We start from the raw sequence: 72,089 nt of genomic DNA on the forward strand, positions 1-72,089 counted from the left end.
AAGATCATACTAAAATGAAGTCCTATACAGGGTAGGAAATGCCCAACAAGAGGTCTCAGTAGTAAGTTGCATGATCGTCATTGCGAATAACTGCAAACATTCGCTTTGGCATGGTCGATGTAAGCGTTTGCAAAAGGCTGGTTTGAATGTTATTCCAAGTGGTGAAGATGGCTTCACGAAGATCATGCACTGTTCAGAAATGACGTCCATTTCTATAGACTTCCTTTGCCGTCCACCCTCAAACATTTTCAATGAGGTTCAGTTCGGTCGAACACGCTGGATGGTCCAAAAAATCACGTTATTCGCCATGAAAAAGTTCTTTGTCCTGCAGGCATTGTAGATTGCAACGCTGTCCTGCTGAAAAATCCAATCATTTTTACACAAGCGAGGGCCTTCAGTCAATAAAGATGCTCTCTCCAACATGCTAATGTAGCCAGCTGCTGTTTAACGCCCCTATATAACCATTTTTCAATGGAAAGAGAAAGAAATCGAAATCATGATGGAGCTTCCTCCACTGTGTCGTGTAAAAAATGTCTTCGGTGGGATATCCTTATCGTGCCAGTAAGATTGGAAGCCATCTGGACCATGCAGGTTAAATTTTTTCTCATCAGAGAACAATAGCTTCTTCCACTTTTCTACGTCCCATGTTTGGTGCTTCTCAGCAAAGTTTAACTGAGCTGTTTCGTGGTGTGAAAGGAGGTGTGTCTTTTGAAGACGTTTACGGTTTAAAAGCCTTTCTCTCGTAGATGCCGTCTTATTGTTCTTGAGCTGCATTCTGCGTCCATAAGGGCCTTAATCTGGTTCGACAATCGGCTGGTTTCTTGCCGAACAACCCTTCGAATCCTCCTGCTCAACGCCGGCGAAATTTTCTTGGGTCGACCACTTGAAATTCTCGTTCCGTATCCCTCAGGGTCTTTTAAGAAATTTCCAACAGCAATTTTACTACGTCCAATCTCACAAGTGATGGCACGTTAAGAGAGATCTTGCTTTTGCAGCTCGACAACTCTGCCACGTTCAAACTCTGTCAACTTTTTTAGCCTTTGCCATGTTTTTACCCAATGTAACACAGAAGATGTTGACAACGCTAATGCTTGAACACAAATGACTAAATTTCGTTACGTGTTAACCGATTAACGTTTCGTTTCAGTATGGTCTTAAATTTTTGATCAGCTAATATTTAGGCTAATTTCATAGTGTTCACATTTTCCCTATTAAAAGCTTTTTTTTTTCCCTTTTCTTATTGTCATCTTTCGAAGCTCTACTCAAATAAGTGGTTAAGTTTAATAACGCAAAATGCATATTTTTTCTTTATGTTCATCAGTCTTAAGCCAGCAGTGTATATATATAACATTATAACCATAAATTTGCTTTATTAACATAGAAGTGTGTTTATAGTGTGGTATATTTATCTCTTGAATTTCTAGTTTGTTTCTTTACATCGATGTCCCTACATACGTAAGGGTATTTAGCTTGATTCACTACCTTATGTGTGTTTGTACATTGATTTACCAATAGAGTTGTATGTTTTTAGTTTGGTATGTTTGTACTCGAGTTTCTGTTTTGTTTTAAGTAGTGTACATCAATACCTACTGTTATTCACCATGGTTTGATATCTGATAATTGATTATACTCTGATTTATTAACATAGTTGTGTGTTTTTATTTTGTTATGTTTACATAAGTTTGTTTTTTCTTCTATACCTTGTTGTACTTCTATGTGTAATGATATGTACCTTGGTTTGCTATTACTGTTGAATGTTTTCAGTTTCGCATATTTACAGACGAGATTCTATTTGTTTTGTTTATTTGTCGACGAACTTCCATATATTGTGACATTCGGCCTGATTTACTACTTGATATGTGTTTATACTTTAATTTACTAATGGTATGTGTGTATTTATTTCGTATATATTCACAAAAATTTTTGCTTTGTTTTTTATGTTGATGTACTTCCACCCATAGTGGTTTTCGCCTTGATTTACTGACTCATTTGTAGTTAGACTTTGACACAATAATATATTTGTGTGATTTTAGTTTGATGTACTTACAAATGGTTTTCTTATACCTTGATGTTCTTCTATATGTAGAAGGATTGAGTTTGATTTGCTATCCTATATGTATTTATACCTTAATATACAAAATATAGTTGTGTGTGTTTAGTTTCGTGTATTGCATACGAGTTTCTGTCTTATTTTTATGTTGGCTTTATTCCATCCGCAATGCCTAATATCTGTTTAAACTTTGCATTAATAATACAATTTGTTTATTTTGAATTTCGTGCAATGCTACAGGAGAGCTCTCTCGTTCCTGATTTAGCAAGAGGAGGGAAGCTAGTCATCACCACCCATTGCCAACTCTTGGGCTGCTCTTTTACCAACGAAGAGTGGGATTGACTGCGCCATTACAACGTCTCCCGGCTGAAAGAGCGAGTATGTTTGATGTGATAGGGATTCGAACCCGCCACCCTCAGATTACAAGGCGAGTGCCTTAACTACCTATCTATGTCGGGTCCGTTAGTAGAGTTGTTTGTTTTAGTTTGACATATTTACACGAGTTTCTGTGTGTCTTCACGTTGGTGTATTTCCATACATACTTGAATTCACGTTGATTTACAATCCGACGTACGTTTATACGGTAATTTAATAAATAATACGGTAATAAATAAATATGTTTTTATAATTAGACATATTCACACATTTTTTTTACGTCGACATTGTCCAATACATACTGGTTCTCACCCTAATTTACTACCTAATATGCGATTTTAATTTGATAAAATTTGTAGTTTTTAGTTTGGTTTTTACGTACTTCCGAACTTCGTACCGAATATATATTTAAACCTTGCTTTATTGACAAAGGGTGTGTGTGTGTTTTTTTCTTATAGCAAAGCCACATCGGGCTATCTGTTAAGCCCACCGAGGGAAATCGAATCCCTGATTTTAGCGTTGTAAATCCGTAGACTTACCGCTGTATTAGCGGGGGGGCTATTGACAAAGAGGTGAATTTTTAGTTTAGTACAACCTCATGTAACGATAAATTTACACACTTTTCTGCTACATGAATAGTATATGTACATCACCGCTAGGGAAACTAGTATCAATTTCATCATTTACGCATATTTACTAAAATTATGAACAATTAGCTAGAAGGTGACTTAGTGTTCTAATGCAACAAAAATTTCAAATATAAACTAAACGATAGAAGAAAAGTAATAAATGAACGATAAACAAAACTACAATCTTAATATAAATATAATTTCTATCTTACAGTCTGTCTTACAGTCCTTCCTTCTTGAAAATACAAAGTGATGACTTTGTTCACTTAGTATAAAATATCCCAATTTTTGTATTCGTATTTTTAATTCTCTCATGAATCCTTTACAGTTCAAATGCGGGAATCATACAATACATGTTTGTAAATCTCTGGCTAGATCTTCTACATTTTCCGCCTCTACTAGCTTGGCTGTATTTCTTTTTGGAATAATGTTTTTTCTTTCAGTTTTTTTTTAATTTCTTGATTTTATGACTTAAAATAATATTGCGATTATTCGTATTTAAGATATATTGTATATTTATATTGGTCTTCTAGCCAGGCACTTACTAACTGTGTTTTGGTAAGTGTTGAATTTATTTCTAAACGTTATAAATTGTTTTTGTTGCTGAACCTTGATTACAGCAACGTGTTCATTTTACGGTGATTTGCAACTTAAGATGTGTTTATACGTATTTACAAGGATAGCTATGTGATTACACTTGGGTGTATCTTCAGATGAGTATCTGTTTTGCTTTCTTTTCTTTTACCATGGTGTATTTCCATGTATGTGATTCACCTTGATTTATTACTTTATATGAGAGTGTATACGTTGATTTACTAGTATAGTTCTGTACGTTTTTTTCCAGTTTAATACATTCAGATTCAAGTTTCTGTTTTGTTCCTTTACGCTGTTGTATTTTTACGTAATGGTAATCTCTTTGATTTACTACTTGATATGTGTTTATTTATAGCTTGAATTACAAGTACAGTTGTGTGGTTTTTGTTTGTTATAGTTATTTGCTTCCCTTTAATAAGTTTATATTAAAACATAATGTAATAACATAGTTAGATCAAAGCTAATATATATTTGTGTGAAACGTTTATTAGTAAACTCTTAGAAATTTTAGTGAAGTAGTTTTTCTTGTCAGGTTTTCCTTATTTATAACCATTGCTTTACATATAGCTTTTAGAAGAACTATAAACTAATATTAATCACATAATATTCTTCAGATGAAACAGTTTTATTTTCATTTGTTATTTTGTTTTCAGTTATTCAACTCTTTGTTGTTTTCATCCGTAACAAAATTTCTGTTTTTACTTTATTATTCCCCACTATCATCAAAGTGAACACAGAAATGATTAATATTCATTATTATCAACGTTAAAACGTGTTTCTGTCTTTGGTAAATTGTGAATATGACATATAACTAGAGTAATATGAGCTATATCAGAGAAACAAAGACAATAACAGATAGAACATCACCTGCGTTTCATACATATTCTGAAGTGATGTGGGCGTCTACTAATTTGTCTCTGTTTTATGGATTCCGGTGTATTAGTGCAGAAACACCCACAACTTCTTGGAATTTAACGGTATCTGATATTTCTTTTTATTTTCGTAAAGAGATGGCAGATGATGTTGGATAATTAGGAACAATGTGAAATTATACCTTACTTCTATAGCACTAAAATTACAACATTGGAAAGAATAAATACTAGATACTTGAATGTAGACGATCTATAGTAATTTTTAAATTATTAAATGATACTATCTCTAATTTATACTTTAAATAATAATGTCTTAGTTTACAAACTTCTTCTACGGTGTCTTTAAGCGAAACTGGAATAATATATTTTTTTTAAATCAAGAGTTAACTAACCAATCAAATTTAAGTTACTCAGAAATAATTCTACATGCCTTACAATTGCTACTGTAGTGATAGGTGAAGTTTCATAGAAAATACGTTTTCATTTTTCATAAATATTTCCGAAACTAAGAAGCTTATCTGGAAAGATAAATAAATCGAGCTTTTTGTTAAAAAGAAACGAACCCAAAAAATCTGAACAAATCTATGATTTTCATATACATCATGTGTATACACTCTTTGTATTATTTACTATCAGTGTATTTGAATATCTGTGGTTGGATTGACCTGTTAAACTAAACAAAATATGATCGATTCGTGGTAGTTACTCTTATTTTCTATTATAAAACTCGAAACTTTGTTTTATTGTTGTTGTTTGTTAAACTAAACAAAATATGATCGATTCGTGGTAGTTACTCTTATTTTCTATTATAAAACTCGAAACTTTTAGTCTTACAGTCAGAAGAAATTAGGCAAATTTGGATTACACTCTTTCCTTACAACGTGTGTTTCATGATTTTTACAATCTGTCTCCTGACTAAATAAAAGGTTACAATCTATAGGTCCCCCGCTTATACAGCGGTAAGTTTTTAGATTTACAACGCTAAAATCAGGGGTTCGATTCCCCTCGGTGGACTCAGCAGATAGCCCAATGTGGCTTTGCTATAAAAAAACACACACACAATCTATAGTGATATATTTCTGAAAACATAATTATTGTATGAAATGAATAACACATTAATTAACAGCTTGGCGTTTGGCTTGTTTATTTTTAAGTAAGATCTTACTACAATAATCTAAAAAAGTGGGGAAGAGAGTGAGAAATTTATAATTTTATAAAGGATGTATTTTATTTTTATTTTCTCGTTAAGCTACAAGAAATATATCTGTACATAACCTTCCCAGATATTGAAATGGTAGGCGAGAGGAAAAGCAGATAACTAGCAGTACCCGCCACAATTTTTAGGCTACTCTTGTCTGACCGAGAAGAAGAACTGGACCAACACTTTTACAGAGCACCTGTAGCTTGAAAGGTTTTGTAATAATAGGACACAAATAAAGAATCCTCGGTTTTACAATCAGGTCACGACAATTACTTGGCTTTACCCGGCCTAATAGTATAATGAATATTGGAAGCCTGGTTGAATTATCTAGATAGGACACTAAAACTGAAATTAGTAGATTGTTGAGAATAGGAGATGCCAATATGGCTGGAAAGTTTATTTTATGTATGTACATACAGAAGCGATAAATATCTGTTGACATTTGTATTTATAAATTTATCGTGATATTGTAATGATGAGAAACTATACCCCTAAAAAGGTAATTTGTGTCCGTTTGTTTTATTGTTGTTGTTTTTACAATCCAAAATACATATATGTAACGAGATCGAGTTTATAAAGTCCCATGTCTATCCACTTATTCCCCTATATTAATATTTTTGAGTCTAGTATCTCTTAAATTAGTGTTCATTTTTAGTCAACAAGATAAATTACCTGGAGTACAAACTGATTACACAAGATGTAAGTTACCATCTCTACAAACAACATCACCTAGTCTCATCAACATCTTTAGTGGTGATGTTGCAACATGTGATATCGGTGAGGACCTTCTCAATGCACCAGCCACCCAGTACATCTGCACACTTACAACGCTAAAAACTGAGTTTTAATACCCGTGGCAGGCAGAACACCGATAACCCATTGTGTAGCTTTGTGCTTAGTTATAAACAAAGAAAGAAAATTCAATTCACCAGCAATTGAGCAGGAATAGTCAATTTTTTTCATCGTCGATAAACTAATGGAGAAAACAACAAGCTTCCAGAATGTTATGTACAATGTATAAAGGAAGACATTTGAGTTTCTCTGTGATGTGAGTGTTACAACAGAAAACCAAAAACCTTACAAGCCAAGACTTGTTTCGGAGACTTGTTGTGTCAGTGGAGTCAGGACAGAACATTAATCTGTTTAATTTATTGCAAAAGGAGCTCAGTCCAGTACCTTTATCGTTGGTGAACAAAAATGGAATCTTGAGATCTACAAACAAATCACAGCTAGCACAGCTTTCATAGAACGGAAATATTGAAACATCCTTACCAAATTCAAATATCCTAGAATGGACAATCATTGATAGGATGAATGTTGTTTATACCTTTGGGAAACTAAATGGAGAGTGAAAACCTTTGGAGAGTTAATAGACACAATAACAGCAACTGTCTCAAGTTGCTTAAAAGAAAATTCTACTCGAGGTCATATTGTGTTTGATAAATATAAACCAAAGTCTATCAAACATCAAATTAGGATGAAACATCAAAAAGACCGTCGACCTTTGAGACGATTGGTTGAGGAGAGGTGCTAAATACTACCTTGTAATTGATAAAACCAAGAGATATCTAGTTGATTTTATATCGAAAGAACTCACCAAAGTCAATATCGAATAAGACAATAAAGTGATTGTTAGCAGAGAAATTACTGATTGCAAGAAAGTAGTTTCATCGGATTCTGGACATAATGTGACCAGCATAAATGGAACTCATGAATAAGGGGACACAATGGTCATTCTTCATGCAGAGAAAACTGCAGTACGTGGGTACCAGGAAATTGTTGTTATTGTCAGAGACACAGATATTATTGTGCTATTGCTAGTATTTGATAACGACACATAAAGTGGCACCAATCAAAACCCCAAGTTTGCTGCTGTACATAATAATATTGTTTTGCAAGGAGAAGCATATTACAGTTCTGTGCACTTACTTAATTCATGTTACATCAGCGATTTGAGGCATTGAAAAAATATCTGCTTTGAAAGGTTTCTGCATAAACAATAATGATCAGTTCTTGCAGGACCTTGGTGCAGAACATCTGAGCAGTCCAGAAGCCAGATCCAGTGCAGAAGCATTTGTTTGAAAGTTGCACAAACCAACAATCTCCATCATCAGCACAGAGACACTGCAATTCTTAAAACATCTAAAAGGGTTATGGAATCATTACATTGAACCCAGGATTCACTGATGCCACATGTACGCCATGCTCATTACTAGGCCTTTGTATGGTAAAACGCAAAGGTAATTCAGATTAGTCTGCCTACTGCACTGTTTAACAGCTGAAAAGAGTATAGTGCAACACTGGTTCTTATTCTTATGGGTCAAGAAGCTGTTTCTGCAAACTATATGGAAATTACTTCTGGACGCACTCAAGCAGGACATCAATGTGAAGGTCGAAAGTGTATGTCCACAAGACCTGGCTTGTGATATATTCCTGTTTTTGCTTTTACACACTACATTGGTTCAGTTAAGTACTGACATAAGAACCCCAACAAACAAATTTAATTTTGATGCTAGCCTTGATGAAAACCAAAATGTTACTCATAACTAAATGTTTAAACACATATTCTCTACCATATTCATCATACATTCATACATACATAATTGTATACTGATTTATTTTTTGATTGATTATTTGAAATTAAGCACAAAGATACATAATGAGCTATCTGTGTTCTGCCAACCACGGGTATCGTAACCCGGTTTATAGCAGTGTGAATCCGTAAACATTCTGCTGTGCCATTGGGATCATTTGTATACTATCCAAAATTACTTGTTTTATTAAAGAGGCGGGAGGTTATTGAGACCGAGTAGTTTTGTTGTTTGTTTGATACACCAAAGTGAGTGTTTATGCTATTTTATAAACTAAAATCGTTTGCTTTTAATTTATATGTTTAAATTATGTACACATATATTAGCCCAACTCTTTAATTAATTGACACACGAGGTCCCCCGATACATTGGGTTTAACAAAATCATTTTACAACGATGTCAACGTCAATTTTCTTTATCTAGAGACAATTACCTAACCTTTCGTATATGTTCACAGCTTCTGCTATGACTCATCTCTCTTTTAAAAATTTTTCATTATATTGTCCGATCTACTGCAACGACATCCGGTTTTATCTCAAACTGTACAATGAAATATTTCACAGTGCATAAACATATTTATTTTATACTGATTATAACGAACCTAGAATTTCTTTATACCAGCTGAGAAACTATGTACACAATATTAGTACCAGAAACGATGTTTAACTTTTATTACGTTAAATTATAAAAATGTACGCAAAAAATAAAGTAAGTGATTATGACTTTGTTAGATGCGTAAAATAATCATGAACAAAACAAGAAATATAATGTTTTTACACGTTTACATGATTTATCGTTTTAATGTATCGTCGCACTAAGATTAGGTTTAAAATGAGCATACGTTCAAAATCGCACTTGTGGAAAAAGTATGATTTACCAATAGTTTTCTAAACAAATAAGTGGCTTGTATCCTATGGTTAACTTGTTAACTTTGTTTAAATGTATGTGTATTTTTTCTAGTGAAACATTCCCACTAAAGTTTAAATATTTATGGATAGTTTGTTTGTTTGTTTTTGAATTTCGTGGAAAGCTACACGAAGACTATCTACGCTAGCCGTCCCTAATTTGGCAATGTAAGACTAGAGGGAAGGAAGCTAGTCATCGTCACACACCACCAACTCTTGGGCTACTCTTTTACCAACGAATAGTGGGATTAACCGTCACATTATAACACCTTCACGGCTGAAAGGGCGAGAATGTTTGGTGTGACGGGAATTCAAATCCGCGACCCTTGAACTACGAGTCGAATACCTTAACCAACTAGCTATGCCAGGCCGTTTATGGATGGATCTGATATATAAATATGATTATATGGTTTTGATAATTTATATATGAAATAGTTTTCATATTGGTTAATGTTCATTTCTTTTCGTTTTTTAAAGAGAATATCAATATTTTTATCGTAATATATCTACTGGAAAATACTTTGTTTTTACACTATAAAATAAAAACAACTGTTATTGTAGGTTAAAAGTGGAAACAAAATACAATGCAAATAAACTTGCTTAATTTAGTTTACCAATATTCCAAAGATGTTCGAGTCACGATATGCCACTGAACAGGCTCCGTGTTATATGGGACATTATAAAAGTGACAGTCAGTCCCACTATTTTGGGACTTATTGTCACATTCAGAGATGGCTGCGTCTGTGCCTTGAGAGCTTATAATTTAAGCCTTTAGCGAAGATGTTCCATAAGGTTTCGTTAATACTAATCGGATTTTCCCCCTTATGCAAATGTGATGATGCAATGACTACAAATTTAAAAAAATACAATTTAAAGCGAAGTTGAAACGATTTTAAGGTTTTCTTTATCCGTGGACACTGTAAACTGACGTTTTACCCAACTTACAGCTGCAATGGCTTCAAGATGCTTAACTGAGTCTAGTGCTAGTAACGTTTGAATGAAGTGCAACATATGCCTACAAGATGTTTAAAAAAATTCTTAGTTTTAAAGACCTGATTTTTGTGATCATTCAAACCACATTTCTCACTGCCAAAAGGTTGTTTGTATTTATATGTGTGAGAGCATGTTGTTGAAAATTCCAACTTCAAAAGTTAATTTCTTTTGAAAGAGATGTTGAATTATACAGTTTGTTTTTGAAGGTAATTTTAAAATTACCATTTCGTTCTAAACGAATCTACTAGAACCTGTGTTTCATAAATCAATGGTAATTGTAGTATAGCCGTTCTTTAACAGAATGCAATGAAAGACCACTAAGTTTCGACTTATGATTTCGAGGCAGAGAATTCGTTTGTAGTAGGGACCTCATATGCAGAAAGTTTCAAGCAATATCAGGAACACCAAATCAAATAAAGACATTTGTTATCTATCGCATTATTTTTTGAAATAAGTTTACAAACAACTTTAGCTGGGTTTCCTTTTCTCCTTATGCCATATGAGCGTTGCCTTGTTATTAAACGTTGAACGACTAACGATTCCCATTCGTCAAACTACGCCTACGTCATAAACGTGATCGCTTTGTAAAGCAGACAATTAGCGAACTGTATCGACAACGTTCTGGTTTACAATTGAAAGAGACAGCTGCTATAAATCCTTCATGCTGAGAAGAAAAGTTCACATGAACGTATTGTGGGCGTAACCATCTGCATTATATCCCCTTTCTTTCTCTTTTTTTATAACAGGAATAAGTTTCAAACTACGAACTGTTTTTGTTGTTGCTGTTGTATCTCGAAGAAATCAGTCTCATAAATATTCTTTGTATTCTGTCACAGATTTCATGAAGTTTTCCGGTAGTTTTCAAAGATATTTGCATGGAAGAAGATATAATTAAATAAAGGAACAAAACTTTTCTTAATATCTTAGCATTGAATGAGTAAAAATATCGAAACTTTCAAATAAAACATAAGAGATATTTCTCTTGAATAAGAATTTTTATATATACCTTCTGAAATCTCATTCGAAAGTACATATATGTTGTTTTGTTGTTAAGCACAAAGCTATACAAAGTGCTATCTGTGCTCTGTTTATCACAAAAATATCGCTGTGTCATTGGGGGGACAAAAATACGCATAAAAACGTCAATAATTGGTGGTATTCTCTAAAGTGTATGAGTGATGATTATTAGTTCTGATTGTGCATTTTTTGTATAACAAAGATGATAATAGAAAAAGTTCTGACTTCTTTTCTAATCTGTACTAACGATAGTCATGTGTACTGGCAGTTCATCTTATATAACATAAAGATAACTAGCAAACTCGTGGGTTTGTGGCCCACTCTTACGGAACCGTTATACGACAAATTTTTATTTAACCAAGTTACAAACGGTAGTTAGTAGGTCTGCTTATTTACGTTCTCTAATGTACACCTCTGACGAATGTGGAATCCGATTTCGGAAAACCTCTGTAAAATTATTTTAATAAATACCCAGGTACCTTTAAAGGTTGGATGAAAAATCTTGTCCTTGTACAAACCTCGGAGCCGAGAAGATTCGTTTGAAGTCGGAAGTCACTGTGGCCAACGGTTTAGGAGACGTTACGTGACACACACACTTACATTGAATATTATTACATAGATAGTCGATAAAGTACTGGTCTCTTTTCAAATCTATAGTAATTAGAGTCATATGGACTGGCAGAATAATTTGTTCACATAGAAATGATACCCGAGGAAGTCCTGGTCTGTTTTCTAATCCATGCTAATCATTATTTACGTGTACAGGCGGTACCTTTTGGTAGTTATCAGGACTGATATTTTAATCTATAATATTTAGCAATGATTATCACAAGGGGTAGTGATTTATTTTATAGTGTTTAGCAGGATAGCCATGAGGACTGATGTTATATTTCATAATCTTTAGCAATAATAATCATGAGCGCTGATGGTTTATTTTACAATTCTTAGCGATTATAGTCATGAGAAGTAACAGTTTGTTTTGCAAAGATAGTATCTAAAGGCGTGAGGAATGATTGTTTATTTTTTAATTCATAGGGTTGAGAGGCATGACAAATGGTTGTTTGTTTTATAGTGCATAGGGTTTAGAATCGTGAAAATATTCTATTTTATATTATAATACACAGGTCCGAGAGACGTTGTGAGTTATTTAATTTGAAATTCTAGAGCTGAGAGACGCAAGAACTGATTGTTTATTTATAAAAGAATAGTGCTGAGAGGTGTATTTATTTTGCAATGCGTAGTTCTGACAAAAGTGAGAACTGTTTGTTTATTTTGTAATTATTAAGGCTGAAAGATATTAAAAGTGATTGTTTATCCTTATACTACAGTAATACCATTCGTAAGGATTGGAGGTTAATTTTATAATGCATAATTATTCAAATACATTCAAAATTCAAAACCAAACCAGGTAAATACATGGTTTTTATTAGTTATTCGGAAGAAGGAATACAATATATATGCAATCAAATGCAAAAGAACTGAGTCATTAACAGTCATATTTAAAGGATTTTCTTGAATGTGTATAATTGCCATTCATTAGACTTAGACTTCACAAACATGTATCTGTAAACCATATTTTCATAGCGGTCACACAGTTGCCACCGCACAGCTTCAAGACATTTTTTGTACAGTGTAATTATTAAAACGAATTATTTTTATTTCTAGTTTACTTTAAAAAATAACTATTTCTCTTTATCACATTTTGTCTTCACCAGATATCGTTTAACAGATATAGTTTAGCAGATGTTTATTGCGCTATGCTGTTCGGGCAGGATATACGCGTATCACAGCGCATTAAATGAAATAAGTTAATTTTAATGTTCCACAACTCTGTTAACTGTGAGAATTCTAGTCTTGAAATTATCATTTTCCAACATTTTATCTATTAGTAAATGAAAGGAACAGCTCATAGAACAGCTATTCAGTCTATGAAAACATACAAGCGACACCTATATAGCATCATCTCTAGAAACGCATTAAGGTCTAACTTTCTCGCTAGAAAAACTTGACTGTAGCGCCTGAAGCATAATTACATCCGATTTTGAATAAAAACACTTGTACCTTGTAACTAACATGAATGGTCAACCTAATATTTAGCCAGGACTAATTGTTTATGACGGGAAACCAGTTTGATTTTTTAGCCCAAAACTCTTACACTGTTTCGTTTCCAAAACTGCTGTGTCCAAACCTCATACACAATCTCGTTTCTGAAAGACAGCTGTGCTCAAACCTCATATGTCATCTCGATTGTATAAATGCTTTTCCCCAAATTCATACACTGTCTTGTTTTTATAATTGCCAGTGTTGTATGATAAATGTGAATAACAAATTTAGCAAATATTTTCTTTTCTTTCCTTAGCTAACAATAGCGAAATCGAAAAGCTGGATGAAATTGTTTATACATCAAGACGAGAGAGTAAACTGCTAACTAAAAATTGACTTTAATTTAAACTTTAAATGATAAGTAACGTTGATATAAATTACTAATTTTAATTCTAGATGGCAATTTCATTTCATTCGCTGGAGATGTTGTTTATATAGGTTGGTAATCTAATTATGATTTGCATTGCTATCCTTTGATTTTATCGTGAAATAAAGAGGGTTCCTTAAATAGGAATTAACTATTCAAACGTGCGAATGTAAATGCAAATGAATGCGACTGTTCTTTGTAAATTATCTTTGTTGGTTTTTAAACGATCTCCAGGCCTTGAAACAGGTAATGTGGGGGAGATGGAAATAGCAATCATCAGCCCTTGCTAACCAATGCCTGAACATATCTTTGATTTATTTATTGCGTAAAGGGGAGAGGTTTATTTCAGCCTCCGCCTATCATATTTGATTCATTACCCTCACATAAAAATGGAGGCAAATATCTGATTCCAACCGTGATTATATGAGAGACTTTCAGGGGCAACTGGTAGTTTGTTATATTTGCAGAAGCAACACTCGTCGAACCATCTGAGGTAACGAATGAGTTGAAGTGCAAAGGGAGCGTTAATAACGGTGTTTAGCCTGCATTAAGAACGCAGTCCATAGTCTAGCGAGCCAACAAAAAGACCTTTCAAAATTAAATGGCTTGCGCCTTCTAGCGATTTACAATCGTTTTATATCAGAGAATTTTAACCCGCGTAGTTAGAGGGGGGTCTTAAGTCGTTGTTTGTATTTTTTTATTTTTTGTGTTTTAGTTGTATAGAGCTGAAAGAGATGAGTGATTCGGTAACTTGTAATTGTTCAAAGTATACACAAGTGTATATAAAACATTTTTTTATATGCAAGAACTGTAATCGGAGTCAATTTTCTAGCCGGTCATAGACGTGTATTAACTTGACAGCTGATGGCGATATGTCCAATAAACTGAAGTAGCTAGATCGTTAATGAAGCGTTACAAGACGATTACCTTGTGTCGATTACCTTCAGAACACGGCGAATTTTACGATGCTCACTAGACCGATTCTTTGTCGTTAAAAGCGTCAAGTGTAAAAAATATTAGAGAAGGAAACCCGTTGGCCATTTACATAATAACATAACACCGAGTCTCAAACACACTACTAGATTTAATACCTTGATTACTGTCTGAATTACAACAGAGTTGAGTATAATAGGTGGGTTTTTCAGACTTAAGGAATGGGACAGAAATACACAGATATCCGACTATAATGATAAAAGTAGCATATTGGAACTGTGTTCGTTAAGTCATTTTCTTTACACACTAGTATTAGAACTAAGTGCCATTTTACATTTTTATATTGTACTATTTTGAAGCTAGAACCTGATTGCAATGTTTTAGCTGACTTATCTTATTATCTGCACTTCTTTGGCTCTCTCCATAAGTCCCTTCGTTTTTAATTCCATTAGGCAGATTTCGGAACATATTTTTAAGCAAACATGATTAAAAAATTACAAGCACAAAAACATTCATATCCCTCTGCTTAAACCAGCTTTTAATGAAAATGCTACAAAACAGTAATTTGAGACACGGTTTTTGGCATTCTGATTATATTGTTTACGTATAAATACACCCTCTGAATGACTTGTACTTTTTAGCATTTTAGTTTATGATATCAACTTGTACCAGTAGGCTAATACAACAGAGCTGCGTAACGACATCTGCCTAACTTCACTGACAAAATAATGCAGAACGCAAACACTCCAAGGTTGGAACAGTTTGGAAAGCAACGCTCCGAGTTCGTGATGGTACCTAACGCAAGATAAGAAAGACAGTAAAAATTCGTAAAGCCTAGCAAAGTTATCAGTTTAGCTAGCCATGAAGGCTTACTATTTGGTAACAGCCGACATGTGATGTCAAGCATAAAAGATGTGAATTACTTGTGCATATCTGTCTCTAATTTTGAACTGATAGACTAGATGGAAGAAAGTAGTTTGTGACACCAGCTACTACTAAACAACTCTTGCATGACCGAACAATAACATTTGACCTTCATTTGCACCCATGCTAATGTACGGAGCGGATTTTGGCCATAACAGGACGGAAACTTGGAATCGTCGTATTCACAATCGAGGCATACGGAACACTCAGACCCTAAAATATGCAAAAAATCAAATTAACACACAAATATTTATAAAACCAATAAAGTAATAACGATGTCAGGTCTGTACAAAATATGGTCTTAACAGTATGTTGAGGGTTATCATAACAAGATGAGTAAATTAATTCATAACTGAAGCACTGCAAACACCAAACATAGAACTCATAGAAAAGAGTAAAACATAACTGCATATAGCACTAACTTGACTAGAACCCATACTGTGCAGTCTCGAAGATTATTGAGACACCTCTTGCTTTAAACTAGCTGAACCGTAACTGTATAAATAAACAGGTGGTATGCAAGAGCTTCTTATTAAATCCCTATAAACTTATAAAATTAATTATTCGCTTACAATGTTTGAGATAGGACTGGAATGTTAACTCTGTTTTTCGTTCATTTGCTTTTTTAGATTTCTGAGACGGTTCTTTTATTTATTTATGGCCTGACATGGCCAGGTGGGTTAGAGCGCTTCTAATCTGAGGGTCGCGGGTTCGAATCCTCGTCAAACCAAACACGCGTAATAATGTCACGATCAATACAACTATTCGTTGTTAAAGGAGTAAACCAAGAGTTGGCGGTGAGTAATGATGACTAGCTGCCTTCCCTCTGGTTTGTACAAATAAATTAGGAACGGCTAGTGCAGATAGCTCTTCGTGTAGCTTTTCGCGAAATTCAAGACAAACAAACTTATTTATTTGCAATATGTACAAATATTCGGGAACTGACCTTTTTCTTTCCGTATTGATATAAAAATAATAATAATTTCTGGACAGAATTTTGTTTGTTTGTTTGGAAATTTCGCACAAAGCTACTCGAGGGCTATCTGTGCTAGCCGTCCCTAATTTAGCAGTGTAAGACTAGAGGGAAGGCAGCTAGTCATCACCACCCACCGCCAACTCTTGGGCTACTCTTTACCAACGAATAGTGGGATTGACCGTCACATTATACACCCCCACGGCTGGGAGGGCGAGCATGTTTAGCGCGACGCGGGCGCGAACCCGCGACCCTCGGATTACGAGTCGCACGCCTTACGCGCTAGGCCATGCCGGGCCCCTCTGGACAGAAACCTGAGAAAACGACCGCAGCATCAAGAAATATCAGTAAAACGATAAACATTCATTATGATTTAACCATACACGACAAATACATACTTAATTATGAAAACTGCTACCTTTTAATTGCTGAGAGTATGATAATTCCAAAATCATCGGTAAGCAAATATATATATATGTGTGTGTGTGTTTAAAGAGGGACCTAAATACCTACATTTGTAACGAATTTTGCAAAAAAACTTTAAAAAACATAACACTTAACTGTAAGTTTGAAAATTCATGGCTCACGTCCCGTTATTACAAAAAATTTGCTATGCATTCTAGAACCATGAAAGCATTATAAAACAGACAGTATAATTCCATTACACTATTAGAGCCACCGCTGGACAGTACTAATTAACGATCTTTTTCTCTAGTCTATCATTTCAAAATTAGATACAGCTAGAGCAATTAGCCCTTTTTTAACTTTGAACAAATTTCCAAAATAACCAGCTAATCAAAATTATAATATATATATATATATTGTTTCAATTTCTAATGCAGAATCATTTTAAAATAACTTCTTCAGACCAAGTTTCTCATTTATGAGTCCCTAAAAATCAAGAGATAAGTGGAAGTTATTATATTTTAACGTCGACAAAATAGAAGCCACTGTTATAAAATGATGTTAATTACTACCTTCAATTCAGTTCTATACAAACAATGAATATATCGATCTGTCACATGATCTGAAATGCCCATGTTCGTAAATGCACATTTAGTAAGGTAACATTTCATCATTTCAGTTCATAACGTTTTCACTTCAATATAAATCGAGCCTGGCATGGTTTGGTGACTACAGAAGGCACTCGAGTTGCAATCTATAGGTCGCAGGTTTGAAACTCGTCACTACATATGCTCGCCCTTTTAGCCAGGTTATAAGGAAACTGTCAATACTGCTGTTCATTGGTAAAGAGCAACCCAAGTGTTGATGACTAACCCTTCAGACCTAAATGTGGTTAGAGTAGACAGCTCTCCTCTGCTCGAAATTCAACAAAATAAACCAACAAACCGAATGAATTGTTGTCGTTAAGATGAAAATTCATTTCCTTAAAAGTGTAAATATAGACCAAATAATAGCTCGTATTTCTGCTATGCGTGAAAATATGTGAATTTATGTAGGGTTTTAATAAAAAATAAAATAAGCAACTGTTAATATTACTTACATTAAGATAAGCTTGAACTGTAATCAGGTCAAATGGTACTATTCTGAATGATGTAGATTTTGACACGTTTATCGACATGTGTTCCTGCCTACGCCTTATTTTAATTACAACTATATGATATTTGTTTCTGTGTGAAAAAGTAATTGAATTACGTTTGAGATCCACTTCATATAGATATATGCCTGTTAATTAGCTACGTGGTGATAGGCAAATAATCTCTGAAAAACATATTACTTCACATTTTTTGGCGTACTATGCATATTACTTGTACCATTCTTCGGAAGATGTTGCGTACCTTACTGTAGATTAGAGCTCTTCATTGGGTAGCTAATATGCAAGTCGACAAAAACAAATTCGTTTCTAACAAAACATCCGTTTGTAGTTGCAAACATCCCATCAGAACAAATATCCTCAATCAATCTGAGTGGAATCGAAATATAGCACTAGCTGCTTGTATTGTGAATGTTAATGGACTTAATTTTGAATTCAACGGGTGTACAGGAAGAAAATATATCTTTATGTAAAAAAAACAACTCCCCTGATATATTTTAATTACTTTTTCACTAGATATTTTACATACCTTTATTTTTCTTTGTTTGTTTTACAGAAAAATGTTAATAACTGAATGAAAGTCGTGTCGATGAGTTGGGATTTACTGTTATTTCAACTAACACCTGAAACCATCAATTGTTAAAACCGAATAACTTGTTATTATTTTGAATTAAGCACAAAGTTGTACAGATACCCCCATTGTGTAACTTGATAAATAACCAATAAGAAGGTCTTGTATCTCATAATGCAGAATTAATATTAGAGTGTATGAGCTAAACATAGACTTATTATCAAACACTCTTCACATTTGTCGAAATTTTTAGACACTGTTAGACGTGTGGAAGTTTCTAGAAAAGTGGTTCATGCTTTATAAACTGGAATGGACATTGCTTCTTCATACTTTATTTTGTTGTTATATGCGCTGTTTAACATTTTTATTAAACTTTGTTGTTCGAACTCCTCTGTGAACTTTTATCCAGACTACAGGTAATGATTTGTGGTGTTCATGCTGAATCTCTGGCTGAAATTAAAGTTAAACAACTGAGTCTTGAAAGTTAATTCATCAACCCTTGTTGTTGCGACTTCATCGGTTAAATACCAGAAAAAATGGGAAGAGAAATATGAATGACCGTTTTTTGACACATCTCTCTGAGGGAAATTTTCTAATTATTGACTAGAATTATTGAATAATGATTTAGATGCATCAGAACCGGTGGTATTGTCATTAAAAAAACTGTTTACCAACTTTCTAAAGCAAAAGGTAGTACTAGGAATCTCTTCAAGAATTATGGATCCCGCAAACATTCTCATTCTCAAGGAATTCATAAGCTCATGAAGAAGCGATTCGGATGTAGTTGAATAACAAATGTTACTCTGTAATCGTTGAAGAATCGTCTTACATTGTGAGACAGTTGTAAGTTTTGATTCGATATATGACTGACTGAAGCGAAGTAAAAAAAAAATATTGTGTATAACTGATCTAGTAAGCATTGATTCCAAGTCATTACGAACTCACTTGATTGAGAGCTGATGGAATCATACGTGAATTACAAGAAAATAACTTATCTTGCTCTGGATATTGACGCCAATTTTCAAAGAAAAATAGGTTTTATGTCTGTAAGCAACTTTTAAAGAAATTACAAAGGAAAATTCCGTGCGTACGTTACAGTCCAATGTTTTATCTTTAACCTAAACCAGCGCTAGAAATAAAATTGTGTTTGTGAAGAGGGTTCTTTATGCCATCAAACACAATTATTCATGTTCCACAAATATTGAAAGCGTGAACAGATGCTGCATGAGATTCAGAGAACATGGAAAGAAATTGAACTAAAAATTCCAAAACCAGTCGAAATGTGCTGTCTCAGTAATTATAAATCTGTTTATGTCGTCTTATTAAACTTGTCTGTGAGTATCTACACAAAGATGGTGCACATTTAGCATCGTTAGCAGGAGGTTTGCTACTGGAAGTGGAGAAATTTAATGTTATTATTACTCTAGCAATTTTGTATGAGACTTTACATACACTATATAATCTCAACAAAGTTTTCAAAAAGAAAATATGAATATATCGTCAGTTTCTCAGCTTGTGGCTTTGATGATAACACACCTGAGAAGCATACGGACTCAATGTGGCCATTTAAGTGAAAAACACTATTACTATAGCTGTAGTAGAAAGGTCTAAATTCAATACTGGTTTGACTTCCCTGAGCCTTCGAAACTGAGTAACTTGTAACCAATTAGAAATACTACTATGACTGACCGACGGCTCACCACATGAGGGAAAAATACATTTTTTTTATCTAGCCTTCATTCCTGCACAACTAAAACATTTTAAACTCTGTGTTTAACTTCAAGGTGGAAACTGAGACAAGGTTGTGTGAGGCCAAGATAAACACCATTTATTTTCACTTCATATCGATTCCAGTCATTAGATGTGTGATATACAAAATAATGATAAGCATGATGTTTATCGCTCATTTATTGTTCATTTTATCTTTTGATTTATCTATGTTTGATTTTAGTTGCTTTAAAACATCAACTCATCTTGTAGCTGATCCTCTTTATTTTGAGAAAATATATGTAGCAAAATATTATGTAAATTTATGATTACACGAGCTGTACTCTTGCGAATCAACACAATAAATACCCTGTCATAAAATTCATAAACTTAATGAATTATTGTTGTTTGTTTGTTTGTCTTTGAATTTCGCGCAAAGCTACACGAGGGCTATCTGCGCTATCCATCCCTAATTTAGCAGTGTAAGACTAGAGGGAAGGCAGCTAATCATCACCACCCACCGCCAACTCTTAGGCTACTCTTTTACCAACGAATAGTAGGATTGACCGTCACATTATAAGGACCCCATGGCTGAAAAGGGTGGTTTTTACATGTTGAGCTATTGCAGTAACTGTAATATTGTACACGGGAATGTTTGGTCTACTGACATATATGCTTATTTGTTGGACTTACAATGTTATAACCGTTTTTGTTTTGTTTTTTACTGGTTGTACTTCTATTCTCAGTATTATGTTTTTTCATGACTATTTTGCTGTTATTCTTATATTGTGTTATGGTTATTGTAATGATTACAACTGGATATCTAGTATTGTGATATATTATGTTTATATAAGTAGTACTATTAGATTTGCTATTTTAGTTTTCAATTGGATTTCTTGTAACGTATTGATTATGATAGAACATCCGGTATTACACGATGTTGTGTTTGTTCATATAACGTTATGACGGTTGTTGTATTGGTTGCTTTCAGGAGGGTTTCCAGTATTGTGTAATATTACTTTTGCAAAACTACGGTTGTTGCACTATTTCAACTTAGTAGAAATTTTAGTAGTGTACGGTATTATATGTTTGCTTGTATAGTTATTATGGGTGATATATTGTTTTTAGCTTATTTTCAATAGTTTATAATATTCTGTTTGTACGTAAAAGCAGTGATGTTGAGGTTGTTCATTGTTTGCAGTAGGAATTTTGGTATCGTATAACATCATGTTTGTACATGTATCACTACGTGATTATTGGAGTTTTTTAAGCAACATTTTCAAATTGTGCCATAATATATGAGGCATTTAAACCTGTAGAGATTATACGGTTATTGTGTTGTTTACAACTAGGCAATTGATAAAGAGTAGTGTTATATTTAAATGTGAGGTGCTATTGCATTATGTTTTTGTATCATAACACAGTAGTGTGTTGTGCGGGCAAAGCAATCTGCTGCAAGACACACTGTGTGCTGTTGACATGAGTGATACTTAGCGATTTTCCACTTTTTGTAGATCTGGATTGTGGTAACAAAATTCAAATTATTATATATTTTCAGTAATTGTGTTCTACTGGACTCTTATTTCAGATACCATATTTATTACCATACATTACCATCGTATGTATTAAAGAATCTGGTTGTTTATGTAAAGCAAAAATCTGTTCCGAAGAATAAGTTTGCGATCCTAAAGTTAATGTGGATTACTATCAAATGTCACTTTCTTACTTGCTTTCTTTTGTTGCTATATATTGACAAAAATTGTGGTATTTAATCAAAGATACCTTGAGTTTGAACAAAGGTACATCCAATAACGTGTTGATCGTGCAAGTTAAAGAAATAAAATCAAAATTGGTAACTAAATTAGTACACTTACAAGTTGAAAAGAATTTCACAAAAATATTCATTCATTAGTTAACTCGGCTGAGTATTTGGTTTTATCTACCATCATGTTGAAAGAGTATTTGATTAGACTGGCCTGACATTTGGTATTATACGATATTACTTTGACACATTTATTTAATATAGTATACCTGAAGAGCTGCGAAAAATCTTTAATAAAATTGTATTTAATAATTATTAGCTTTGATTATATGTGAGAAGCTAACCTCATGAAGCCTCTATCACTACTGTACCCAAGGTTTTCAGTTGGTTTCTCTCATTGTTAACCATATTTTCGGCCATTATCCCAAGAACACCTGGTAAGGTTGGACCTGCTTATCAATTTACTAAACTTGAGTATGTTATATTAAAGGATTTTTTAATCTGAAAATCAACAAGTCACATAAAACCCATAGCCTTCATAATCTTCCAGTGGAACAGAATAAATCAGAGCTACAAACTAACATTGTTTTGAGTACTATATGGATGCTACAGAAAATTTTTTATTTGTGTAGAGTATGTAACAGGCCTTTCAGGAACCAAATTTTTGGACTTTCAGACCTTAAAAAAAATGTTTAGGTCAAAAATTTCGAAGTTACAAAATAAGAATATCCCTTACAATTTATTGCATTGAAAACTAAAGAAATATGGGTCAACTTGAGAATCCAGGACCATCGATAAATAGACTTGTAATAAATCTTATTCATGTTACAGAAGACAAAGCGCGACATCTTGTAACAGTTGAGAATCCAGGAACACAAAGATACGAGGCAAAATCTGTCTACATGACACAGTAAACAGTAGATAACACAATATAGAATAACGTACCTCTGGAAAAACAATACAAGTCAAGTATACACAAACTGCTTTCACAGTGTATATCTGTTCAACTGTCGCATACCCCGACAGTTGGATATTGAATATAAATATTAACGCTATTCTCAACAGAGGTGTATTGGTCAAGTTGCCAGATGCATTTCATGTGGATTTATACGTGATCAAACTGTTAAAAAGACTCTTTGACACAGTCAACATTGTACACTAGGTAGATTATATAAAACATTTATGAAAGTATTATCTGCTTTAGACATGTCAGCCTTAATGTGGAGTCTTTTGCAATAAAAACTACGCTGTAGGGCTGTTATAAAAAAATACAAGGTCGCCAAACAGAGTCTGACCTAATGTGGTGACGTGATCTATAACGACGTGGCGAGGTTTCAAAACCGTTTTAATGAGAAGTAGTGGTAATATTAGACACTTTATCGTAGGCAGTTAGGACGTACCACATAGCAGACATATAATTGTTTCATTATATACCATATCTTAGAAATAAAATAGTAAGACTACACATCATATCTTACATAAACAGTATTCAGATAAAATATCTTGTTTTACAAATATGATATTTAAATTGTCTAAGGTAGTTTAGACAAAGCAGCTTTAAATGTATGTTTATTTTGAATTTTATCAAAGACTTTATACTGTACTTCTAAGAGTAAAAATTATTGACTCTTTGAAATAATTTTGTTTTTATGTGATTCATTAGCACTAACTTCTCAAATTCCATGTTCCGATTTCAAACCATTTCGCGATGTACTCTGTAGATTACTGACAGATGTCTTGTTGAAGATTACCAAAAATGCTATTTATCTTCGGTTCGAGCTCCTTTGGAGGCAAGAGATGAAAAACGATGTTCTTCGTCAGAGTTCTGAAGCCAATTAAACTTCCGAAAGCAAATCCTATTTACACAGTCCTACAGAAGGAGTCAATTAAGTTGAAACCACGCCCCATATCCAAAAGTTGTTTAAATAGAGGAGATGCCTTCTTTATTTCTCGTTTAACGCATTTTTCTGACAACCTGTTTGTACGTGATGAGATGTTAGTAGATGATACAAGCTCACACCATTGGTCCTCTACCAATTTACTCGTACTTACCTGAATTTTCAATAGAATGTCTGATTTTGTCAAAAAAAATCGCCCTTCACTTCCTAATATATATATATATTTTTTATTTTCGTATTTTTAAGTATTGCGGATTTCCTAGGATTTCATAAAAGTATAAGAGACAAACTGCTTTTAAAATATGCCAAAAGTAAGGGTCATGCTACAAATATCTAGAATCGTACCAACAACAGAAATAAACCATTAAACAGCCCAGGATCTTGTACTCCAACCTAACACTTAAATTACTGTGCAACACTCAACGGACATACGACTATAAACCTGTATGTCCTGTTTATATTTTATTCTCTCAGTAGCATTTCTAAAGAAACAAAACCAAAGAAAGTATACAAATTTCTAATATTTCTGTTATTTGTTCTAACATATTGTTAAATGCTCAAATTAGAAAAATAAAACCGTTACCTTACAACTTACAGATTAATGTTCTCTATTAGAGGCTATTTTGTACTACATTAATACTGTAAATATAGTGCTTTCTTGAAACACTTAATGTGAAAATCTAAAAATTTAAACATTTATAAATTTGGAACCATATAAACTTCAATCTAAAACAATATCGGTTCATTGATTTTAGGTACGACGAGTTTGTACTTATTTCTACTGCAACTCCATTTGATAGCTTCTAAAACCAATTTCCCTTTGTCCAACAGTATTTATAAAGCATTATTGTATAAAGAAGTTTCACTCAAAAGAAGGCGTTCTCATTCAATCAGTGCCAGAAACGTTTGTCAAGATCATGGTTCAAGAAATTTCAAGACGACATTTTCAAAAATTATTGATTTGAAAATCAGCAAATAGAGAAACATGAAATAACTTTATTCATTTAAAATGTTGAGTTTCATAAACATACATTACTTGCTAGAAATTGCCTTCTTCTGTTTAACTAGGAATATCTAACAAGATTTGCTAGGCTACAGAGTTCACATAAATTGATTTAAGCCACATTTTTATTATAAAATTATATTTCAACATCCAATACACACTAAAAGACCAATATTGATGTACGTTTTCAGTGTGTACTCTAATACATATATCCAATGTTCATTCTCGTGCAATACACATTTAATGTTCACTCTGGTTCGTTACATGTATTCTTTGGAAGTGAGTTCACTGTGCATACTACAGTTATTTTCGAGACAATATGTATATTCAAATTTTATATATATTCAGGGTTTTTGTTATCTCATTATTAAAGATAAACCGTTAAAACTAAACTACAAGTTATAGCGTTTTGGGTTTTTTTTTTTACTTACGTGAATCATTGGGGTAACGATGAAAATCAGATGTTAAAATCAGATCATAAAACATAAAAAATAAATATGGGATTATGATATAAATTTGTTATTTTCAGTACTATAGGTGGTCCTGTTTGGGATAAAATAGACTAACTTGTTTTCACCGCTGGTTACACTGGGTATGTTTGATTAATGTTAGTACTCATTCAATGTCTCAAGTTTCTTGTAGGCAAGTTGGTGAATTGTTCGATATCAATTAAAAAGTTTTCTCAAGAAACCTAGAACAAATAAGTTCTATCACGTGGAGCGTCTATATCACAGAAAAGTTGGTACTGCATAGATCAAAACAGTCACATAATAGTCATTATTGCAGTTCGAAAACTAACAGCAAGTTCTTCCAATCACTTTTACGATGAATGCTATAGCAGTGATCTAAATCTCGATAAAGAAGCTGACAGGAAAAAAAAAGCTAAATTCACTAAAATATTCATATCAAATTTTACTAAAAATTTGATCACTGAATTAATTTAGTTCTTATACAAAAAGAATACCTTACAGCGTCATGGAGCTGTCATGGAATTCAGCAAATTGTATGTACATAAACGAAAAGTTTTCCAAAAGCATGCATCTGTGGAGTGTAGGATATGCAGAGATGCGTGATGTATCGTGTGGGGGATATGCAGATATACGTGGTTTGTTTGAGAGAAATAGGCTTTGTTATTGCTTGAGGAAACCAAAGTCTGAACCATTACATAAATATTATCAATCACTAAATATGCTAAGAATGGAATAAGAAATCACTCATTTATAAGTGAGTAATGATAACTTAGTGACAAACACTGTCATGAAGTTAAGCTGCATGTCATCTTGATGGAGATGAAGATGACCTCCCAGAATCTACGCGTTCATTATTTTCCACAAAATCTCCTTCTCTTGGTGATAAAGAACAGTCTGGTGAAGAACGGTTGTCTTCTGCGAAACACTGAGGGGACGACATATGGTCATCTTTATCCTTTGACGTTTCTTCTTCTTCTTGTTTTTGCCGTTTGAATTTTGTTCTCCTGTTCTGAAACCAAACTTTTACCTGCGAAAGAACAAGTACTAAGTTAAGTACTTTCTTTTTGATATATTTGAGTGTAAGTTCTTTAATAAAATGCTTTTTGGTTTTTACGTAATATTCTGTTATGCTAAGAAGGTCAAACACTACATTTAAATCAATGCTGAGCGGCAGTATATTCTAAGATATGAGAAACATCATTGTGAAACTTAAATAAAAGTAGTTAGCTTTTGTTACATTAATCTAAAAATTAAAATTCCTGTTTCATGTGTTAGTAATACGTGTCACGTTGGAGTTGCAAACACATAAAGAATCACTCTATTTATTTAATATCCACCGAAAAATGTTAAGATATTTTAATGTTTCGCTGTAAAATTGTCAAGACAGATAATAACGACAGATTGACAGTAAGACTGTAAGCATTTAAAACTTGAAAGGTTTTTTAAAGCAGTCATTTAAACATGCAGCATGTCAATGTCATTTTAGGTGGAGTGAGAACTATAAAAGTCCGATTCATTAACGAAAGATAATTTCAAAGCATCGCTGAAGTCAGTTAATCAAACTAAGTCGATAGCAAGAAAGCCTTTAAAATTCGAATCGGGTTAGAGTTCGAACGCTATATGTGGTACTATTTTATAAAGGTGACTGCTGTCTGTTTGGAGTTTTATGTATGTGTTGCCAAAGAGTGAACAGCAGGAGTCCGAAATGCATCAGTTTTATTTATGACATTGCTGTTTTTACTCGTGAACAAATCCCGACGTTAGCGAGGTTCACAGCGTGAGATCCTCTTGATTATGACTGTGAATAACTAAATATCTATATTTATATTGTTTTGCGCCTTCCTGTAATGACATAACTTGAGTAATTTGTATGTATGCAAGTGTTTAGTCTTAAAAAGGGATCGAACTTGGATAGGCGTGACGGTGAACTGGACCAGCACCAAACTAATTAAGTCAACAGTTACCTAAACGATACATGTTTTCATAAAGAAATTTGTCATCAAATATTTGTGAAAAGTAACAATCACAATAAACATTTACAACTAGATGTTGGTCTTGTTCATATCTGCGTTAGAGACTGGACATAGGGAAACTCGCAGAGAAAATACTGAAATAATGAATAAAGATTTGCTAGAATGGCCTCAGAAATCTATCAGTGATGAAATTTCAGAAAAAAGAATAGATAAATATGTAAAAATAATAAATACAACATTTACTTCGAAAGTGGGAGAGCGGGTAAATCAACCTTAGCACTCGTAAAATTTGACAGACGAAAATTGGTTTCAAATTAAAAATAAATAAAAATGGTTTGGGTTGGTTTGAATTTCGTGCAAAGCTACACGAGAACTATCCGCACTAGCCGTCCCGAATTTAGCAGTGTAAGACTAAAAGGAAGGCAACTTGTCATCACTACCCATAGCCAACTCTTGGGCTACTCTTTTACCAACGAAGAGTGGGATTGACTTTCACATTATAACGCTCCCACGGCTGGAAGGGCGAGCATGTTTGGTGTGACAGAGATTCGAAACCGCGACCCTCAGATTACGAGTCGACTGCCTTAAACCCTGGCCTTGCCGGGCCAAATAAAAATATAGGTGCACAAACACATTTCTAAAACAGCAATATTAACAAATGCTTTTGGAAATTTACGGCACTTTCTTTTCTCACCAACCACATGCTATTGGTAATTCATTGGTCTTTCTTGTCATTTTAAAGGTATCAAGACTTAAGTTAGAAAGCGGTAAAGACCTCTGACGTATTCTATTTTATCTACAAAACAGAGAATGTGTACCAAATACAAAATCAGGTAATGTAGTCTGGTCGTCATATGAAAGAAACGATGTTTAAATTATTCGTAAATCAAGGAGTTCAACAAGTCTGGTAAACACCGACACCAAACTGGGAATTATAAACTTCGACAAACACATGAGAAAGGGCGCGTACTTCAAATTTTCCTGACAATCACCGAAGGCTATTACGCATTGAGAGCGTCAATGTTTGTATATTGATATAAATGGAGACGTCCATATCCTTTTCATAATATACGGAACAGTGATGTGTAAATTGTTACAAAGAGAGGCGCCATATCTTTCATATAATACTTAGAACGATGATGTGAATATTGTTATAAATAAGTTTGTTCCAAGGATGTTTATCGCACTGCAAGAGTTAATATTCTTATAACTTTCTTATACAGTTAGAATTATAATTAAGGATTAGAATGAATAAGAATTAGGATTTGAGCCACAACTATTATTCAATCCAGCTCCTTCTCGATCTTTTATCTAAACCACAATTAAAACTTGTATCGCCTGGCATGGCCTAGCGCGTTAAGGCGTGCGCTTCGTAATCTGAGGGTCGCGGGTTCGCGCCCGAGTCGCGCCAAACATGCTCGCCCTCCCAGCCGTGGGGGCGTTATAATGTGACGGTAAATACCACTATTCGTTGGTAAAATAGTAGTCCAACAGTTGGCGGTGGGTGGTGATGACTAGCTGCCTTCCCTCTAGTCTTACACTGCTAAATTAGGGATGGCTAGCACAGATAGCCCTCGAGTAGCTTTGTGCGAAATTCCAAAACAAACAAAACTTGTATCAAAAGCAACAGGCAATATAAACTTTCTTTTTTCTCTACATGTGTTTCCTTTGATGTTCATATGTTTATACGGTAATTGTGCGTATGAAAAGTAAAATAATTATTACGAAATACGACAACTTGCAGTATGAGCTCACATGCAAGTCTTTTATGAAATCATTTCGTACAGTTACTACACTTTCTATCATATTGATATTGTTGTCACATTACTAGAGCACGGAAAGTGAGTAACTTGTATGTCGAAATAAATAGCTTTAATTTTATTTTAATTCGCACAAAGATACACGAGGAATATCTGTGTTATCCGTCCTTAATTTAGCAGTGAAAGACTATAGCGAAGGCAGATAATCATCACCACCCACCACCAGCAGCTCTTGAACTACTCGTTAACCAACGAATAATGGCGATGACAGTACATTATAACATAACGGTGTTTGAAATAGCGAGTATGTGTGATGTGACGATGATTCAAACCCGCGCTCCTCAGATTGCAAGTCCAGCGCCCTAAACACTTGGCCATACCGGGCCGAGATAAAACGCCCAAGCAGAAGTTTCTGTTCTTTTTGTGGAAGTTTTCAAACAAATAATCTTTCTTTGTAATAATACAAAATTTCAAGTGTCACAATTTTCAAGGTTATATAATGTAACCGTAAGCTTATTTGGGGCTATAGAGGGACAATATATGTATCCAAAGGCGATTTGAATTGAAGCGGAGCTATAGAGTTCGGAGTTGATTGGAATGCCTGCGATACCGCAAAATATTCCCTGTTAATTAAGTTATGTGTGCGTTACCAGTGTGACAGTCAGTCCCTTAGCTTAAATACTGAGAGGTTGTATACTGCTGATTGCCTCCTTTGATAAGGATTTCAACTTAGGGTACGTGGCATATAAGCATATTAGTTTTGCCATAAATGCAAATACGATATCTCGTGGTGACGAGAAACCCACTTAAAGTAAAAATGTATTCTCAAGGCGACTGGTATGGGTGTTAGCACTTTAATTAAAATAAAGTATAAAACAACATTTCGACCTTCTCAGATCATATTCAGGTTAATAAAGCTGACTATGACTGCTTTTGTGAATCTTCAGAAAACATTTTACTCTGTGCACAATAAGGCTGGTCCTAACAAATATGAGCATCTAGCTACATTTCTTTATGAAAAGTTTCGTGATTAAGGTCAGTAACTACTATATGGTAAGAAATGCGTTCATTGCCATATACTAAATAAGAAGGTAATATTTTCTCTGAGATTTCTTTTTAAATAATTAACAACACTGTCAAAATTCTTTACGAATGGTTCGATAATCAATTTATTGATAGTTTGTACCAAAAATATGGTAAGTTTTATGTTATCGTATAATTTTCGATCTCTTACTCTTTTTGTTTTGCAGTTGTTCGGCTGGGAGTGGTCCAAATTTAGAGTATAGGTATATGGATCGACGAATCTGCAGTTCGAAACGTGATGTTATTGAGCGCTCTCTAAACACTCAGTTGTAAGCGTGTTTTAAAAGTGACTGGCAATCCCATTATTCGGTTCAATGAGCCAATCAAGGCTTCTTGTTCTACCCGTCTGTCCTACTTCTGTTCAGTGATATATAATTAGGAATGAGCCGATAGAGTTTCGTACCTGACCGTTTAAGTCACGTACGAATAACATGTTGAAAACGTCAATTTCACTGATACTATTTTGATAACCCAGAGTGATTATAAACATTCTCAGTGCAAATGATTTAGCAATAAAAAAAGTCCGTTCGCACGGTTTCATATTTATAATTTATTATTTTGGTGTTCATTATGCACTATGTGTTTCATAAAAATGTATATTATATGGTTTGTTTGTTTTTGAATTTCGCGCAAAGCTACACGAGGGCTATCTGCGCTAGCCGTCCCTAATTTAGCAGTGTAAGACTAGAGAGAAGGCTGTTAGTCATCAACATCCACCGCCACCATTTGGGCTACTCTTTTACCAACGAATAGTGGGATTAACCGGACATAAAACGCCCCCACGGCTGAAAGGGCGAGCATGTTTCGTGCAACGGGGATTCGAACCTACGACCCTTGGATTGCGAGTCGAGTACCTTATCCACCTGGCGATGTAACAATTTCAGTTTATATGGGCAAGTTCAGTGTATATGTTAAAATATTAATAATTTTAATAAATATTTACTTAAAGCTAAAAATATTTAATTTCTTTTAGTTTTTATCTTCGTGTTTAGTGGTTCAAAACGTTCGAGTATATCCTAAGCAAATGAACTCTTTTATTTTTTTCAAACCATGGTTTTGATCGCTTTCTTTTCATCAAATAGAAGTTTAAGAGCAATGATTGGATAAAGATATATTGCACTTTAATTACGAGCCCGACAATGGCCAGGTGGTTAAGGTGTTCGACTGGTAATCTGAGGGTTGCGGATTTGAATCCTCGTCGCACCAAATATGCTCGTCTTTCACCCGTGGATGCGTTATTATGTGACGGTCAATCCTATTATTCGTTGGTAAAAGAATAGCCGAAGAGTTGTTGGTGGGTGGTGAATATTAGTTGTCTTTTCTATAGTCTTATGCTCTTAAATTAGGGACGGTTAGTGCAGATAGCCCTCAAGTAGCTTTGTGGGAAATTCAAAATAAATAAATTTTAATTACAAGCAGTAAAAAAATAAAGGAATGCATGTCACAACTGAACTTAAACATTATTATCATCATTTTATTTTCTGTATTACAAAATATACAATAGAAAATGATGCACGTGGAAGATCTCAAAAGAACTAACTAGCAACTAGGAAACTGTATTTAAACTGAACATCCTGCATGTGTCAAAACACGCTACCAGTTTTATAGGTGTCGGAGAGCTACCAGCAAAACATACTGTGTAACCAACCTCATAACCACTAACGAAAACTCCTTTCTGTGTCGCTACTCCCCAAGCCTAATTTATTATATAATAATAAATCACAGTTTATAGATTAACTTATATTACAATATCAATAAGAACGTGCTTCATACCCCCTCTGGCTTCGGAAATACTGTAGAATTCTGACTGATATTGTGTTTTCTATAGACTACATCTACACCCCTCCCAGTGACACAGCGGTACGTCGTCGGACTTACAACACTTAAAACATGGTTTCGATACTCGTGGTAGGCAGAACAAGATAGTCCACTGTGTAGCTTGGAATTTTCATTTGGGAATTTTGGTTTCTACCTGCCTATAATATTAATACCTAATTCTGATTATAGCTTATGCGGTGTGAAAATGCTACAAAAACACTAATGATTCAACCAAGATACAAATATGTTAATCACACAATCATAGACTTAACTATAATCGGAAAGTAATGCAAATATAAAAGCAATTAAACGTGTCTTTAAGTAAAACTTTCATTTAGTGGGTAGTAGCTATTAAGTCAAATAAAGAGTCAACAAAAGGATACGCAATGTAAAAAGGAATGAATAGCCAGTTTCGGGTGGCAATGTGACACATAATTAGGCCAAATCTAAAATTAGATTAATTAACAGTTCAGTAAAGAGCTAAGTGAAACTATCATCTTCTTTATTTCAGTAAAAAGAGACGTTTTAAAAATGTTAAAAAATCGACAAGGAGACGAATATATTTTTTTACATACGTCTTTTGGGATGATAATTTTCAAGAAAAAGATATACAATAAATTAATTATTGAGAAACAGCACAGATATTGCATAGCTGTTGTGCAGTTTTTGTTTTAAAACGAGACATATATGACAAGATTGAAACTTTTAGAAGAATGGAGAACATAGTAACAGAAATGGAGAAGTTTATCGATAGACATTTAATTCAACGTATTCCATGTTACAAGTGTTTCGCACTATGCTAGTATTATTAACGTTACAAAACAAACATTTTTTACAAGATTTGTAGCAGTGGGAAAAGAAGCTACACCACACAGAGCTTTATCTATAATTCGTGCTCTTTCGGAAGGTTAGATCTTTATTCTTTAGGCGTGAGCTAACGTCGAAGAATACTCTTAGCCCTAAAAATCGCTTGAGTTATTGGACTTCTTGTAGTTTGATGTATCAAATGTTTCGTCTTGCATTAAAATCAAATATTTCTGTCTGTGTACAGTATCGTATAAATATATTTTCTAATAAACAGAAACAAGCCCAAATAAACAACAACAAAAAATTCTGCACAAATCAAAAGGTTCCCCAGGGTACAGGTTGTAATATATATAATGTATCCTATGTTTTAGATGTTACTGCTAAAGTAGGACTCACATTGACGTTGGAATACACCGTCTATCAGCCTTAATCTATGTTAGTCAGTCTCGCGTGAAGAAATTCATAAATAGCAATAATAACAATCAAAAGTAAATAATAAAATAATCAAAAGAAGTAGGATATTAATACTCATCAATGAAGTAAAATAAAATAAAAACAAAAAAACAGCAAATACAAACCCATGACTAATGATATTTTCTGATAAACAAAAACAACTTTCAGGATATCGTGAAAAGATTAATGTTGCTTAATTAAATATGCACGTATTAATATGGACAATTTTCTTTAAGGAATTTTGAATATATTTAACCCTAACTGCATAATATTATTTATACAGTTTAAAATTCAAAATAATTTTTCACGAGTTTCATGGAACGAAAATAAAATTTACCCATTCTTATACTAAATACGTGAAACATGGACTTACGTTTACCTATTGTTATATTGAGTACCTGAGACAATGATCTACGCTGACGCGTTGTTATATTGTGTAACTTTTGTAACAAATTAAAATGTTAAGAATTGTTACGCTTTAAGCGTCATGTTTTGCTTAAAAGTCGCTAAGAATAAATCAGTTGTTTCCAGGCGTAACACTTATAGTCATTGTAATTACCTGTTGAGACAACATTAATCTTATTAACACTTTTAGACGTTCAATTTATAATTTTTGTATATTATCTGTTGACACAATATTGTATCTTAAACACACCAGTTATTGCTAGAGGTAAGATTTATTACAGTTGTTATTGTCTGTTGAACCAATATTGCATCCTACTATTTTTTGGAGAAATTTAGGTAGAAAAAAAAATTTTCCGTTTGGTTGTACAGTGTTTCCTATAATACCCAGAATTACACTTTTAATCCATATAAACATATGTTATTTCAGGGCTTCTCTTATTTAATTAAGATTCTGATTCCAATCCTTGTGCTTAACTGCTGCCACATAACTAACACTACCAAATAATGTGACGCCATGCTAAACTCAGTGTCTTCAGGTCAATTAGCTGACATACAATTAACGACATTGACAAATTTTTACTTGTTATCACGCTTTTAGCTCTCGATAGTTTTGATCCATCACATCTGTAGCAGAGAAAATAAAACTGTCAAACTTTTTATGTCATACTTTTCAATGTTCGATTCCCCACTATGGACAAAACCCAGATAACTTATTTTGTAGCTTTGCGCCAAACTAACAACAAATAAATTTCACCTGCAATTGAACGTATTCAGTTCTCAGTATCTAGCTTTGATGAGAAGATAACCTTCACAGCATTACGCACAGCAATATCTATTGTATGTACATTTCGTATAGCAATACACAGTCATATTGCTGTATGAAATGTTCACACAGTATATGTTGCAATACGAAATGTACACACAATAGATACGGCTATACGTGTTGTACATACATAATATGTTACTGTACTAACTGTATGTACAATGTATATGGCTATACGAAATGTGCATACAATATATACAGTCATGTGAAAAAATTAGGACACCCTATGAAAGCCTGTGTATTTTTGTAACATTTTTGGATATACAGATATTTAATCTCAATTTCAACAACACTGAGAGATTATAGGAATATAACTAAACAATTAAAACTGAAGAAAATACTTTTCAAGATCTTCTGTAAACGTAAATCTACAAAAATGTATATTGTAACTGAGGAAAAGTTAGGACACCCGACCCCATAATAGCTAGTGTTACCCTCTTGGGCTGAAATAACTGCAATGAGAAGCTTCTTGCAGCCATCTACCAGTCTCTGACATCGGTCTGAAGAAAGTTTGCCCCACTCCTCAATGCAAAATTCTTTCAGCTGTGAGAAGTTTGAGGGGTTTCTTGCATGTACAACCCGTTTCAAGTCACCCCACAGCATCTCAATGGGATTAAGATCTGGGCTTTGACTCGACCATTCCAGGACTCTCCATTTCTTAGTTTTCAGCCAGTCCTTGATGGATTTACTGGTATTTTTTTGTCGTGTTGCAGGTTCCAGTTCCGCTTCAGCTTTAATTTTCTTAGAGATGGACTCATATGTTCCTCAAGCACCCTCTGATACACAGTAGAATTCATGGTGGATTCTATGATTGTGAGCTGTCCAGGTCCTGCTGCAGCAAAACAGTCCCAAACCATGACACTTCCACCTCCATGCTTCACGGTTGGTATGAGGTTCTTTTCCTGAAATGCTGTATTTGTTTCACGCCAAACATGTCCTCTGTTCTGGTGTACAAATAATTCAATTTTGGACTCATCTGAACATTATTGCAGAAGTCCTGGTCTTTGTGTACATTCTCTCTGGGAAACTTCATTCTGGCCTTGATGTTTCTCTTAGAGAACAAAGGTTTTCTCCTTGCACACCTCCCATGCAAGTTAAACTTGTGCAGTGTTTTTCTGATTGTAGAGGCATGCACTTTCACATCAACAGTAGCGAGAGTCTGCTGTAGGTCCCGTGATGATATGCTAGGGTGTTTGAAAAGCTCTTTTATCATCTTGCGGTCTGCTGTCGGAGTGAACTTGCTTGGACGACCAGACCTGGACATGTTGGCAGTTGTTTTGAAAGCCCTCCACTTGTTGACTATTTTCTGGACAGTGGAATGGCTGATTTCAAAATCTTTTGGGATCTTTTTAAATCCATTACCAGACTCATAATCTGCTACAATTTTCTTTGTGAAGGCCTTAGACAGCTCTTTTGCTCTCACCATTGTGCTCACTCTCACTTCAACAGTCAGAAGCACACCAAACTAAATGTCTGAGGTTTAAATATGGCATGCCTCATTCAAAATGCTGAGTAACGATCTTCTAATCATGTGCACCTGGTGTGATACATCTGTGTATGAGTTGAGCCATTTTAATTGGGAATAAATGCGGGGTTGTCCTAACTTTTTCCTCAGTTAGAATATGTATTTTTGTAGAATTACATTTACAGAAGATCTTGAAAAGTCTTTTCTTCAGTTTTAATTGTTTAGTTATATTCCTATAATCTCTCAGTATTGTTGAAATTGAGATTAAATATCTATATATCCATAAATGATACAAAAATACACAGGCTTTCATAGAGTGTCCTAACTTTTTCACATGACTGAATATATTGTATGCACATTTCCTATATAGCCATATACATTGTACATACAGTTTGTACAAAAACATATTATGTATGTACAACACATATAGCCGTATCTATTGTGTGTACATTTCGTATTGCAACATATACTGTGTGAACATTTCATATAGCAATATATATTGTATGTACATTACGTATAACCGTATCTATTATATATACATTTCGTATAGCAGCATATATTGTATGTACATTACATAAAGCAATATCGATTATATGTACCTACGTATGCGCCTGTTACACCACAAAAAAAGCTTATTTATTTCTTTACCATTCAAGAGTTTTAATGTCTTCCTTACAGAGTGAAGTGGGGATCTCAAGGAATCCCGAATTTTAAAGTATCAACTGGAACTATTGTCTTCATTAAACTGTCTTAGACAGTCCTTGTAATTAAAGATTAAATGTTTGACGTTTTACAGAAGTAGAACGTCTAGCTGCTGTATCTTAATAAAAAATGTAATAACCTAAATACAAAAAAAAACATGAACATTTAAAGTGTTTTTCAAATTATTCATATAATTAGATGCTGTAAGAACTGTCTTTCTCTACAGATAAATAACTTAATGATAGACTCAAAAAGAACAAACAGAAAATTGCCTTTATATATTATATATATGATGTATCATGATGAACCTTACAAGCTGATTATTGAAGGATGATAATAAAATCAATCGAGTAAGATTAGCCTCAAAACTACAAATAACAGATGATAATTTCTACCCAGCCGGGACAAGAATGTTATCAACCTAGTTTACGACAAAGGTATTGACTACTTTAAGTTACTCATAACAGTTGTAAAATTATTGTTAAACATTTTGTTATTTGCTGGTGGTTATGTAGTTCTTACATATCTAGGAATTTAGTTACTATTTTACAGGTTTGTTTTATATTAATACAACAACTAAAAAATATGGGTACATAAGTCCTCTGGACCTTGTCTGCTTTCTTTTGATCGTATTTATCTCGTTCTATGAAAATTTAATCCCATATATGGAACATGAAATATATATGTGTGTGTAAATATATATATATAGGGTTGAAAGGAAATATTTTACCATTGAAACTCTTAACTAATTCCTTATATATTAACGGCTTTTACGACAATTTCAAACTATCTGCGAAGGAAAAACTATTAGATTCACTTTTGTCTTGTATACAGCCATAATCAACAGTCACAAACTATATTAACCTAGCTTCTTATATGTGTACATAACTTCTATACACATTTCTGTATCTAGCAGAACCAAAGTGTGAGAGGAGGACTCATATATTTGGTGTAGCCCCCATACCTATGAACCCTGCAGCTGGGCATGAGTATTTTATGCTAGTTTTGGGAATAAATGATGTGAACAGCCAGAACAAATAATCACATAATATAAACTAGTGAAATACACATACAACCAGACAGACATATATTTATATATGTATATAGCCACTTAAAATAGATATCTGTCACTCCATGGGGTGCAATAATAAACGCACTAGAGACTTAATAACTTCAAAACTGTATTATGAACGATTCCGAAACAGGTTTCCGGTTAAGAAGATTTATCAAACGTGTTAATGACACAATACAACAACTCTTACATAATAAGACACTTATATACAGTGTTTTCCTCTGCAACTTGTAATATAATTAAGGACGATAAGTCATAATCTCTAACAACAATAAAATGTAAAACTGAAGACCGCAGATTGTTATTTTCATGTCTTGTCAATTGACATTACTTGTCAATGTGTATGGTAAAGGTATAATTAAAATTGGAAAATTCACTTACAATTGTTTGAACCATACCTGAGTTTAAATAAGACCAGATATTGTTTGCGTTATAACTGAGTTTCATTTAAACTCAAAAATCTGTTTGAATCGTTCCCGAGGTTCAGTTAAACTGAGTCTTTGTTTGAACTGCATTCGATTTTCAGCAAGATTATAATTATACCAGAGTTTTTGTAAGATTTAAACTTTATTTGAACCAGATTCGCGTTCCAGTAGTAAGTAATCTTTTCTTGAACTACACCCAAATTTCAGTTAAATTCAGACTTTGTTTGAACCATACCTGAGTTTCCGTAAGACTTAGACTTTGAGCAAGCTGTTTTCTTTCAGCACCCACTACGTAATGATTTTTCTCAAAGGCATGTTCCAGTTTGAGTAGCTGAGAAGGAGAAAAGGCGGTCCTGATCCTCTTAGGCTTACGAAATGGATGCAGCAGAAACCCCTGACTATCCGTCCCTACGGAAAAGATAGTTAAATCCAAATTTCATGTTATTATAAGTTTATATAATATATAGTTGTACAGTGGCCAAGCATAGTAAACAAAGTTTCATGTTACTTTATTTGTGTAAGTAATGGTGTCGTCAGTAAACATTCCTCATAATATTCATTTTACTATATATATATTATTAGTTCAAGTCCTTATTAAAAGATTTATTATCTTCAATACATTAGTCTTAAAAACAACAAACACATATTTTTCTGCTACAATATAGATGTAATTATAATGAAACAAAGATGTAAGAAAGCGTTACAAGTGACGTTTGAAACTTCCCACCTACAAAGTCAGTTGGCTTACAGTGTGCATGGTGTAAGTTTTGAAAATGAAGAAATTGTAACCCCTGGTTCTCAGATTTACTGACATATCTTTATATCTTAAATTTCGACGTGTTAATATACTTTTTACAACTGGTAAGGTCTATATCTTGCACAACATTGAATAATTTTATGCTTTGTTACAACACTCAATACAAAGAACTGAATAAACAAATTTAGTAAAATCACCAAATTATTTGTCAAATACTTTCGGAAACTTAGTGATAATTAGCAGTATTGATGGCTCATATATCGTTTGAAATTCTATAATCGACCATGTTATAGACCTAAAAGCAATTTGGCCCACAAACAGTTTAGATAAAGGTGTTTAAACATTCGATGTGTTCTTAAACTTATCAATAATTCTAAGGTAAGATGCAGATGATGAGTATTATGTATATCACTTAGCCTCATTAAAGGTTTCTCTGTTAGATATTTTGTGAAACTTCGTATACGTCAGAGTCTGAATATAAAGAAATGCAACGACACTGAAACTAGAACATTAAATACGATAACATGGGAAAATAAATGTCTATTGCAGTCACAAATATCAACATCTAAGAACAAATGTAATAGTTTGTAGATAAGTTCAGCATAGAAAAAATAAAGATTCAATACTAGTAAGAATTATTGAGTATTAGACTCAGTCGTCAGGTTTCTAAATCATATCTAACTAGTGACTAGTCAAACACAAATCTATAACTGTTTGTGACTGTTAGGTACTTTTTGTAGTTGTAAACGTTAAATGCCACACAGGCTTAATTTTCACTATATAAGACGAAACCATAAATAGACGTGATGAATATGTTGAAGATCACAATTAAGTGTGGACTTGTGGTTCAACAAGCTTCAACCGCTGAATCGGAGGTCTTACAGACCACAGTTTGTGTGTTTACCTAGAATAACGTTACTTCATGACTGTCTTAGTGAAGAACTACCACGGGAAGTCATGTATTGAAAATGAGAAAGTTAGGCTCTTTATTTCAACAGATATGTTGCATTTATAATTTGTCGCTATGAGTAACTGCCTCTAGCGTCTGTTACCTTCAGGAAAGCTAGGGATCCAATGAGATTACAAGCTGTCATCAATGCGTGCGACACATACGCCTGCTGACTAGAGGGAACAGGACGTGGAAGAAAGTGACGTCTCATTGGTTCTGAGTGTTACGTCGTCTTCGCATTTGTGGGCTTTCATGAAATAATCATTTCATTGTAGGCGGAGCAGAACTTGAAAGATAAGATTTCATAAGCATAGATGTATACTATTCATAAAACTACCCCCTCTCTATTTATTCTGGTCTTCAACTTGTAGTTTTATTCAAGAGTTCTTTATTAACATTCTAAATTCGATGGTTTCGTGAGGGAAAACGATAAAGTCTACAGACTTAAAAATATTCATTCAAAGTAAGTAAAGGTCATTTGGAGCCATCACACAAATGGTATTATTGAGAGATCAAACATTTTATACCATATTGACATATGAGTTTACATGTTTTAATTTCAAATATAAATATACAAACACACATTTTATAAATAAGACTATGGCTTAAAAATAATTTTTAAGCATTTGTTATAAAACATTGCTATAGGCTATTTCGATACAGACAGCATGACATCTGTGCAGGTGGCTATGTAACGACTACTTAAGTTCATCTCTAACTGAACCTTGTATTGCTAACGTCTTAGATTCACTTTACAAAGTTATCTTGTTGTTTAATATCTTATTATTGAACTATAATTATAAGACTATTTCTTACATAGATTTTATCAACGGTGTAGATGAGATTTTAGTTTTTCTCAACTTCTCACTAAACAGAATGTGATTATAGTGTTGTTACTGGTTTAAGCCTGTCTTGAATCTTTTCCTGACTGGATGAACAACTTGTTTTGGTTTAAATTTATCTCGATAGATTTTCGGAGTCATTAAGCACCTTGATTTGAGATTCAGACTAAATCTTAGAGTCTCTATGGCTAGTGAAAGCACTGTTAGAGGTTTCAGTTTGGTAAGAGAGTTTTTATTATTACTATAGTGGAACCGTTGGTGATTCCAGTTTTGCCTACAGTTTTCATGATCAATCGCATATTCAGTCAAACCCAAAAGTTTCACCGATTAGTATAATAACTACTTCTAAAGCTGAATCTATTCTCATCTACGAATATTTCTATGATATTCTATGATATTTCTATTATATATTGAAACACTTGATCGTGGTTTCAGTCTCAGGCCTAAAAGTTTTTTGTTTTCTTTATTATATGTCACATTAAAGACGGTATCCTTTTAACAAATGGATTTTTCTATTTGGTTCTTTAACAGATGGTTCCTTGACAAGTAATAATTTACCATTGTTCATGACTTTCGTTAGCTACCACACTGGCTAATGAATATCACATTTTATCTTAGAAAGTTTCCCTGACTATTGTTTGATTTGCTGACTAGTAGTTTGACTCAAGCGTTTTTATGACTAGAGAGGTCACTGGTGAATTTCACTGATTTATTCAAGAGTTTGTTTAGTAGTTTGGTTGAACAATGCTTCAGTTTGACACGAGGTATTTCCTAGTTAATTATGTTAATTATGTCGTGAGAGTTTCTATTTAATAAGTCACCTTGAAGAGTAAATTACTTTTCTTCCTTAACGCCGTTGGGTATTTGTCTTCATCTGTTCGTCAGTCAAACATGTACTGTGTTTGATGCAGAAAGGAATTTAGAATGTTAAATATATCTATTCTCCTTTTAAATCTAAGATTTTTAATAGAATCTATTGTATTTTTAAACACACTTCCACCAACTATTAAAGTGCTCAACACTTATGAGCCCGAGAATATGTTTGTAAAAGGCGTCCTAACAGTAAACGGGACACACAAAGCAATGTAAACAAAAGTACCATTAACATTATTGATGAAATACCCTACGTATTATACATAGAAAATTAAGATTTCGCCTAGTGTTTTGGTCATTTCTTTGTGCAAACAAAAAATATGAAACTTTTCAATGAGATGCAATATATTAACCCTCGCCAGTAATGAAATGTATAGAAATAAGTCGGTAATCAGCTGTTATTGATGATTTATTATGGAAAAGGATAATATATATTATGGGAAAACATCAGAGCATTGGACCATTGAAAGAATGATTTGTTAAACGATATTTAACCGCTCTCTTTAGCAGGTTTAGTAAAACCTTTTTCATTGACCAAAACAACGGGTAAACAGGCAGTGCAGTTGTCTAATCGTTTTGAAGATAATTAAATACCGCACAAAAAAAGAAAGGTTGTACGTGTGAAAGCCATACCACAAAGGAGCGACTAAACAAACATTCAGTATTCCTAAAAAAAATAAAGCCATCTACGCTTTACGCAACAGCAACATTTTGATAGATATATATTCAGATGACGAATTTTAAATAAATGAGGACTATCTGCGCTAGCCGTCTCTAATTTAACAGTGTGAGACTAGAGGGAAAGCCGTTAGTCATCATCACCCACCGCCAACTCTTGTACTACAATTTTACTAACGAATAATGGCATTGACCGTCACATTATAACTCCTTCCAAAGCAGAAGGAGAGTATGTTTGGTGTGACAGGGACCTGAACCCACGACCCTAAGATTAAGAATCGAGTCCCATAACCACTTGGCCATATGAGGCCCCTATAATGCCAGTACCAGAACACCAAAGTCGTTAAAGCAAAAGAAGAAAAACAACGAAAACGTTTATTTTCGGAAATTTCGTGATTATGTTGTTAGGCTATGTCTGTGTAATCGGAAGGAATACTCGACACGTTTTGACCACAGTTTGACAATTGAAGAAGTAAAACCAGTGCCTAACACGTTGAAAATCAACATAACCTTCACCTGGACATGGAAAGCGAATGCTACTTTACATTCTAAAGGCAGTGACAAGTGTGATAAGTCAAACCTGAAACGGTAGGATTAGATAGAAAAAATATCACGTCTTCTTCTCGGTCTCAAATTTTTCTGATGCTGATTTATAACACAGTTTGGCTATTAATTAACTAACTGATAGTTCAGTTGCTTTGCATTAAAGTATAATTAAAATAAGGCAGTTGGCTGATCTGAAGGTTGAAATTCTATCAAGACTCTATAAATCACGCATGTCAACTCTAAAACGAAAATAATAATCCATGGGGTAAAGGCTAAAATACCTACCTTAATGGTTAGATGAAATTCAGTGGCTTCGAGTCAGACTCTTTCCCAGCCTATTTTGAGTCCCTGTTATAGTTAACAACAGTAGTTAAGGGCATTCATATAACTTTGTTTTACAGGCCCTTAAGATATCTAGTTGCGACTCTAACCTTGGGCCTTGAATGTGCAAAATACTTTTTTCTTGTTTTACTCAGAGAAAAACAAAATTTGTCCTCTACTACTAGAGATCATTAGGGTTTAGAAAGAAGATATACAATTTTATGTTATATACCCTAAAATTTCTTTATCTGTTGCTAGAAAAATAAGAGAGAATTATCAATAGCTTCGACACTTGATATTGTTTTAGGTAGGATTACAGTAAATTAATCCATGATACCTTTTTTTAAATATTTTTATTATTAACTATATATTTGTGAACCAATAATGCCATACGTTTGGCTTACAGGCATTTGATTCAATTTTATTTACTCTACAACATCTCTAACAGCCTACCTTCAAATTAAAATTATTTTAGACAGGATTACCTTGGGCGTGGTAAAATATATCAAACAAAAGGTCTTGACCTCCTGAATCCAAAATTGTAATTAGATCCCATATCGGTCAAGAAACAACGGAATATAGAGCTAAACCTTTGTACTGAAAAAAAAAAACTCACAGCCGTTTCAATGAGCTGCTATGTCGCGGCTTAAGATGTTCTAGTATATACTTCATGTGTGCATAAAACATAGTAAATTATAATATCACGCAGATTTCTCATAGTAGAGCATTTTAGAAAGCATAAAATTACTTTTGGGCAGGTCTGAAAAAAAAATGAAATAAAAAAACGACATTAAAAGGAATTCTGAGAAAATCGTTCTTTTATTTGTTTGTTTTTGAATTTCGTACAAAGCTACTCGAGGGCTATCTGTGCTAGCCGTCCCTAATTTAGCAGTGTAAGACTAGAGGGAAGGCAGCTAGTCATCACCATCCACCGCCAACTCTTGGGCTACTCTTTTACCAACGAATAGTGGGATTGACCGTCACATTATAACGCCCCCACGGCTGAAAGGGCGAGCATGTTTGGCGCCACGTGGATGCGAACACGCGACCCTCAGATTACGAGTCGCACGCATTAACACGCTTGGCCATGCCGGGCCCGTTCGTTTATTAAACCAATTTTTAGTTTTTAAGAGCTGCAAGGACCCTAAGAGCAGTACTGTTGGTTCCCACTAACCACACATCAGACGTAGCAACTAGCACTTTTAGTTTCGAGAAATATTAATTCCCCATACTCGCATATCAGAACTAGTAACGCTGATAATTCCCAGAACTCTTGGTCCCCTTTTAACGTCAGTCAGACCTAATAGCTAATACTATTAGTTTCTATCGTATGGTTTCCACAAACCGTCCATGAGATATAGAAATGCTGTTAGTTCTTAGCATTGTTGGTCCCTACTAACACTTATCAGACGTTGTAATGCTGTTAGTTCTCAGCATTATTGGTCCCTACTAACACCTACCAGGTCTAGTTGTGCTGTTTGTTTATAGTGTTGTCGGATCAGAATAGCATTATAAGACTTAGCAGCACTGTTAATTCTCAGCTTGTTAGTCCCCACTAACCACATAATAGTTGTAGTATTACCATAGACACACAACCCATCAGACCTTGTACAATGTGTAGTTTCAAACGATTCACTAGCCTCTAATCAATTGTGAGATCTGTACTTGTTATTACTAACTGTCGCAACTCGCAGTGTTGTAGGTACTACAAATCGCCAAAGAGCTTCATTAGAACCGTTTATTCTAACAAACTGTCACACCTCGCCATGTTGTAGGTACCACAAATCACTCCATTGATTTAATATAACTGTTATTCCTACTAACTGTCATACCTCACAATGTTGTAGGTATTAAAAATCACCCACAGATTTAATAAAATCATTACTCCTACTAACTGTCACAACTCGCAGTGTTGTAGGTACCACAAATCACCCAGCAGATTTAATAGGACCGTTCGTTCCAACTAGCTATATTTCAGCTTTGGTAATGCCGTTTTCTCCACCCATCGTCCTTCAATCGTAGAAGAACTGTTTACTACCCTTATCTCTGCATCAGTTTCTCTCTAACTAAATATGTTTGGCCGGGTCTGATCCTTTGATTAGCGTGTCCGAACCTGATGCGTATCACGTTATTGCAAAGATGCGTTCACACTTTGAGGCCATAGTTAAGTTATAAGAGTAAGGGTCAAATTTTAGAATACGCTCTGACAAGCGTAGGCCAAAAGTGATATGAGTTGTATACAATTTGTTTAGCAGACATTTTAAACAAACTATTTACACATGATTCCCAGTAGCAGCGTTAGTTCCCATTAACTGTACTTTAGTCATAATTTGATTTGATTTGATTTGTTTTGAATTTCGCTTAAAGCTACACGAGAGCTATCTGCGCTAGCCGTCCCTAATTTAGCAGTGTAAGATTAGAGGGAGGGCATCTATGTTTATAATAACCACAATGGAGCTATGGATCCATAATAATCGGAAAAAAACCTCATACTGCTTTCGGTTTATAATAATCGCTCTTCTGTTCTTATAGTATTTTTAGTTTCTTTTAACCGTTCTCCAGTGTTAATAACTACTATCAGACTAGTTCGGTTTTCCAAAAACACTTATGCTTTTTAAGAGTTCTAGTGGCTTTTCTTGTAATTGTCTATTAGCTTTTAACCCTTAAACAGCGAGAACGTTGTAGGTAGCAGCATCAATTGATGATGGCTGTTGTTTAAGAGTTAATAACGTTATTTATTAAAATCCACCCCCTTTTCAATAGAAAGGTGTGTTTGAATCTCTCTTTATAAGCCATTCGTATAATCACGAAGTTTATTCGACTAACAGTGTCCTGTCTTTAAAATACACTTAACAAGCATACATACAATTATTTTAAATGTTAGAAAATTAATATTTAAGAGATAATATTACACAATAACAGCTTTTATTATTTTGTATTCAGTATTCAGATTTTATAAATGCTTTAAAACTCATTTATATATTCAACGAGAAGAAAATCTAAGTTATATTTAACGATAGTGCAGTATTTGAAAATATTACATATCTTCAACAGACAGGTAGGATTAGGTTCTGTTTACTGCCTGTCGACAGCAATGATCATCGAGGTTTCGAAAAACCTCAGCAGAGAGTTAGGTTCAAGCTCTTCCAGTATTTAAAAGCGCTATAACAGGAAAACTGATTTGTCTTTGTTGTCTTTTCGTCACCAGGTGGCACAATAAGAAAAAACAGCTGCTTGTTCAACGAAGATCGTCAACGACCAGGTAACTCACTTTGATAGAGCGAGCATCTCCCTCAGCAACATAAATTTTAGGTTAAGTTTCCCAATTCGAGTATCACGGCAGATCTTTAAGGTGAAAGAAATGTGCAAAATTATATTTTTATAGGGTTTCACACCTAATATTCAGTAGGTAAAGAAAGAAATGATTATAATATCAAATAGCAATGAAAATGTTATTTACACAAATGCTTGAATATTAAATATTACTGTGGCGTTAGTTGAAAAGGGCACGTACAGCAGAAAGCACGGATTTAAAATGCCCTTTATCGATTATCTCACTTACAATGGGACAGTATGAAGGGTATACGACTATTCAAGTGAAATTTAAGCTAAATCTCTATTCGCTGAACGTATACGTCAACAAGAGGGTTTATTTAAATATAATAATATTCAAGATAATTTTCGACTTAATTCTCTCATTTTTAATAATCAAGGATAACCTGATCTGCAAAGTTTCTTTGCATGTCTGGCTATGCAAGAGAAACTGGTCCCGAGGTACATATATGATTATCTTTCTCCACTGACCGTTCATAGTCTCTCACTAAAGCTTTAGACCTTGTTTTATCAGATCAACTGACCCAGGGTTTCTGTTTCTCGCTTTCTTTACTGATATTACACAGTCTTGACAGCAGAGTCTAAGTTCTTGGCTATTCTACAGGAACAGAACCCAGTATTTATGTTTTTTCCTCAATTACTAACTATACACAGCATAGACAGAAGAGACTGAGTAAAACTAATCAAGAGGAATCGGACTCGAGGTTTATATGTTTCACTCTCTCACTTCTGACTCTAAACAGCCCTGACAGCACAATTTAAGAACGCGGTTTTTCGAGAGAACGTGATGGGTTCGAGTCATTTCTTTTTACTGATTCCACTTCAAAATTTTTGAAGCACATATCTAGTAACAATATATAATAAAATAAAATTCTGTCTCACTTTCTTGATTTAAAAAATTAAATTCAGATATGAAACGTACTAAGGAAAATATAATAAACTTTACACAAAAAATGCTAATGAAACATTAACCAACATGCTTGATATTTTCAAACACAGCACTTTTTTTCTTATCTGTAAAAAAAGAGGACCAACAGATAGTTCTTTAATATAAGAATTTTAGCATATCTATAATAGATTTTAAAATAGTTTAAGAAAAGATGTTACCAGTATAAGTTAATAAACATAGTTTTGTTTATTGCATGGGTTTATTATTTCGAAGTAAGTTTTCAATCCTTCTGAAAAACATGAAGTATAAGACATAGCGATATTTGGGCCCATGACTTTGACTGACTGATATTTGGTTAATTCAACAAAACTATGAGCTAATAAAAAGAGTCGTAGGCTCAATTTTATCCATTCTCAGGTTTGTCTCTTGAAATAATTTGTTACCTGCACAACTCTTAGAAATATTGAATAATCCTTTTACCGTAACATCATTTAAAAATACTGCTATAGTGTAAACACAAAATATCTTCATACCATAATATCATTTAAAAATACTGCTATAGTGTAAACACAAAATTTGTTCTTACCGTAATATCATTTAACAATACTACTGTAGTGTAAACACAAAATATATTCTTACAGTAATATCATTTAACAATACTACTGTAGTGTTAAAGGATGTTCTCACCTTAATATCATTAAGTAAACTTTTAGCAACTGTGTATGATATGGAAATTCTTCTGTTTAGTTACGTTGGGTTTGTTTCGAATTTTGCGCAAAGCTACGCGAGGACTATCTGCGCTAGCCGTCCTAATTTTGTAGGGTAAGACTAGAGGGAAGCCAGCTAGTCATCACCACTTACCGCCAAATCTTGGGCCACTCTTTTATCAACGAATAGTGGAATTGGTTGTACTATTATAACGCCGCCACGGCTAAAAGGACGAGTATTTTTTGATGTGATAAAGATTCAAACCCGCGACCCTCAGATCACGAGTCGAGTGTCTTAATCCACCTGGCCATACCGGCCAGTTACTTTTGGGAATAAAAATTTTAGTATTACAAAGAAAAACGTTTATTAAAAATTTATCTAAAAAATCAAATGTTAGTCTACAGCGATTTCTTTCTGAAAGTTCAAAGATGTGTTTCAACTTCTATAGCACCCAGAATATCTATTGTAGGAGTTATCTATCGTAGAAACATTTAAACACAAGTGACAGGTATTCTCTTCTTATATCATGAAAAGGTGAAACATCAAATCCTTTTAGGACAAAACTTGAAACGAGCATGTTTAGAAGTTTCTCTGTCAGGTTTTGTAATTTAGTACATGATGAACCTATAACCTATGTAATCTGAACTTATTATAATCATTTTACAAATGGTATTTGGTCTACAAATACAAATTTAATTAACAGAATATTTTCAAACGAATATCAATCAAATTCAGATTATTTTAAATATCAGAAAAGTGAAATCACAATTTTGAAGATAATTCAAGTTGATCTAATAATTTTTATAAAAATGTGGAGAATTTTCAACACATCCATAGCATTAAGATTTGATAATAATGATTCGTTTCCAATTAATCTTACCAGGAGTGTAGTTCGTAAAAGTGTTTACAAAAAAAACGAATATTTTTATCTTTCCAAAACCTCTCAATGTTATTTTAATTGCCTTAAAATTATGAATTATTTATTTTTAGTTTAATGTATAAAATTTTCAATTTAGTTTTTTTATCTACCTGCACTAAAAGTAAACAAAATCTGACACGTCTTGTAAAACATAAACTTTTGACCTATTATTAAGACCCTACCTGGAATCCTATGAGGCAAAAACCTTGGATGTCGGTTTGCTAACACCAAGGGGTAAATAGGGTAAGGATCTCTGCCTAGGATCTGGAAAGGGGTCACTGCTTGCAATGATGGAACACTGTGGTAAAGGTAAGGATTAAAGGAGTCCTCAGTGAAACAGTCCATCGGCCGCACTCCGCTGCCGTGGTTAACAATCGACAGAGTAGGGGCCTCAGCTGATACTGCGGGACCCCGGGCCACAGAACACACAGGCCGAATGGGGTAAGCTTGAAGTGGGGAGGTCCTTAAAGAGTTCATGGTTTCTAAGGGCTTTGCGACAGAATATATGGATCTATCATAGGGTGACGTTCCTATTAAATCCATCGAAGTATAAACGTCTTCTTCTCTGATATTTTGTGGTGAATCTCGAACGTTTTTACCTACTAAAGACTCAATAGAAAAGCCAAGCTTTGGTCTAGAAGGCACCGACATCATTGGCGCCATAGACGAAAAACAGTCCACATTCAGCGGAAGCAAGGAATATTCTAGTATTTGGAATGGAATATTGATACACCCAGTGACAACACGATAGTAAACTATGTCAAGAGTGGGATAAACTAAACACTTTATTGTCGTATTTTAAATAGGCCTTACACGATTTGTTTACACTAGGTTACTTCTATTACTGCAATCACAAGTTAAGAATTTCAAGAGTTCTGAGAAATTCTAAAAAAAAGAAAAAGATCCCACAGCTCGAAAGTTCATCTCTGTAGTGGTGTGAAGAAAATACGAACCCGCCACTTGACGGGCATATACTGACTGACGTTTCTAATTGGTTTACTACAGCACCTCCTTCTGCTGATGGAACACGCATGACTTTGAACAGCTGCTGCCATCTAGTGATTATGGATGCAAGTTCCGAATCACTTCACAGTTAAGGTTACGATATATGTGTTTCTTTTTTTCCTGCCTGTACATGCATTGATGAATCAGCTGAATTATTCACAATTTTTATGATTTTCAAACATAAATTCAAATCTGGCTTTTAATCCTTTTAGTTTTTTTTAAATTATTTTAATTAAATTTAGAATATACAAAAATGATTTCAAGTATAAAGCTTATACTTGAAGAATTGTGCTAGTCGTCACCAGTTTTCAAGTGGTAATTATAGGATAAACAGATAATACACACCACTCACCGCCAACCTTTGGGCTGCTCTTATCGAAAACTGAGATTTGAGTCACCCACAGCCCTAAAGTGCGGAGAACAATTTTTATTCAGCGGTAACGGATCGCAAGACACCGATCTTCTGATTCACAGACCGCGACTCTAACCGCTAGTCCGCACACAAACCACATCAAGACATACACACATATATATACATACACAAAATGTATTCACTTATTTTAAAGTTAAAATTTGTTGTAAAAGGAAAGAAACATTAACAAAATCTACTTGGAAACATTCAAGTATCTCAATGATAACTAGTGTGAACGTTAAAGTTATTTATTAGTTGTTTATCTATGTAATTTACTTTCGGGATATTTTAAAATTAATGGTGCGAAATTAATCTAAACTCACTTTTTAACGTTGAACTAAAGAAACATCAATATGTCGATGATAAGAAGTTTTTATGAAATGAACAGGTGGTTAGAGTGTTCTACTCGTAATGTGAGGGTCGTGGGTTCGAATACCCGTCTCAGCAAATATGCTCGCTCTTTCAGCAGTTGCAGTATTATAATGTGGCGGTCAATCCCACTATTTGTTGGTAAAATGGAAGCACAAGAGTTACAGGGTGGGTGGTGGTGACTAGCTGCCTTCCCTCTAGTCTTACACTGTTAATTAGGGACGGCTAGCGCAGATATTTCTCGTGTAGCTTTGCTCGAATTTTAAAACAAACCAATAGTAACATGTAGTTATTACTTGGGAAAGAGTCTTGAGTTATATATATAAGTTATCCTAAACGTGTAAGTAGTATTTAACTAAACAGTAAATGTCAATAACATTTGAAACACTATTCTCCACAACAAAAAAACTGAAATTATCTACTTTCACAGTTTTTAGAATCTAATAATTTAAAGGATTTACTCATGAATATTTATTTTAATATCTATGTAGCATATATTTAGAAATACCTGTAGCTTTTATTGTTAAATGTGTACTGCGAAAGTCCTGCGTATTCTTTAAATTTGTAGGAGATTCTCGAGTGTAAGAATCAACAATGTACTATGTTTGTATGTAAATACCAATATTGTTGCCAGTTGAACTTTCGAGAATCTCGCGTTAAACTTTATAAATCGTAACAAACTTCAGAAGCTATAATTGTGATAATTGCTTATTAACCACAAAACTACAGGTATTTGAAATGAAAGTTTATAGATTTATTTTAAATTCAGCGAATTAACTTTGAATGTTAGTATTTGTATGAGAACTTTAGATATTTTCGTCGACAAGAAAGTCACGTATGGAGAAGATAGCTGTCTTCCCGTCAAATGAAGTGCACCTGTGTATCAACATAGAATTAATTCGTTCGTCGTGAACGGTCGATAAAAATTTAGTTCCAGACCTGATAGAAAGCTCATCACTATTTGTAAGTTTGTAAAACCTTTGTATGTAAATCATTACTTGTAATAACCGTTATTATAAATTATATTATTGTTTGTGTATTAAAATATATTTGTGTTAAGAAAGAAAATTGTCTATCAATCTTGTTCGCAAATATCAAACATTTGATACATATCGACATTCAATTAACTTCTAAATGAAAATTAAAATTCCAGCTATTTGAAATTTTAATACGAATACGTGACATAATAAATCGAAAACTCGTTCAAGATAAATTACGATATGTATCAGTAAAACAATTAAATGGTAAACGCCGAAGCAACATTATCAGCATTTTAAAAATGTTGCGTTACAAAATATTTTGAACTTAAAATCCATACAGTAAGAATATACAGTTATGTAACGTAGTACTTAAATACTTTCTCGTTTATTTGGACAGTAAAAATTCAGTTCAACAAAATGGTTTAACTTCTATATATTTTATAACTGGGAGAGATTGAATGGTGAGTAATGGCTATACTGTTAGGGTGAGAACATGTCGATTCATCATAGGCCTAATTCAAAAGCATACAGGTTCTCGAACAAACTAATCAGCCCCCCAAGACACTAACACACTGGTGAACCGTATGTTAACTTTCCAAATATTATTCAGTTCTGTGAAAAGTCCAATAGGTTGAAGAACACACCAGCTACTCCTCGCTCAGTGTCTTAAACTGTATGTTTGTTTCTAAGTGTTATTTTACATATAAGTCAGTGGCGTATATAGGTAGGGGCTAAAAGGGTTCAGCCCCAGGGCCCATGGCCTTAACACTAACAAATTAGTATTTAATACAATTTTTTTTAGAGTGTAGTTACAGGAGAAACTAAGAAAACGTGGCATGATTCTTCTTCATTATGCGAATAACAACTATTTCTTCGTTGTAATTTTTGCATACAGCTAAAAGCTATCTACTGCTATAAGTTACAAAGCACACACATCTTAAAGGAAAGTACACATAAAAATGTAAACAGAAAAAAAAAAGAATAACAATAGAGAATAACCGACTTATTCCTAGTAACTGATATTCTACTATTTCTCCTTTTTTCTCTTCAAAGGTTGATTGACACTCATATATTAAGTCCGAATAACAACGCGATGGCTCAAGCCCCCCTTATCTCTTATTTCAATCGACAGCACCGTTTTCGGACACCCCTTCACATCTCATGTTTTTACTTCAGTTCCTTGTAACATAGATTTTAAACTATCTTACCACTGCTCTACTTCATTATAGTTTTCAAATAAAAGTCCATAGCATATCCAACTTGTGTGTTTTTTTAGCACGTTAACTGACAACATACATAAGAAAGTATTTCGCGGCCGACGACTGGCTTTCTCCTGTATCGGTAAATTCTACAGGATGGTTAGAGGAAAAACAGCGCCATTTAAGGTTGCTGTTAGAGCCAGCCACCCGGTGCTTTTACACTCGGGTGGCTGGCTCTAACTAAGATTGCAATGATATGTTTCTTATGCATTCAAGACTTAAATGTATATCATATAATAGTTCACAATCCAGTTATGTTTAATAAAATAGAAAATCACATGAGAGATATTTTAAAATAAAATGTTAATAATATTACTTTCACTAAGATAATTTTATTATAGCTATAAAATGAACATATTCTTTTTAAAAAACAATGACTCTTCATAATGTATATATTTAGAATTAAACTTACTTGTATGGAGTCTGACTTATAATATTTCTGTTTAAATGTTTATGATTCTATCATGTATGTAATATCACATGTTCTGAAGAAGGATGTGATTTTAAACACCTGCGCATCTAATGTCTGTATCAGTACTTCATACCCAAAAATTGTGAAATTTTTTTTTAAGTTTAGTATTTTTAGTATATAGTATATCACCGGCTTTCAAGATTGAATATGCCATTGCAAAAAAAAAAGTTTAAAAGTCACCGATAAATTGGTAAGCTTATATATTGTTTCTGAATTAACTTTACAAAAACATACTACTGCATAGGCACTACGATACACGTATTGAATGACAAATAAGCTGAAAGCATTTGACAATGTAATCCATGTATACCAGTGTTTTCCTGTACTCTAAAATCTCGTTTAAATCTCGTATCATGCACCATATTCTGTTGTTCTAGCTTTGCGTAATATCAGGATAAATAAAGGCAAAATGAGTGCTTTTGTATTTAATATTGGTTTTTGAAAATGATTAAAGCCTTAACAAAAACACAGTTGTACTAGCCAATTTTTCACAAGTTGTTAGCTATGAACAAGATGTTTGTGGAGTCACAGAACGATTCTCATATTCAGGCAGATCTGTGACAGTTATCCAATACTCCATGTCTGCCAGTGAGAAATGTATTACACACATAAAATTACGGGCGAGATGTATGAGAGAAAAAGGTCCCTGGAACCTAAAACTGTGTTTTATTCGCAATTTATGAACCAAAACATGGAAATATGGGTTTGAAAATTTAAAAAAAGGATCAAGTTAAACTGAACTTCATCATACCAGATTCAATGCAATAAGACCAAGAAGATGAAATCCAGTAAAACAGATTTGTTTAAATTCAGAAGGTCGAGTTGCTTAAGACCAGTACGACTGAGCTGTTCCTTAAAAACAATGGTTTATTTCGCGATATCGACTTAAAATATAATTCTTCATTTCATAAGATTGTCTTTAAAAATAATGGTTTATTTCATACAATTGCTTGAATGAAGTATAAGAAAGAACAGTTCATTTGCATTTGTATAAAATCTTTGCGTGGTAGTTTAAGGAACACATTTAACAAAGTTGTTAGATTAAAGAATTTCCAACGAGAAAATAAAAGCATCCGTTATTATGGGAATGTATATCAGTAAACCTTTCAACATAATCTCACATCAAACAAATTGTCGTTTTGAAGTTATTTCATCACCAACACATTTTGCAAGCAATAAGTTATCATCAAACTTACTAGTTTTCACTGATCGCAGATCAACAATATTTAAATCAGTTTTGGAAATATCGAACATCGTGACATGTTATTAAGAGCATGATAATCTGTTGTTTTTTATACTTTGCCCTAATGCCTCCTTCGTGACAAAATTTTAAAGGTTTCAGGTAAACCTATTTCATGACGGCTTTGTAGATATTCTTAATAGTACGGCAGCATTTATCTCTTTAAAAACGATCTTAAATACAGAAGAAACCATTCTCTTTAAAGACAATCTTACAGAACAAATGGGAGTGAGTGATTTGTAATTTTCTGTAGTTGTAAATATAGAATTTATGACGAAAACATTTGTGTGCAGATCCATAAACAGAGCAAAAAAATCGAAAAGCATTCGAACACCGTAGCAATTTCTATAGATGATGGTGAAAAGCAAGCGAAAAGGGTGAATGTCGAGAAGAAAGATAAACGAAATTATGATACTTAGGATCGTTTACATGTTTCTTTGAAATTAAGCACAAACTTACGCAATCGGCTATCTGTGCTCTGTCCATCACGGACTTAGGATTAATTCGAACCAAATCATCATTAAATATTATAAAGATGTCACATCGTTCTGAGAAGGGAAAAATGACGAAAACAGCTACTTACGTACATCTCAGAGGTTTCGATGATTTAAACGTATATCGACAAATTAAGACTACTGAAAGGAGTTTAAAATTCGTTAGGTTTAAACTGACGCTTCTTTAGTAAAATTCTAATTTTGTTACACCTACATATTCAATACGCGTTTACTTTCTTTTTGTTTTGCCATGCATAGTTTATTACCAAAAAGTAAAGAATAAGGATGGAAAGTATGAACAAGGACGAAACTTTTTTTAATTTTTTTTTGCAACTGCCACGCAAATAGAGAAAAAGTTGAAAGAGAAAAGAAATATTTTGTCTTAACGTAAGTTACTATCAGATTTCATACCAAATTCTTGTGTCTTAACGCAAGTTACTATCAGATTTCATACCAAATTCTTGTGTCTTAACGCAAGTTACTATCAGATTTCATACCAAATTCTTGTGTCTTAACATAAGTTACTATCAGATTTCATACCAAATTCTTGCTTTAGCTAAACAAAAACAAGATCAAAAAGAAGGCATAAGAAAACTCTTTAATCATGACAATGATTATAATAATAAAGTCGTGTTGTATTTAACTCTTCGTACATTCCATAATGTTTACGGTTTTATGACAATCAGTTAGGATCTTGGTTTTATCTAAAAAATTCTCTATATATTATTCTCTATCTCTGATAATAAACAGTATTATCAATTATTTTTGTCGCTATTTTTAATCAACGAAATATAATTTTCACTTACAATTTAAGATATTACATAGAGACTTTCATATCATCAAGGTAAGCTTAAAAACTGTTTCGTAGACACAGTACAATGAATATTATACAGGGTGGTCAAAAAGATGTACCCATACTTTAAGTGATGTATCATTTGTATATCGATTCTAAAAGTTTTATTTTTAATTCAGATAATATTAGAGGATGCCTATAAATAAACCTCAAACCACTGTGAGTTAATTTATTTATTAATTTATTAACGAAATGTGAGTTAATTTATTTGTGCCACTGTGTATATTCTGAGTCGTCTCAGTGCAAAATCATTGGGATTGCTCATATCGTGTTCCTCCAAATATCTTAACTCATATAATGCATTGTATTAAATATATACGTATAGGATCTTCTTCTTTGGCTTAAGTCTTTAATTTAAGTGTTGTTAAATTTAAAATTAGGAACATGTTTGTACGAAAGTTAAAGTGTAAAGATTTAATTACGTACAAAGTAAAATGTATGTATAAAGTATAATTAGCTTTATTAACTCAGTTTAAATGCTTGATTAGTTATATAGGAAATAAAAAAGGTAAGGTTTAGTTAATTATAAAGTTAATTTTAACTTTAAGGTTCTTAATTAGTTATAAAGTTAAATTGTAAACTTGAATTAGTAATAAAATTAAGATAGAATGGAAAGAATAATTAATTATAAAATTAAATTAAAAATGGTGCTTAATCTCATTTTATTTTGTTTCCAAAGCTAGCAACAACTTCAAACACTGGCAAGTTTTTTTTTTGCTACGATATATTACACCAGTCTCCGTTTTTATTATGTTACGTATTACAACTTCAACTATCGGGAAGTTTTAATTTTAACTTAGAAGTTAATTAAATGTTAATGTGTATCATATTTATGATATTTGCCAACAAGATTGATATGCACAATTTTCTTTCTTAACATATTTATATTTTAATATACAAACACAATTTATAATAACGGTTATTACAAATACTGATTTATATTCAACAGTTTTACAAAGAACACTCAGTCTTCTATCTTTTATCAACGCTTCATGTAGAGCGAATAAATGCTATGTTGATACACCGTTACAATTCAGTGACCCGGCATGGCCGGGTGGGTTAAGGCGTGCGACTCGTAATCCGAGGGTTGCGGTTTCTCATTCCCGTCAAATCAAACATGCTCGCCTTTTCAACCGTGAGGGCGCTGTAATGTGACGGTCAATCCCACTATTCGTTGGTAAAATAGTAGCCCAACAGTTGGCGGTGGGTGGTGATTACTAGCTGCTTTCCCTCTAGTCTTACACGCCAAAATTAGGGACGGCTAGCGCAGATAGCCCTCGAGTAGCTTTGTGCGAAATTAAAAAACAAACAAACAAACAATTCACTTAAAAGTAAGCTGGTAAGCTACTTTACAGCCACGTGCAAGTGTTTTACCGCCGAAGTTGTGCGATGTCTTCGTAAAAATACTAATATCCGAAGTTACTTCGTTAAAGTTAAACGGTTCGTAATGTTAGAAATCTATAAGCGTTCATGGTTTCCGATTAATAAGCGTTTATCACAATTATAGCTTCCGAGACCTATAGTATGCTGACTGCAGGAGAAAAACAATATTATTAAACTGTTTCTTAGCGATTTATATACTTTTAGGCAAGTTTCTAGAAAGTTCAATTAGCAATAACACGGACAGCTACTAGTATTTTACATACATGACATACTGCTGGTTCTAATGCTCAAGAATATTCTACAAATTTAGAGAACAGACAGGACTTTCGCAATACACATTTAACAATTTAAGTTAATGCATTAAACTGTAACAAACGTAGGTGTTAAAATAAATGTATAACAGTAACTCTATTACAAAGTGTAGAAATTAGAATTCTGACACACAACTATAATTTAACAAAAATCTTTTCAAACTGGAAAAGCATATTTATAATCAATTTACTTCTCATTAGACATTAATATTAAGCCTATTTTATTTACAATACTACGTTCTATATTTAGTACCTTGCTGATACCCTCCCCCAGCGGCACAGCGAAATGACTGCGGGCTTACAACACTAGAAACAGGGTTTCAATACCCGTAGTGAATAGACCTTAGATAGCCCATCGTGTAACTTTGTGCTTAAGTTCAAACAAACAATCAAACCCTTAGTGATTTTCAAGAATTGTGCACAATTCTATTGTCTAATGTCTAATGACAATTATTTTAATTATAAACATGCTTCACTAGCTTGAAAAACACATTCACACCATAAAAACTGTTGTAACAAATGGATTACAACCACTACCGTATTTGTTCGTTGTATATTAGCCAGAATGAAGAGCTCTGAATTTCCACACAGTCATACAACTAACATTTTGTTTGCCTTTGTTGTAGCAATTATGAGGTGTTTTACTTTGTAGAAAGAACATATTTCTTGATTCTATTAGCAGTTAAGAGATGAGCCTAACAAATTTACAATCGTTACAGATACGTTGATTGACAGGCAGCAAAGACCAACTACAAGTGCAGGTAGTATCGTTGTTATGAACATTAATAACTGTATCATTTGCAAAAGCAAGAAGAGACTTTATTTGTCAAGTGAAAGACATTCACGATTACACCGAGAGGATTATTTAGCGTTTTACAGTCCTGTGAGGAACTACAAGAAGAAGTTGGTGAAATAGTTCTGTTGTTTGGTGAACCACCTAAATTATCCCATTTTCAGTTTCATTTTTAGTACACTGACTTACAAAAATGCACAGCAGCACAAAAACATAACCTAAAATGTACTTCTTGTAATAACCTTCCAAAAGCAGCAAGACGTTTATCGAGAGAAGACACGTCGTCTTTTTCCTGGAAAACCAGATAATGAAAAGGCAGAACTCTCTCAAAAGTGAACACGAAGCTATCAGATTGTCGTAAAAAAGTGTTGAATGCTGTTACTACTAGAGGAGATAATTTTGTTTTCCAAAAGTTTGCTTATGAAAACGATATATTTGTAAATAATGCAAAATATAGATGAGAGGGTGTTAGCAATGTGGATATCACTGTTAAAACCGTATATAGGAAAATAATACCAATCTATGGTTACAGTAATATTTCAGGAACAACCTCTAGCAAATTGGCAGTTCTATACCCTAATCGCAATGTACAATACAAAATACTGCAAAATGGAGACCTCAACATTTGAAAAAGCCAAACTTCGTCCAGAACTGAATGTAATACTTCACACAGGTAACATTCTAACCAAGCGTCTTGACAAATTTCAAACATGCCACTGTGTGAAAGAACTTACTTGGGCTTTGGACCACCAGAAACCAGGACGAATACTACCAATTCCAGAAAGAGTACACTACTATCTACATGATCAGATAGTCCTCTTCTGGATAGACTTCAATGGCAAGTTAACCTCATATGATATTAATGCACTGATAACTGACGTATACTCTTCTATCATAGACGCACCGCCACCAGATCTATATACAGTTTATTCCACTATGAAGTGAAGTAAAGATTTAGTAGAGAGGAACGGCCAGAATTCCATTTGATCAGCAACTTTATACGGTACATTCTTGTTCAAATGATTAAAAGAGGGAGTGTAGAGGAATTTTCTTTTCTAGTTATTTGCCTAGGTGGATTTCATTGTCATCATTGAAAACATCTAAAAAGATGTTGAATTAAACGATATGCTAGCAGAACCAAAAACCTATAAACACACTACAGATCAAAGTAAACTGTCAGGAAAGCAATTTTCACCTCATCATAATAAGACTTCTTGAAGTGATTAGAAGGTGAACCCATCTGAGTGACGAGTTGATAAACGTTGTCAGTACATTCAGATATTAATTACTAACTGCTTGAAAAGGCTGGATATTAAATGTCATTTGAGTTAAAAGTTGATTAACGTTGTCTATCATCTTCGGGATGTACAGGAGACATTGTAAGAGAACAATTGTGTCGCATCACAAAGTATCTATGCCTGTACAGCTACTACAGAACAAAAGCTTGTCCCCTTCCTGATATAGTTCATATTTTGAAGTCTGCAGCAACCAACTATATTTGCATTCTGCAAACTATATTGATGGCTATATCAATCTTACTTGCAAATATCCGGGCTGAGAGGGAGGGGAAATGTCAACTTCATCTCTGCACTCACACCAACATGTTGTAATACATAACAAATCAGCAGAACTACGTCTCATGGAGGACACTATATGCTTTGAAATTATTATCTCATTGTCAGAGACAGTTACGGATGCATTTTCCAGTAACAGATTGTCAGTGAATCAAGTTTCTGGAAAGTTTAACGGAACATGAAGTGATATGCATGTGGAAAGGACCATCATTAAGGACAGGAAAAGTGACAGTGGTTAGATTGGATCGACCAAGAAAGGTTCAATCGCTCTTCATCACATTCTTGGTTAATTTGCTGAGTGGCATGTAATTGATTAAATCTAAGTGCCACGACCAGGTCATGACAGCAATTGTAACATGGAACGAACAGACACCCAAGATATCGTAAAATACATAGACATTTACTATTTCTTTACTTGGGATATATCCTTTTTAAGCGATTGCTATATAATCTACTCATATACAAGCATGTAATACTATTAACGAAAAACATCAAACTTAAGTAACTAATACAAACTTCTACGTTCCATACATCTAAAATAACATATGCAATTAGATGTGGCTAGACACCTACTTCGCAGCACATAAAGACTATGAGTGCCAGATACAATTAATTTCAGTTTATTATTGACTTTTAAGAGAATACATAAAGTAGGAATTTGCTGTAAAGAATAATCTTTTGTTTGTTTGTTTTTGAAGTTCGCGCACAGCTACACGAGAGCTATCTGCGCTAGCCGTCCAAACTTTTTACAGTGTAAGACTAGAGAGAAGGCAGCTAGTCATCATCACCCACCGCCAACTCTTGTGCTACTCTTTTACCAACGAATAGGGGTATTGACTATCATATTATAACGCCCCATGGCTGGAGGGGAGAGCATGTTTGTTGCGACGGGGATTTGAACCCGTGACACTCAAATTACGAGTCGTGTGCCTTAATCACCTTAATTCGTTGGCAAAAGATTAGCCCGAGAGTTGGCGGTGGGTGGTCATGACTAACTGCCTTCTCTCTAGTCTTACACTGCTAACTTAGGGACGGCTAGCGCAGATAGCCCTCGTGTAGCTTTGCGCGAACTTCAAAAGAAACAAACCATACCATGTAACAAGTATTCCTGCATTTGTTGTCTATAACCGTGTATCGTGTATTGCAGTGCGGTTCGTTCGACAATGTGACCAACATGCTATCAACGAGCCATATAGAACTGTGTTTCATTTATTACCGTGTTGATTCACAGAACAGTGTGACATGTATGTCAGTTTTGAGTCATGAAACCATATGCCGTACATAACGAACAGGTAATCACATTTCAAATGTGTGGTTTGCATATGCTAATTCAATACTTTTGTGACACGATAAATTCCAGTATGCTTTGTTCAGGCTTCTAGGATGGACCTATGATTTGAAAGATATAAAAACCATTTATGAAGAGAAATATTCGTAAAGTGAGATCAGTATCTAGTCAAATTATGGATTATTCTGAAGAAGACAGCTTTCAGTGTTTTCAATGGAAGTGATAAACAGTAGTAGGTTGAAAAACCACATTCCAAGCCAATCCAAAACAACGTTCTCATGTTATATATGTAGGTTATTATTTTAAAAGAAACACTTTCCACACACACGCACACACAAACAATATGATATCCTTAACAAGACTGCAAGTTTGAAGCAGAGGAAAGTTTATAATTTACGATAATACTAATGATTGTCTTCATGAAGAAACTGGAATCACAAAAGTTGAGTAAAACTGGTGCTGTTTTACTCAACTTTTCTATCAGGCTAGAATAACACATTTGAAGATAGAGGTTTGGTTTGTTTTGGTTTGTTTTGAATTTTGCGCTAACCTACAAGAGTTATAACCTACACGGAATATCTGTGCTACCCGTCCCTAATTTAGCAGTGTAAGACTAGAGGGAAGGCAACTAGTCATCACCACCCACCGCCAACTCTTGGGCTACTCTTTTACCAACGAATAGTGGGATTCTAACTGTGCATGTCGATTCTAAGCCCAGATAAATGGAGTCTTCAGGATAGGCTATCCGGATGTGAAACCCCTATTCAAAATCAATATATGAATTTCAGGTCCACTAGGAATGAGTTTAGAGTTATGCACAACAATAATTCTTGATTGCTGTTAGAAATGAGCAAGGGGTATCCCAGAGTTTATGGTGAAAGGAGTTGATAAAGAAAAGAGTGATGGGGAAAAAAGGAATTGTCACTACTGGAAAATGCAATGTTGGAAGTTTTAGCGGGAGGAGAGAGGAGATATTACAGAACAAAGAAAAGTAAGAGCATTAAGTATACGGAATTGAAATAAAGAGACAAAACTAGTAATTGCTTTGTGATGAGCATAATTCTGAATGAAATTCTAAAAACAAATGTAATGAAGATTATAACAATAAATGGCAGATTGATGTGTGTGAAACTTAGACTTGTGGCGGAAATGATAAATATGATATCAAGGAGTTCAAAGGAAGAGAAGGAGGAACTTGAAGACCCAATAAGTCAAAGGCAACAATGATTGGAGAAGATCTGAACTGTTATATGAGAAGAAAAAGAAGGAAAAAGGTATAGGAAAGAGATGGGTAAAAGGTTGCTGAAGATGGCTGTTACGTTTTATATATATGCTGCCAACAAAGGTTTCCCGAAGAGGCAATAGAGAACCAACAAACACAACTGTACTAACGGATTAACATATACAATACTAAAGTTATAAAAAGATTTGATACAATAAAATATTATTTATAAACGCTTACCTTGATGGTTTTGGAACACTTAACAAATGTATACAGATAAGCATTACATTTGTTATTAAGGACTGCTGAAGCTAAACTTGGAACATATAAAATAATTACAAATGAGAAAGAAAAAACTTACTCATAAATGTTGAAAATATAAAACATATTGGACAGAAGATCTAGTAAACTACACCATTAGACGAAAACAAAGTATACAAACTATTATGTATTCCTTTATTAACTTTCGAATTGAAGAATGTGGATGGTAAACTTTATAAGCAGTATTAATTGATTACCAGCTGCGTCCCACAATACATTTGTAGTCGTTTTCATACCCTTTGATGAATTTTCGTTATTATATAATTTTTCCACATGCCATTTAAGGTAATTTCCTGCAGGCATTAGATTTAGATCGACAGAAATTCTGGTCTATTTGAAAACCTTTTACGAAGTCAGACAAGCAGCCCCACATATACGTAACTTTAGTTAATAAAACTGCACATATAGTAAACTATAACGTAAAGTAATGTTATTTGTAATAGTGTACAGGGTGTCAAACAATCATGACTGTTTAGCATATGACACGATTTTAAGAGTTGAAATAAAGAAGCTCACAAAATTGAAGAATTAAAACAGTAGTAAGGAAAATGGATCGAAAAGGTGTTTATAGCAGTCGACGAAATGAACAGAGGTTAAATTATTTGAAAGTAAAGTAAATGTACATTTGTAATGATGATAAAAGCAGCTGAATATGCAGGAATGTCTGAATGCTGGTTCACGAAGTGATAAACATATAATTTTGAAAAACTACAATGTGTATTTTAGACCTAAATAACTCGAGAAAACACAAAAGAAGTTGCATTTAGTGTAATTCTTAATTTTTAGGAATTTACAGCAGGTTAAGAGTTGTTTGTGTTAAATGCTTTGCAAATAAATAAATGTTTAGTTAATTAAAAAAAACAAGTAAGATTATTCTGAATTGAAATGCCACTATGCAATATGGACTCCTCGGACAAAGGCCTTCATAATGATATGAGATTCGTAGTGTTTGATTTATAAATTTGCGAGAAAAGTTCCATTCAGGCAAACACAAGCATATTATTTATATAGATGTTATTTACATTTAATATAATACGTAATATTTCTATATTACCTAAAGAAGCTCCAGCATAACTAATGTAAAATGATGTTTATGCACATTCTAAATAGTGGATTCACTATTTCTCAGAAATAGAAAAAAAAAAAACTTTTGTTTGTTTTTAAAATTTCTCGCAAAGCTGCACGAGGGTTATCTGCCCCTAATTTTACAGTGCAAGACTAGAGGGAAGGCAACTAGTCATTACTACCACCGGCAGTTCTTTCTACTGGGATTGACCATCATATTATAACGTCCCCACGGATGAAATAGCGAGCATATTTGGTGCAACTCGGATTCGAACCCGCGACCCACAGATTACGAGTCGAACGCGTTAACCCACTGGGCTGTGCTTGGCCTATAAAAGTAAATAAATAAATACTAGTTTTCTCTTATGTAGAATCTTTCAAGTGTCAGGTGCATACCTGCATACAAAATTATAAAATTTAACTAACAGCAATAGCTCTGAATCTATTTAAACACTTTTAAACTAAATACTATGATGCATTTTTGTTTTATCTTCATATAAATATTAATTTGTATAATACACACACAAAAAGTTCCAACTTTCATTTCCGTGTAGCTGTGAAGAATATCGCCTTTAAACTTTAAATATATATATATTTTTTAGAATTTTTCTGGCCATCCAAAAGTATACTTTTAGTTTTTAAATAAATTATCATCCATTAGAAATGTAATAATTCATATCTTGCTTTTCACACTTAACAACACCCATAAATAAAATAACTTGTTAGTTACTGATTACATGCTATATTTATTAGATATAAATTCGACTCGACCAACAATGTTTACAACATAAATCACAACACCTAACTTAACAAATCTTAAAGTGATATCATTTTAGGAAGTGGGATACTTAATCATTGAAAAATCCTTGTTAATGTTTCCCATGTAACTCGTGATTTATAACCGGAAGTAGCAAGTACGCTCATTGGCAAAATAAGATTTCAGAGAGAATGTTGACACTGGCTGATTAAATAAAATAAAATGTCCTGATGAAAATTATTTAAATTCTAAAACGAAATGAACTATTTTAAACATTTCTCAGAAAAATGTTAAAACAACATTGGAAATTTCATAGCCTTTAAAATAATGTAAATGCTAAATCAATTTATATTAATTTCGTTAAGTCAAAACTTAGTACTATCCAATAAGTTTATTTAAAGTTCCGTGTCATTTCATTAAGCATTTTTAGTGCTAGAATTAAACATCACTTCGATCTGGAGAGACATAATACACTATATTTATAAATTTCAAGCACAGAAAAGCCTGTTTCCAGATATAATTATAATTCATTTATTGTATTCATAGATTTCAGAATTGAAAAAGCCAATTAGTAGACTACTATACGAGGTCTGTTCAAAAAATACACGGACTGGCGTCTTAAAACAAAATGTACTTTATTTAGAAGTTACAGGTCTGGGACCCCTTCAAAGTACTCTCCTCCCCAACGCACACACTTATCCCAACGGTGTTTCCACTTGTTGAAACAGTCCTGGTACGCTTCTTTTGTAATGTCCTCCAGCTCCTTCGTCGCATTTGCCTTAATCTCGGGAATCGTCTCAAATCTTCTTCCTTTCAACGGTCTTTTGAGTTTGGGGAACAAGAAAAAATCGCAAGGAGCAAGATCAGGTGAGTAGGGGGGTGGGGAAGAACAGTGATCGAGTGTTTGGCCAAAAACTCACGAGTTCTGAGGGCTGAATTTCGTAGCAACGCGGTGCATCTTCAATTTTTCGGTCAAAATCTCGTAACAAGATCCAACTGATATCCCACATTCTTCAGCAAGCTCCCTGACAGTCAGACGTCGATTTGCCCGCACCAGGGTGTTGATTTTGTCGACGTGTGGGTCGTCAGTTGACGTGGAAGGACGTCCAGGACGCTCATCATCTTCAATGGACTGTCGAGCATCCTTAAAACGTTCATGCCACTTGAAACATGCCGTACGATTCATAACAACATCACCGTAAGCTGTGTTAAGCATAGCAAAAGTTTCAGTCGTAGATTTTCCAAGTTTAACACAAAATTTCACAGCAAGTCGTTGCTCCTTCAGGTCATTCATTCTGAAATCCGCCAAACGAAAAAATCGCACTTCATTTAAAACCGCGTAGCTAATACAAAAATGAAGACATCTGCAATCGGGAAATGGCGTCGTAATCAGCTGATCTGTTCGAACCTAGCGACACCAAGCGGATTCCCCTTGAACCAACCTGAGCGTATTTTTTGAACAGCCCTCGTATAATGATGTTAGTAATAGAAAACGCCGCATCATCGTACGTATACTAGATTTATGGATCTCAAGAATCTCACTTAATACGATTTATACTTTAATAGCAAATGCGCACACGTGAATACATAAACACCTTGTGTAGGATATAATTAAGTTTAGACCCTTTGATATCAATTTTCGTAGTGGAAACTACCTGGTGATTAGCACAGTTCACTTATTCGTTAAGAACTAAAAATCATTTAGCGAATGAAAATTCTCTCAGATATATTTATATGTTTTGAAGTAAAATGTACCTAATACGTTAAAAATAACAATCATTAACCGTTTTAACTATTTTAAAAAAGAAGAGAGATTTTTAAGAGTAGGTGAAAATTATCTTACATCTCCAGATTAATTGGAAAATATATTTGTGCGCGTGTGTTGAAAAATAATGTAAGGTTTGATTTTGCTTATTTATAGGGAAAAAGGAACATTTTAATAAAAATACGGTCATTCAACTAATATTTCAGTCTTGTACCAGCAACTGAAACTCTATAAGATGTTCAAGCCAATAGAAAAGTTATTGACATTTTTCATTTTTTACTTTAAAAATAATGTGCCAAAAACCATTTGAACACAAAACATTATAAGTAGAAAAATGAAAAGGTTGTACTAAGATATGATAGTGGTTATACATTTCACCATATTAATTTTAGTTACGAACCTTGCACGTAAGTCTGGACAAAAGTAATTAAATTATTTTTTTATATACCTACCATTGAAAATTGTTTAAAATGATGTGTTCAGCAACTCGAAAATTAATAATGTGACATGATTTACGTTAACAAATAACAAACTAGATCGACAAACTTATGAAAAAAAATATTGTCCAACATATTGTTGGTAAAAATTTTAATATGACATTGTTAACCAATTTTATTTTCAAAAAGCTCAAACTGATGTAGGTGTAAGGTTTAATAAAACCGCCCCTAGTGGCACAGCAGCATGTCTGCGGATTCCCACTGGCAGAATCAGAATTTATATTTCCGTAGTGGGCAGAGCCCAGATAGCCTATTGTGTAGTTTTGTGCTTAATTACAAAAGAATCAATCAATTTAATAAAACCAAGGAGGTATATACTGAAATGATAATTTTATTGTTCATAATAATTCAAATATTACACAAATGACAGTTTTACCTTCAAGAGTTTCAAGGTGAGACGTAAATAAAAAAAAACAACTCTAATGGATATAGTGAAATGATAACTTTTATTGTTGGAAATATTCCATTATGCTATGGTTGACGATTCTTACTTTTAAAAAAACTCAAACTGAAGCATAAAACTTAATAAAATACGCAAAATATGTATTAAAATAATAGCAGTTATTGTTGGAATTAATTCTGGTATGTCATTGTTGACGTTTTTACCTTTACGGATTTTAAAGTAAGATATAAGGCTTAGTAAATTCAGAAAGGTATATATTAAAACAATAATATTTGTCATTCGAACTAATTTTAATATGACGTCGTTTACAATTTTACCTATTTTTAGAAATCTGAAAGTTAGGTTTATGCTTTAATTAAACTCTTGGAGTATATATTTAAATGATAACCTTTATTATTGGAATTATATATAACATGAGTTTGTTGACGATTTTCACTTTACGAAACTGAAAGTTATGTGTTTGTTTAATAAAGTCCTGTTTTGTTTGAATAATAACTTCCGTGGCTGTAAATAATTCTTATATGATATGGTTTTCAGTTTTAAGAATCTTAAGCTGAGATGCATGTTTTAATAAGTCCTGAAGTTTTGTATTTAAATAATGACTCACTGTGTAGTAATTAATTCTAATATGAAATAGTTGATTATCTTTAACTTTAAGAAACTTAAAGTAAAGTGTATGGCTTGACAAAATTCTTAAATTTTGTTCTAAATTCATAACTCTTATTGTTAGAAATAACCCTAACATGAGCTGTGTCACAATTTTTTACCTTTGAGAATTTTAAAGTGGGGTATAAGGTTTTGTAATTCCAAGAAGGTATACATTTACATGATAAATTGTGTTTTGTAAATAATTTTAATATAAAATCCTTACAATGTATAGCCTCAGGAAGATAAAAGTGTGGCCTTAATACTTAATAATATTTTTGAGATGTATACTGAAATGATGACTCTCGTTTTTGCTATTCGAAATAAATCTCATTCGACATTGTTTACGATTTTTATCTTTGAGAAACACAAAGTGAGGTGTCAGGATTAGCAAATCTAAGTAGAAATATATTTAAAGATAAATTTTATTCTTGGAAATAATTCTAATACGATATGATAACGATTTTTAACTTTCAATAACTGAAGTAATATGTAAGGCTTAATAAAATCCTGAGGGCATGTATTGAAGCAATACCTACTATTGTTTTAAATAAATCTCCCATGGTATGGTTGACCATTTTTACTTTAAATAAACTTAGCATTGTGTGTAATATAACAGATTTACTAATGTTTATTTATTTTAATATTGGTGTCTGTTTTAGTGAAATATGTATTTAAAAATGCATGTTATTTATGCTGTTAAATATGTATTGCGAAATTCCCTTCTATTCCCTAAATTTGTAGAAGATTCTCGAGGGTAAGAATCAACAATGCTTGTATGACTGCTGCTTCTAAATATGTATATATAAAATACTAGTGATTGCCACTATTGTTGCCAATTGAACTATCAAATACCTCACCTAAAGCTTATAAATCGATGCGCCAAGAGACAGTATATGTTTTTGGTTTTATACAGTTAGTAAACTATAAACTTCAAAACTGTAACTGTGATTAACGCATATTAATCGGAAAACTACAGATACTTGACAAGAAACGTTTATAGATTTCGAATATTATGAATCGTTTAACTTTGAACAATTAACTTTGGACGTTAGTATTTCTAGGGGGATATTAGATATGCTCGTCGATGAAACGTCATCCTTTAAAGGATATGAATCCAACTAAAAATAGTACCCGTTAAACGAACTGTACTGATATCAACTAGAACCTAATTTACTCTTCATGAACCGTCGATAAAATATTCAGTTCCACACCAAATAGAAGAAGCAATATTGTTTGTAAGTTTGTAAAGTATTTGTAAATAAATCATTATTTATAATAATCGTTATTATACATTGTATTACTGTTTGAATATTTAAATATATTTGTATTAAGAAAGAAAATTGTTTGTATCATTGTTGTTGTTAAACATAATAAATTTAATACATATCTACATTTAATTAACTTCTAAATCTAAATTACAATTTAATTCAGTTTCAGTCTATTTGAAATCGTAATACATAACATGATAAATTGGAGACTCGTCCGAGATAAATTATAGTAGATCACAATAAGGCTTGATAAAATCCTTGCAAACTTCACTAAAATAATGACATTTACTGTTGAAAATAATTGTAATATGATAGTGTTGAGGATTTTTGCTTTTTAGAGTTTCAAAGTGATGTATAAATAAAGTTTAGTAATTCCACTGAGGTATGTATTGAAATAATAAATGTTATTGTAATGATATTACAAACTGAGATGTAAGATTTTAGAAGCACCTGGAGGTAAATACCGAAATGATCATTTGCTCTGATTATTCTTTCTTTATCAATTTCAGGTTAAGCATGGTCAAATAGTTATTATACAGTGCTTTAGACCAAAAGATCCATGGTGTAGGCCCTCATTAGACGGATGAAACGCATTCTAACTTTTATCTGTTGTCACGTTATCTAAGCGACAATCAGTTCATGCTTCGCATAGGGTGTCTATCGTATTTAAAAGTCATAAAGTACTTAACTTTGGTACAGTTTTCTAGGTATTAATTTAACTCGCAGTTCTTTATCGTTATAAACATTCAAATTACGGTACGCCATATTTTACACAACTCTTTGTGTTAATTAATCTTGTATTTTTGCTGTGTAACGTATCAATGCACCCTTTAGTTCAGCTTCAACTAGATTTGACAATTTGACAATTAGAGGATTCCATACTAAGGCAAACACCCTGAAGTGCTTTCCATTCTTAATTTTGAGATGCTTGCTGTTAAGATAGTGTTATAATTATACAGAGTTATTTAACAACTAGCAATAAGATGGCTGTTGAAATCTTTATTGTAATTGGCAGAGCTTGTAGACCATTATCAAGTAAGACCTGTTTTTCTTTCTTTAGACTGTATCAAGGTATTATCTCATTGCAATAAACCAGTTCTGCGACCTATATCTACATGGCTAGACGCTTTTGTAAACATAAACTGAGATAAAATCTCAAATGTACAATAACAAGGCATAAATTATCCACTATAATTAATACTTTCAGGGCACCTTGACTTAAGTTTTATGTTTCATGTTTTAGAGGGTGTCTCTGAAAAATGTTGTAATCACTGAAATCACAAAACAGGGCTGGTTCAAATGAAAACGGAAATCACGTCTACTGACATAGGTTAGAAGTGTGAAATGTTCTTATACTCGCGCCATATTGTAACCACCGGGTGGGAGAGGCGTGTATACAAGCAGCACGTGTTGACAGGATAAAAAGCAACATCAGCAAAGAACAGAACCTCACACGCAAACTTTTAGGACGCCCTATGTATGAGTTGGAAAAGCTTGTGCATCTCAGATATCCGCCTGTTTCCAAATACCAAGTTGCGTGACGGTCCGGTGTTTGGCCTTATCTCCACATCAACAAGGCTTTTATTACAGTGTCCAATAATAACTGCTCGGGTGAACATGGTCGTTTAACTCTATAGCATGACTTCTTTTCAGTGTTTACTTAAACACTCGGCATGTGTAATCAAAAAAGTGTACCCTGTTAGACCTTTGTAGATATTGCGCGAAGTCACGCACGTTCTACACCTTACCATTTTATTATCGTAATGTTTACATTGGTATCTTCTCAGTAGACACAGTTTTTTTATTCTACGCCCATGCCTTGATTTATGAATTGTTTAATATTAACTTCTGATCAAGCCAAGCTACCAACATAGATCAGAACTAACAATCAGCCCAGTAATGAAAGTAGCTAATTAGACATACGATGAAATACTTGTGACCAAAGAGTGTATTAAAGAATTCAGAAATACTGCCCCTTACGCTCAGTTTATGGCTATTCTTTATTTTGTTTTAATTCGCATAACGCCTCTCGTATAAACAGTTTAACCAGATGAACGCTTTTTTCCTTTCATGTAGATAACACGACCAAATGAATGGTTTTTCTCTAGAGAAACAACATTAATAAATGAATCTTATCTTCTTTTATAAGACTAACACTGAACAACTATCAAACTTTTGGTTAGTATGTTTTAATCAGTTCTTTTGCACTGAACCTTTAAGTACTTGTTTTTTTTTTAAATTTCGCACAAAGCTATAAGAGGGTTGTCTGCGCTAGCCGTCCCTAAATTACAATATCAGACTAGAGGAAATACAGCTAGTCATCACCAACCACCGCCAACTCTTGGGCTACTCTTTTACCGACAAATAGTGGATTGACCGTTACATTATAACGCCCCTTCGGCTGAAAGGGCAAGAATGTTTGGTGTGACGGGGATTCGAACTTGCGACCCTCAGATTACGAGTCGAGTACCTTAACTACCTTTTAAGTAGATCGGTTTATATGATTTACATTAAATAACTGACTCACTTCAGTTCAAAATATGCTCAGAAAGGGGTTTCAAAAAACGGCGTTGTCCTGATAATCAATATATTTCATGTTAAATAAATAAATAAAAT

At 33.5% G+C, this 72,089-nt stretch overlaps 1 protein-coding gene across 1 annotated transcript; it reads right to left on the reverse strand.

Moving 5' to 3' along the window:
- Nucleotides 1-24,996: 24,996 nt before the first annotated feature.
- On the reverse strand, nucleotides 24,997-50,030 carry LOC143244675 (uncharacterized). Its single transcript, XM_076489770.1, has 3 exons — nucleotides 49,277-50,030; nucleotides 38,515-38,687; nucleotides 24,997-26,520 (listed from the first exon to the last, which is right to left on the reverse strand). Exons 1-3 carry the CDS (start codon nucleotides 49,755-49,757, stop codon nucleotides 26,299-26,301), a joined length of 876 nt encoding a protein of 291 aa, XP_076345885.1. The 5' UTR covers nucleotides 49,758-50,030; the 3' UTR covers nucleotides 24,997-26,298.
- Nucleotides 50,031-72,089: the final 22,059 nt, after the last annotated feature.

The sequence above is a fragment of the Tachypleus tridentatus genome, chromosome 2 (assembly GCF_004210375.1).
Source record: "Tachypleus tridentatus isolate NWPU-2018 chromosome 2, ASM421037v1, whole genome shotgun sequence".
In the NCBI taxonomy this organism is placed as follows: Eukaryota; Metazoa; Arthropoda; class Merostomata; order Xiphosura; family Limulidae; genus Tachypleus; species Tachypleus tridentatus.

Bases quoted from the DNA above. Each gene is read 5' to 3' on its own strand.
- LOC143244675 (XM_076489770.1), bottom strand. From the start codon at position 49,757: ATGGCGCCAATGATGTCGGTGCCTTCTAGACCAAAGCTTGGCTTTTCT. The intron at 38,688-49,276 runs GTAGGGTCTTAA...TCTTTTCCGTAG, and splicing joins TTTGCCTCATAGGATTCCAG to GGACGGATAGTCAGGGGTTT. The intron at 26,521-38,514 runs GTATGGTTCAAA...GTTCTTTCGCAG, and splicing joins TAAGTCTTACGGAAACTCAG to GTAAAAGTTTGGTTTCAGAA.